Source organism: Hyla sarda, chromosome 6 (assembly GCF_029499605.1).
Source record: "Hyla sarda isolate aHylSar1 chromosome 6, aHylSar1.hap1, whole genome shotgun sequence".
Lineage (NCBI taxonomy): Eukaryota > Metazoa > Chordata > Amphibia > Anura > Hylidae > Hyla > Hyla sarda.
The window spans coordinates 231,653,694-231,725,782 of record NC_079194.1 but is presented as its reverse complement, the minus strand read 5'-3'; the positions used below and the strand labels follow the sequence as shown (position 1 = coordinate 231,725,782).

At 42.9% G+C, this 72,089-nt stretch overlaps 1 protein-coding gene across 4 annotated transcripts; it reads right to left on the bottom strand.

Annotated features, from left to right (window-relative positions):
- Positions 1 to 23,415: 23,415 nt before the first annotated feature.
- Positions 23,416 to 70,006, bottom strand: CCDC34 (coiled-coil domain containing 34). Of its 4 annotated transcripts, XM_056526695.1 has the most exons (8): positions 69,772 to 69,790; positions 66,063 to 66,306; positions 60,535 to 60,664; positions 58,475 to 58,582; positions 38,044 to 38,202; positions 35,543 to 35,684; positions 24,963 to 25,126; positions 23,416 to 23,818 (listed from the first exon to the last, which is right to left on the bottom strand). In XM_056526695.1, the coding sequence occupies exons 1-8, from the start codon at positions 69,773 to 69,775 to the stop codon at positions 23,786 to 23,788; spliced, it is 984 nt and encodes a 327-aa protein (XP_056382670.1). In that variant the 5' UTR covers positions 69,776 to 69,790; the 3' UTR covers positions 23,416 to 23,785. The 4 variants fall into 4 exon arrangements, with proteins under 4 accessions (XP_056382670.1, XP_056382666.1, XP_056382669.1 ...); XM_056526691.1 differs by lacking the exon at positions 23,416 to 23,818 and having other exon boundaries at positions 24,701 to 25,126; XM_056526694.1 differs by lacking the exons at positions 23,416 to 23,818; positions 69,772 to 69,790 and adding an exon at positions 66,796 to 66,984 and having other exon boundaries at positions 24,701 to 25,126.
- Between the last annotated feature and the right edge of the window lie 2,083 nt (positions 70,007 to 72,089).

Sequence of the window (72,089 nt, the reverse complement as noted above, 5' to 3'; positions counted from 1 at the left end):
TCTGCTAAAAAAAAAAAAAAAAAAAAAAGAATCAAATCAGCAAAAAACAGGATAACGCAGTCCTGCTCTGTTTACATAGGGGGAATACCAGGGTATTAATGTGTGATGATTCTCTCTGCACTGTGTACATAACCTTTCACCACTACAAAGGCAAAAGATTAGGGCAAATTTACCAAACGTGCAATTTTGTGTAATTTAGAAGTTTACTGCTGAGATTAACTCTGCCATGTAAGAAAGCCGTATGATATATGTGTACACCGATGACATCGTCCACTGGAATGACTTACACATTCACATATTCAAGTTCATGTATTCTTTTCGGTCCATCTTACCCTTCCACTAGAGGCCTCAGAGCAGAACTCAGAATGGGCCTCATCCAACACTTTTTTTTTTTTTTCACATTGGTCAAAGTTCTGCATTTCACATAGATCTCCAAATCCTTTGCTTCCCTTCTCACAGTCACATACTTGCCACCAGACCTCTTAAAGGGGTACTCCGCTGCTCAGTGTTTGGAACAAACTGTTCCGAACGCTGGAGCCGGCGCCGTGAGCTTGTGACATAAAAGCCCCGTCCCCTCAATGTAAGTCAATGGGAGGGGGCGTGACGGCTGTCATGCCCCCTCCAATAGACTTGCATTGAGGGAGCGGGGCTATGACGTCACAAGCTCCCGGCTCCAGCGTTCGGAACAGTTTGTTCCAAACACTGAGCAGCGGAGTACCCATTCAAGGACATTGGGATTTTTCCTTTTTGCACTTTTGTTTTTTCCTCCTCAACCTTCTAATAGCCCTAACGCTACAGACCCATAAAAGGGCTTGTTTTTTTGCATCATTAATTGTACTTTGTAATGAAATCACTAATTTTACCACCAAATCTACGGTGAAACAAAAAAGAATTATTTGTGGGGCAAAAAGAAACCACATTTTGTAACTTTCGGGACTTTCAATTTCTACGCAGTACATTTTCCGGTAAAAATGACACATTAGAGAAGATTTATCAGAACCTGTGCAGAGGAAAAGTTGCCCAGTTGCCCATAGCAACCAATCAGATCACTTCTTTCATTTTTAACAAGGCCTCCGCAAAATGAAAGGCGCTATCTGATTGGTTGCTATGGGCATCTGTGCAACTCCCCCATTATCTTTATTATTTAGGGCCATACGATTACAACATTTACATTGCGGGGAGCACTAGACACCAGGGATTACCGACATTGAGGGTCTATTCACATGTACAGTATTATGGATGCTCAGGCTTTTATGTTCTGTTCAGTATAGATCAGTGCAGTAAACAATTAAATGGGTACTCTTCTCACAAACATCTTATCCCCTATCCACAGGATGGCTGTCATGCCCCCTCCCAGGGTCATGGCTTGATGTCACGAGGGGGGCATGATGTGACTTCACGTCTCTGGCCTTGGAAACCCAGCATCCTAAGCATACTGTTTAGAATGCAGGAAGATCGCGGGGAGTCCCCTGCAGCGGGACCCCGGCCCGCGATCAGAAATCTTATCCCCTATCCTTTGGATAGGGGATAAGATGTCTGTGAGCGGAGTACCCCTTTAAATGACAGACATTGGGCGATCTAGGGCTGCTGCCAGACAGCTCTTTCAATGTTTTTCTCCATAGCGACAGAGGATCAAGCTTGATAAAATCCAAAATGCTCAGCATTTTAATTCTTGTTTTCTCCAACAGCAGTCATTAGCAGACAGTTTTGTTGTCCCCATCAACATTAGGTTGTCAATGGGATCCTCCATTAACAAGTATATATGGTTTAGGGAAGAAGATGCTCACTACCCATACCACTTACATAAAAGGGGTTGTGTGGATATATTTATATCTATGTCCAGAGCAGGATAGGTTTGCTATGGGGATTTGCTCCTACTTTGGACAGTTCCTGACAAGGACAGAGGTGTCAGCAGAGAGCACTGTGGTCAGAAAGAAAGAAAATAAAAAAAAGAAAAGAACTTCCTGTGGAGCAAATGGTAGCTGATAAGTACTGGAAGGATTAAGATTTTTAAATAGAAGTAATTTACAAATCTGTTTAACTTTCTGACACCAGTTGATTTAAAAAAAAATATTTTCCAGTGGAGTACCCCTTTAATGGTGATGCGTGCTCCCAAGAACTGCCTGCTCAGACAACCACTAGGTGGCACTCCTCGGAGGCCAGTGATTGGCTTTGTTGGAAATTTGCTAAAGGGACAACACATCACTAGAAACCAGGAAGTAATGGTGATGAGGTGAGTACAACTTATTTTTTATTATTTTCACACAACCCTCACCAAAATATATATATATAAATATATAAGTTGTTTGGCTATAGTATTATTTAACTGGCAGTCTATTCTCCTCCTCCTCATGTATTCCTTGCAGACAGATAGACTGCACTGACTGTTTATAAGAGATGTCAGAATTTTTACTACTAAGGTATCTTTCAAATAGTGGTTTAGATATGCTTACCCATTTTAGGACAATTTTAGGCAGCAGTCCTATGTAAGCTTACGATCATCATATTCATTATATTAAGATTCTTTATGGAGCTGATTGTTAAAGTGCTCTTCATCATGTTCTAGTCTAAGTTTAATGTAGTTACTAAACTAAAATGACAATGTTTATAGAGACACTTATAAACCTAAGCTTAATGTATATTGTTAACCCAGCAAGCTCATCATATACAGATCAAGTATGAGGCTAAGCCTTTCCTGTCTGCTGCAGGGCAGACAAACTTTATGGGTCTGATGAAGAGAAGCAGAGTACACGGCTCGTCTATCTTCCGCAGTCTTGCAGTGCGAATACTCCCCTTAAGCCCCCCATTCTCGTGATTGCTTGGTTTCCCATCGGTCAAACCCTCATTGATCACTTTCCTGTGGGTAAGTGATAGGTTGCAATTTTGGGGTAGTCACTTTATTGTAAGTGTATAAAAAGTTATAAAATGACCTATTGTTTAAATCAGGTTCTTATGATAACCATGTTTTTTAAGAATTTTTGGTGGCGTGTTTTTATTATTTTCCATTTTACTATGTATATTTTATAATAATCCTGAAATCTTGCAGTCTCCATTCTGGTCACTTAAAGGGGTACTCCATTGCTCAGCGTTTGGAACAAACTGTTCCAAATGCTGAAGCCGATGCCGGGAGCTCGTGACATCATAGCCACGCCCCCTCAATGCAAGTCTATGGGAGGGGTCGTGATGTCTATCACGCCCCCTACTATAGACTTGCATTGAGGAGGCGGAACGTCATGAGGGGGTGGTCTATGACGTCACGAGCTCTCGACGCCGGCTCCAGCGTTCGGAACTGTTTGTTCCAAACGCATAGCAGCGGAGTACCCCTTTAAACTAAGCTAACCTTCTATTCTGTAAAGACAATTTCCCAGTAATTCTTTCGTTAGTTGATTCCCAAAATTTTCTCGACGTTACATTGGAACGTAGTGAAGACGGAACTATCCATACTAAAGTCTACAGAAAACCAACAGCAGGAAACAACCTACTCAGGTGGGAAATTCATCATCCTGTACCTCTAAAAAAGGGTATCCCTAAAGGGCAATATTACCGTATTCGAGGAAATTACTCATCAGACAAAACCTTTAGAACAGAGGCCAGTGACCTTAGGTCACGCTTTAGACAAAGAGGATATCAAAATGCAAGGACAAAAGATAGAAACAGTCTTCTTAAATCTAAGGACAGGATCCAGGATGAGACGACCCCCCCACGCATCATTGCCACCTTTGATGCTGCAGCGGCAGACATCAGATCAATAATCAATCACTACTGGCCCATCTTGAAAACTAACACACTGGTAGGGCAATTAATTGAGGATAAAGCGATAGTGACGTATAGAAGGTCTCAAAACCTACAGGACCTATTGGTACATAGTCACTTTTCCACCCCGAAGCAACCCACGTGGCTCAATCAAAATATCAAGGGCACCTATAGATGCGGTGGCTGCAAAGCCTGTGACTATATTAAAGTCTCTAAATCTTTCAAACGCCATACTGATGATCATGTCTATACTAATCGTAACTATGCTAATTGTAAGACAATGGGTGTCATTTACTTAGCCTCCTGTACATGTCCCAAGGGATACGTCGGCAAAACAAGCAGGCAACTCAGACGACGTATTCTTGAACATATAGGGGACATAAAAAACAAAAGGGATAAAACCGTATCCAACCATATGCATCTTTTCCATCCAGACTCCCCTTTCAATCTAACATTCCAGAGCATTATCACAGTCCAATTGGATAGTAGGGGTGGGGACTTAGACCAAAAACTTTTACAAATAGAGACCAAATGGATCTATCAGCTGAAAACCTATGTCCCCTTCGGACTCAATGATGCGATTTCATTTACATCATTTATTTAAAGTTTCTTCCAATACTTTTGAGAGACCAGGGGGCTTTACATCTTCCCCTCCCCCTTTTTCAGTTGCTTGCCACCTCTATCATTTGGTCCCAGTGTGTTTGAACAAACAATTTATATAAACCAATAATTCTCCATGTGTTTTTTATCATACTTTTATTCATCATGTAGGCCTTTTTTGTTCTTATCGGTAAATTTTTACATAAAATATCTTCCTTATTGTTAACCATTATCTATTTGCCATCATTACTCTCATAACATCCAATGGAGCTGTACTCTTCATGAACATCACGCCGGTCTATATATCTAAACCGGACGTGATGTTATGTTGCGCTCCATGGATCAAAAGCAGCATTCTAGCAATAGGGGCCAGTATTTGATCCTGACCGCGTTTGTTTGCGGTCCACGGCGACCGGAAGTGACGTCCCGCTACGCTCCACACACTAGGAGCCGTATCAACTTACGGTCCATTTAACCGGAAGGTATTTCCGGCTGCATTCCACACATTGGAAGCAGCGCCATAACAGGGATCTGTTCACTTGCGGTTCATCTTACCGGATGTGACGTCTTTGCTGCATTCCACATACCGGAAGCAGCGTCACATTAAGCGTCTGAGATCTCCATTTAAACGCCGGGTGAGCTACTGTACCCAGCAGCGTGCTGGTGCTCACCATCTTCGGCAGCAGACATCGTACTTCTATCTAATAAGGTATGTGAGATAGGCTTTATCAGGCACCTTATTGACTGCCTTTCTTCATAATTTCCTATCTCCAACTATTATCGGCATTACTTTTCTCCAGTTTCCTGGGACTCACCTCGGGCTGCCGGTGCCCGGCTTCATCTTTGCACATGCTGACTTTATCTACCTGCTGCGGACAGGTTAGTGGAACCGGCTTCCAATTATATCATATTTATCTCCCTATTGAAATACATGGAGAATATTCTTTGATTTTGTTCTTAATCTTGGGTTCACAGTCACTAACTGCATTTGGATCCAATATAATCTTGATCTGGTCTATATGGGATATACGATGTACAGAGGTCTCCACATCAGGGTATGCATTTGTTCTAATGTCTCTGTTTTTTGGTTCTACATTGTGGTTGCATATTACATATACTGCGTTTATTTTACTCCTTTTAGACTTAATTTTGCTCTTTGGCCTCTCATTGCCTATTACCTACTATGGCGCTTACCACAATCTAACAACTGTGGTAAGAGAAATTTCAAGTTACTATATTTTTAACTCCATGATTATTTTTTGAGATTAGATATCTCATGTTCTGTAATTTATTTTACAGCATGAACTATGTTCCATGGAGTGAACCAAGAAATATATATAAAAAACATTTTGAAGACCATTTCTTTGCCACCAAACTGGCCTGTGCATGATATCTTACTATATACCTAATATGTTTGATATTCTACTGTATATCCTATACCTCTAGTGTCTTTGTTCATCTATACTTTGACATCTGGATACTGACATCCTCACGACACATATTCTAGTGTGACTGTCCCTGACCACTGAGACCGACTTATATCTATCTCTGTCTATTTGAATACATCCGTTTGATGTTAATTGTGTACTATCTAAGTGTTAACCCACTAACGCTCTAATGTACTAAATCTTCTTATCGTTGTATATATTTGTTGTCCTCTTGTCCCCTGATGAGCCTATGTATCCACATTAGGCGAAACGCGTTGGTAAAAGAGGCTAACTTATCTGTATATATTGTCTCTATGTTCCCTGCCCCTATCCACACTTAGTTTAGGAGCCCCTCTAGATAGGTAGGGCTCAGAGTGTAGGCACTCACCTGTACCCTTATCCCCTTCCCATCGTTAGTCAACACTTTTTGTAATATTTTTTATATCCAAGTAAAGCATTGTTTGATTTCTAGGCCTTATTGGTGATTTTCACTCATGATACATATTATTTATTTTCACCAAGGGATATCTCTATCAATCTTTGGGTTGAGAAAACCAATTATCTATTTTTTCTTGAGTTTTGTTTGTGAGTTGATTACTTGCCTATATTTTCTGCGCACAAGTAAAGGATCTGTCTTTTTATGCACTAGGGGGCACTCTTTTTGCTTTTGTATTTTGCCTTCCTGTAGAATGACCTATGAAAAGGTCACTATGAAAAAGCTCAATGGCTGGCATTTATCATTGTAGGTGTCAGTGAAGCATTTTTTTTTACACCTTTTTTGTGTGTGCTGGTAATGTGTAGGAGCACCAAATTTATTAAATGGTCACAGAGCATTTCATACATTTTGTGCAGGTCACATTTTCTGAAATTTCTCTTTTCACATACACCAAAAAGCTAAGCTAAGTCTGGGCTGGTGTAGTTTAGAGACTTTTCAGTGGCTTTGCACCTTTTTACAAAAAGGCGCAGTTCATAAACCCTTCCATATCATGTGTATTTCCAAAATCAGTGGATTGCAACTCAAAATCAGCAGAAATGTGTAAACCAAAAGGCGCAAAATAAACCCTGCTTGCGCCTTTTTTGCGCCTTTTCTAGACACAAAAAACAGTCTAAAGACAATGATAACTGTCGGCCAATAGCTTTTCCAATTCATGTGAATAGGACATGTCCTGTCTATTGTTCTCTATGGTCCATAGGTCCTATTGTAAAGTATATCCCTAAATGCTCTTAAAGGACGCTTCCGGCATTTAAAAAAACAAACTGTACATACCTGCAGCCATTCCCCAGTGCCTCCATTATCCTGCTCTGGCCTCCGCAGGGATCCTCTTCCGGGTTGCCAGTGGTTGATGTCCCACCTCAGCCAACAATAGGCTGAGCAGCAGTCTGACGTATTTGGGTCTGGTCTTCTACGTGGTGCTGTGGCCAATAACATCAGATTGCCGCTCACATTATTGCTGTCAGAGGTATGGGGGAGCAGTGGCAGGTATGTACAGTATATTTTTTAAATGCTGGCAGCCTGGGTAAGTTTGGAGAAAAAAAATTGTATCCCAGGGTATTCCTTTAAAAGCAGCTCAGGCAAGATGGCACCCCCCATAATAATGCACGTAAATTTTAATTAAAAACTGCAATCAGAAAATAGAAACCTATTAGAAAAAGAGAACATGTAGGCAAAAGAAAAGGAAATCTAGGTGATACATTATATTTAACTGCACGCTGTCTTAGGGTCTATTCACACGTACAGTATTCTGTGCAGATTTGATGCGCAGGATTTCAAGCTGTGTTCAGTCATTCAGTTTACATTGAAATCTGCAGCAGAAAATCCTGCGCATCCAATCCGCGCACGTGTACGTGAGAATAGACTCTTAATGCACAATTCTCTATTCACACTGCATGGAAGCCAGTGTTCTGTGTTGACATTTAAATAACTTGATGAACAAGTGCACCAGACTATATAACTGTATACCGCATGTGTCTGTCCTTGCTATTTAGGTCTATAGTTATTTCTGTTTATATTTTGTCAGAAGTGAAAAATGCTACAAATTGTGCTGGGGAATCTTTTGGCGCTATATAGATAATTATTCTTATTATTATTATGTAACAAAGCTGTGATAAAAAAAAAACATACTTACTTGTCCAATCCCCTGCTGCTGGCGCCTAGTCTTTCTTCTCACCACTTTCTGGTTTCCATCTCAACACAAGGAATTGCCCACTCAGTTACCATAGAGGTCTACCCAGATAATTCCTTTTGTTGAAACAGTGACGTGATGCAAAGGATTTCAAGCTCTGTATCACAAAACTTGTCCCCCCACCCAAAATAAATAGGAGAGTAATACTGAATTTTAGTATTGGATAGCAGGTAGGATGAACAAACGGATATCTGTCCAATCCAGTTTTTTGTTTACACGGATACAGATCCGGCATTGGCCGGATGGATATTGAGGGAGGTTACCTCCTCGGTATATAAACTGGGCAAGTCCCAGTTACAGACATGGCTCCTAGCAATCACCATCAATATTGCTTCCAACATCGGCCATCATTTCATCTCTGACTCAGTATGCAACCCCCCAATCGTCCCCTGATGAACAAGGGGGTGTGAAACGCGTTGGGACATCCCTATTTGGCACCCAGATTGGATGAGTATAGCTTACATCCTTTAAACTATGATCTCCACGTATTTTTATGCATCCTTGATATTATGCTATCAACTGTATGCAAACAGTTGTGATACCAATTCATTTATGCATTATCGCTTTTTTTGACCTCATTTGAATAGTGATGGTACCAATTTGATATCTGATTTGAATATATAATACTTCTACTTGTTTTTCCATGTATTGGCTAATTTTGTGGTATTGCTAAAGGCTACACCCTCCCAAATGGCTGATTAGGGTGTGTACCAATATCTGTGGCATATTGCAAAAATATATCATTCTTTTTGTACTATAATATAATACATAGCAAGCTAGTAGTAACAGTTCGATACTTAATATTATATAATAAGTGGAGAGAATAGGTTACTGAGCCTGGACCGGTCTATATATGTATATACATATCTGTTTTGTTCACCCATATCTCGCTCTCTTGGGGTGATGTCTCACTATCTTTAAAAACCTATCAACAAGTTCATAGCTAAGGGTCTTCATCCCCATCCCTGTAGCTAATTAGGGCTCCCCAGTGAGACAGTTAGTTCTTTTCCTAACCATTCCCTATTATAGGGTAAATAGGAGTAAGAATAGACCAGGTTCCAGAGCGGGGCCGCCCTTATCAGGGCGTAAACTCCGCCTAGGTATAGGTATAGCAAGAGGGTGAAACAGGGTGAGCAACAGGTAGCGGCCAACTATCTACTGCGGCCTATTACCCCTGCTAGGTCCTTTTCCCTCTTTCCCCACCTATACCCCATCCTTTATAGTGAGGTCATACATACCATTATATTCTCTGACCTACGTGGTTGCCTATAGGGATACTTTTATATCTATATTTTTGATTATCTGGTGATTATATGGACATCTATCAGGTCCTGGTTTTTGTTTAATTTCCTTTTTTGATGGTTGTTTTTGGGGTTATTCCCCATTTTAAAAAATATATCTAATAAAAGTTAAGTATTAGGTTCTTCCGGAAGAAGTGTCGGAAGAAGAATCATTTGACGTGTGGATGAGGGAGAGTAGAACAGGTGTGGGGACAAGGCAACGTCCGTTTCAAGTCAAATAACATGTCATTTGACGTTAAATGGACATTGCCTTGTCCCCGCACCTGTTCTACTCTCCCTCAACCTCACGTCAAATGACGCTTCTTCCGGAAGAAGTGTCATTTGACGTTAAACGGACGTTGCCTTGTCCCCGCACCTGTTCTACTCTCCCTCACCCTCACGATAGCGTGTAAGCATGAACTTGTGATGTCTGCTCATGCAAAATCAAATAAACCACTGGTTTACAGAAGTCAGCTTTGGTGAGTTGCCTTGTCTCTATCTTGAACTTTTTTAAGAGCAGTAAGAACTATCTAGGATATGCACCAGGAGAAACGTATCATAGGTCTAAGACTCTTAATCTGTTTAAATATTTTAATCCCGAAACACGCTGTCTTTGAAGAGACCTTAAAGGAGGTAGAACAGGCTTATTGAAGATGGAAACACACCCAAGCACCTGAAAAAACAACATAGAACTAGTTTTAAGATGGGCTTATTTGCTTTGGATGGTCATGAAAGCACTTAATGCTAAATCTTAGACCTTAATGCTAGAGAAAATAGGAATTGCTTTAAAACATCTTGTTTTGACCACTCTAGAAAATGTTATTTTCAGGTCACCTAAGTTATTGTAGGGTTTTCTAAGTAGATCTATGTATAGATGTCTTATCCATGTCTTCAGGTGATGTAGATACTGGCGTCTTTGCTAGAAAAACATAGCCCTTTCAAGGAATATAATTGCTTGGGGAGAGAGAGGATTTCTGCTGTTTGCAATACAAAAGTGGCGCAATTCTCTGTTTTGTTAATCTGAGGAATTTGGTAGCTGATGTAGTCTTGACCGTGAATATGCAAAATGCTAATTTTCACCACGAATATCGGCAATTTGCGATTTCGCAAATATTTAAGATAAAGTGATATATCTTAGGAATGACGAATATTATTATTATTTTTTTTTTTTTTGCCAATATGCAAATATGATTACACTAAAAGATATAATCGTGCATGCACACTATGCAAATTTCATTTCAGAGTCTGGATGTGGCAGCAGGGTTGGGAGACCATATGGCGTCACAATGTTTGCTTGCAGTCTTTGAATGGGGAGTGCTTTCTGTGATGATCTTATTTGGCAGACTATGAAACGACTTCTAAACTCTCCCTGTCAGCCTGCCTGCAGTGATGCGGGCTTGAGGTCAATGGATTTCCCCTGTGCTGATCTGTATTGTCAGTAACGCTGATTAGTGAAAGATAGTATTCTCCATAGATGTAACTGGATCCAGTAGAGTCCAAAACAACAGCTATACCCAGGGCTATAACTATAAGTGGTAGGGAGGCTGCAGTCTCACCTTGGACTAGTGGACCCTCGGCCACTTAGAGTGTGCCAGCTCTCTCTCTCTGTATATATTTATTTTTTTCCCCGTTCTATACACTCTTATAGCAAACTACGATAAACATTTCGCCCTTACGTACCCACACCCATGACCAAAGTGGGCTGCTTAATCTAAAATGCCCGGGCCTATTTTTAGTCCTAGTCCGGCCCTGACAGAGATAACATATACAGTGATGTCACTGTGCAGGATTGGTGCTTATGGTTATGTCACAATACATAGAAAATACATACAGTGATTTCACATTAAGGGATCATGTCCACTGTGATATTGCAGTACTGAGATAACATTTACAGTGATGTCTCAGTACTAAGATTATGAGTGCTTAGTGCTTATGATGATGTCATGTACTGAGATAGTGCTTGTGATGATGTCACACACTGAGATAGTGCTTGTGATTATATCACAGTACTGAGATAGTGCTTGTGTTGATGTCTCAGTACTGGGATAGTGCTTGTGGGGATGTTTCAGTAATAAGAGTGATCGTAGTGATGTCTAAGAACTGGGATAGTGTTCGTAGTGATGTCTCAGTACTGGGATAGTGCTCGTAGTGATGTCTCAGTACTAGGATAGTGCTTGTAGTGATGTCTCAGAACTGGGATAGTGCTTGTGATGTCTCAGTACTGGGATAGTACTTGTGGTGATGTCTCAGTACTGGGATAGTGCTTGTGGTGATTTCTCAGTACTGGGATAGTACTTGTGGTGATGTCTCAGTACTGGGATAGTGCTTGTGGTGATTTCTCAGTACTGGGATAGTGCTTGTGGTGATGTCTCAGTACTGGGATAGTGCTTCTGATGTCTCAGTACTGGGATAGTACTTGTGGAGATGTCTTAGTAATGGCATAGTGCTTGTGGTGATGTCTCAGCACTGGGATAGTGCTTGTGGGGATGTCTTAAAAATGGGATAGTGCTTGTGGTGATGTATCAGTACAGGGATAGTGCTTGTGGGGATGTCTCAGTACTGGGATAGTGCTTGTGGTGATGTCTCAGTACTGGGATAGTGCTTGTGGGGATGTCTCAGTACTGGGATAGTGCTTGTGGGGATGTCTCAGTACTGGGATAGTGCTTGTGGTGATGTCTCAGTACTGCGATAGTGCTTGAGGGGATGTCTCAGTACTGGGATTGTGTTTGTGGTGATGTCTCGGTACTGGGATAATGCTTGTGGGGATGTCTCAGTACTGGCATAATACACACACACTGATGTCACATACAAGTATAATACAATGATGTTTCAGTTTGGGGATAATGCACACAGTGATGTCAAAATACAGGGCTAATACACACAGAGATGCAACAATCCAGGGATCACAACTTGATGCATCACACATTAAAAAAGTCAACATGTACACTGTAACATCACAGCATAAAGAAAATAAAAAGATGCCACGTGCCACAGACATAATGCTGAATGTAATGCCTCAGAGAACAGACAGTGCACAAGGCAGGGGTAATCATGGGGCTCCATAATGAAACCTAGGATAAAGCTCCATTCATTTCCTTTATCCAAGGTCTTTATGCAGAGATCAGTACTTTTCATAAGTACTCCTCAAACGTTCTTACTGTATATTGATTCAATATACCATGATGTCGCCTTTTCTTATTCCGTGTAACACTGTTGATGGTTAGGTAGACGTATAACTCCTATACCTTCATAAAAATTTGCAACAGTGCCTCTCCCCAACAGTGGAAATATTATCATCAATGTTAAGACCTGCGCTCCGGCCGCACACGCGGGCCGTGAGCGCAAGGCCCGGTCTCCTTCTGTTGCCAGCGAGGCTGGGATTCGCATCGCGGGACGCTCTGTGACCTGACCTTGCTCCTTTGCCTCCTGCCTACGCTACTGTGCCGCCTGCCCTGACCTTCTGCTATCCTGACCATGAGTTGCCCTATGCTACCTGTGAATCCAACAAATTATAAACATCAATTAGAATAAAATATAGCTTTTAATTGAGATATACTAAAATTAAAATATATACACAATAAGTATAATGAGCACAAACAGGGGGAAAAACAAGAGGGTAAAGGTAACAGGTGATACCCTAATAAATTCCCAACCTAGAATAATTCCTAACAGCTAAGTGAAGGATAAGGGTTAGGGAAGTGATTACAATATGTACAGTTAGTACAAAAATAAATATATCAACCTCTCTGGCCAACCAACCAATTGTTTTGTTCCGTGTATCAATTGAAAAACTAAGCAGGATGACACTACACAGTGCACTTTTGTCTGTTACCATGGAAACACTGTACACAAAAAACAGTGCAATACTTCTTTGATACTATGCTTCTTTTTTTTATTTATATATAGTTTTAAAAAATCATTGCAATTTCACTTATAAAGCAATGTTTTAATAATATTCATTCTGTTTTCTTGTTTACAGCGCTGACAGAATAGGTTCAGGAATGACACATCATAGTATTTTACCCTGAGATATTCAGTTTAAACAAAGTCCTATGACCCCAGGGTGTTCTTATAAAACTGACAAGTTATGATACACAGGCATCAGCTTTTATAGTGCAGCACCCTTTTTTTATTGCTTAATACAATACCTATAATTATAATCGGCATTTTTTTTACTTTTTGTGATCTGTTTTTATTTTGTGTCCTCGATTTACCAGGCTTCAAATATGTTCTATAAAAGAACTCATGTTCTTAAACGGAATTTTCAGTCTTGGCCAATTGAAACTCACAGCAGCATGCTTCACTTTCCTTTATAGTCTATGGAGTGTCAATGTTCCACATGTAAAAAATTTAAATGACAGTGCCACTTTAACCCCTTAAGGACCAAGCGTTTTTCTGTTTTTTCACTTTCGTTTTTTCTTCCTTACATTTTAAAAATTATAAGCCTTTCAATTTTGCACCTAAAAAAACGTATGAGGGCTTTTTTTTGTGCCACCAATTCTACTTTGTAATAACATCAGTCATTTTACCCAAAACATCTACGGCAAAACGTAGAAAAAAATCATTGTACGACAAAATTGAAGTAAAAACGCAATTTAGCAAATTTTGTCGGCTTCCGTTTCTACGTAGTACATTTTTCAGTACAAATGACACTTTATCTTTATTCTGTAGGTCCATATGATTAAAATGATACCCTACTTATATGGGTTTTATTTTGTCGTACTTCTGGAAAAAATCATAACTACATGCACGAAAATTTATACATTTAAAATTGTCCTCTGCTGACCCCTATAACTTTTTAATTTTTTTGTGTACGGGGAGGTATGAGAGCTAGTTTTTTGAGCCGTGATCTGAAGTTTTTATCTGTACCATTTTTGTTTTGATCAGACTTTTTGATCGTTTTTTTAATGGTATAAAAAGTTACCCAAAATACGCTATTTTGGACTTTGGAATTTTAATTAACGATAAATTTTTTTAGAGTTCAGACACTTACGCACGCAGTGATACCACATGTTTATTTTTATTATGTTTATTTTTTTAAATATTAAAGCCTTTATGATTCTGAGCGCTGGAGCCGGCATGGAAGGAGAGGTAAGCCATCAGGCTCCTTCAGAAGTGGAGGGACGAGTATACACGTCCATGGTTGTTAACAGGTTAAAGGAAGGTCTCTGGGTAAATATTTTAAAATATATATATATATATATATATATATATATATATATATATATATATATTTATTTATGTCTAAATGTGCTCAGGGTGAGGGTAGAAAATAATTCACATGTACTCACCTGACGCTGATCCTTAGACAGTGCTGTCCTACTGTCAGCACTTCCTGTTCACCATCCCGATACTTAAAAAACTCAAGCTCAGCTCTCATTGGCTGACCTGGGTAAAGGCTGAGGCCAGTGTTTGGCTGAGCGGGCATTTCATGTTTGTTAAGACAGAAGAGGAAGCTCTGAGCAATGGGAACAGTATCGGCAGGGGACCAGCATCAGGTGAGTTATTTACCTGGAGAAACCCTTTAATGCTGTCTAAATCACTAGCAGCATAACACAGGGACAGGCTCTCTATTACAACCAGCTAGGATTTCTCTAAAGATCTGCAAAGAAATCATTTTGAAACCATCCAAGAATGGTCGGCCCATGCTGGCTTTTTCTTGCCCTGCTTAGTCATTGATTGACCTTTTCTTATTGCCTAGTGGGATGTGTAGAAACCACCAAGGACCATCTAGATACATTTCCACCCTATTCCCACCTGTTTTCTAAGGTTTTAGGGCTCCTTCACACTGCAGATTTTCAGCCGGTGGGCGCCGCCAAACCATTGGAGGTAGGACCATGCAGATGTGTACCGTCTAATAGACAACAATGCAGTTAAGCAGAAATTCGCCCAAAGAATGAACATGTTCATTCTTTGGGTGGACCTTCATTCTGCTGTGGCGATTTTGCAGTGATTTTGCAGAGAGCAGCAGAATCTCCTTGATAACAATGTCTGCAGTGTGAACAAGCCCTTAGGAGTAAATCATACCTGATTTTAGGGCAGCATGAAACTGGTGACAGGTTCCCTAAAAACTGACTATCCAGTTTCTCAACTGAAGGCCATTTTGGGTCATAAATATTAAGTGATGGGGGAATATAAAAATGAACACTTACATTTTCTCCAGCCACTATGGTATCCCTTGCTGTTTCAAAATGGAGTACACAGGCACAGCAGAGTGACATCTCCAGAAGTGCCTGTCCACACCATTCTCCATGTCACTGGAGGGGAAGCCTTAGCATAAAGGTTGCTGCAACATATATTCCCCATCTCTACAGTCAGGATTGATGTGGGGGCAACATCAAAGCTGAAAATAGCTATTCAGTCCTGACATCATTAAAGTGACACATGATGGACAGACACTTTATAGGTCAGGCTTCCTCCAAAAAGATGGGACAGAGGTTTCTGGAAAAGCTTGGTAAAGACTAACATGGTGACCATTACAGCTATCACAACGTGTCACCTATCTCCCTTTCCAGTCTCCTAAATGGAAAATCTGGCTAGTCATACAGCTATCCATCCCTTTTTCCTGCATCTCTGGATAGCTCTGCCATTTTGGAAACTAGGAATGCTGGGGGACGACCCCTGTAAGAACAACAATGATCTCCATATTGGTTGTCACTTAACTTTCCCTGAACCTGGTGAAGAAACTTTCACAATTTGACATTCAAGATCTTATATCTATGGATATGCTATGGGACGATATTTTATAAATGACCTTGAGAAGACCTCTAGAGATTTGTTACAGAAATTGGCATGGCTTTAATCATAGCGAGCACCATGACTTCAATATCATTACAGGGTTTATGTAGCTTCTCTGCTTGTCAGGGTGAGATGCGGCCCCTGTACCATGCCAACACTCTGTTACTTTGAGTAAAGCACAGCAGCCTTCAGGCTATTACATGCACCAGCTTGATACACGATTAACTGCCGCTGTACTGACACATGGAACAAGTAGTCACTCCATTATTGGAGCAGTACTAGATCGGAGCTCCTACAGTCACCTCAGGGAATTCACGATCACCACACGCCATTAAAAGTGACAATGTCTTACTTGTATTCACCCTCTTGAAAAGGGGTATTTCATGACCTACTTTGTTTTAGAACTATGCCCAGGCAAGAGCTAAATGAGAAAAAAACTACTTTTGTAAAAGGGGGTCTTGCACAAAATAGGAAGTTATTGACCCTCGGGTAGACTTGGGTCAGGCGTCTACAGGGTGTATTTGTGCAATAGGAATACTCCAGAAACAGATGTAACTTTCTTGAGGTTCTCGGTACACATTCCAAACAATATACCTTCTTTACAGCCCAGGGTAGCAATTCACTGTACTTCAGGATGGATGTGTGGAAGTGAGTCACAATTCCCTTTTAGTTGCTTTGTATAGGTTCTAGCTATGCCTTTATCACTTTAGTGATGGTTTTAGAGATGTGTAAAGTTTGATAGGTACTTCTCTACTGTAGAGGGCCTACACAGAACGGCTGGCTAACTGTGGTGTAGTTACTTGAACAGACTTTTACTCAAGGTTAAATGGGCACTGTCAGATCCAAAAAGTTTTTATATGTTTGTCTTGGCAAAACATTAACATTTCTAATATACTTCATAAGAACAGTTTATTTCCTTTTTATAGAAATCATGGCTCATAAAAATGACCACTAGGGGTCCCCATACCATTCAGAACATAATCCTGGCTGGCTGCAGCATCATCTTTGTCCGTGGCTGAAGTACTGGTGAGGGTAGGACGAGTACTCCTCTATGCTCACTCCTGTCCTTTCTAAATGGATTACAGAGCATCCTGCAGTGACTGGATGAAGAGACCGAGAACTCAGGGAGGAAGCTAAGGCATGCAGTGACGATACACTCCCTCCAAAGCACAGGGTGACAAACCAAGTGAGCAACAGCTATTAGGGATTAGCTAGAGTAACGGCACTGAGATTCTTTTCTTGTGTGAAGGCATGATAAATTCCCGCCTCAATGCAAGCCCATGGGAGCGGGCGAGGTGGACGCCCCTCCCATAGACTTGCATTGAGGGGGTGTGGTGTGCCATCATGAGGAGCGTAGCCGTGACATTAGGACCCTGCGATCCACTACAAGTGTTCAGAACAAAATGTTCTGAATGCTGGGGCAGCGGAGTACCCCTTTAATGGCCCGGAATTACCAAAATTGGCAATTTTAGTCAGTGTAAACTAAAGCAAGACAGTCTAAGAATGCACCAAAGTGCACCCTTCAATGAAGCAGGCTCAGGAGCTGAATGCACGTCATAGCGGGGTGGTCCCGGCTGTCTAATGCTGGACATCACCGATCAAGGCGATGCCTGGCATTTACCCCTTAGACACCGCGATCAAAGTTGACTGCAGCATTTAAAAAAAACACTCAGCGGAGTGGAGCTGATCGGGACCATCACGGTGAAATCGTGTTGTCCCTATCAACTGAGAGGACAGCATGAGGGCCCTTACCTCCCTCCTTGACATCCCTCCTTGTTCTCTAAGGCTCCAGTCAGTCTCTGTAGGCTGGAGCAGCAGAGCACCGATAACACTGATCAATGCCATGCTATAGAATAGCATTGTTCACAATGTATGCAATCTAATGATTGCATGTAAAGTCCCCTACGGGGACAAAAAATTGTGTAAAAAATTGAAAAAGAAAATTTTAATTAAAGTGATTCAACCCCTTTCCTATTAAGTTTGTATCACCTCCCATAAAAAACGTGGTATCACCACGTGCGTAAAAGTCAGAGAAATACAAATATAATGTTAATTAAACCGCACGGACAATGGTATATATGTAAAAAATACCAAAGTCCAGAATTGCGTATTTTTGGTCACTTTGTACAGCATAAAAAAATGTATAAAAAGTCCCATTAAAGTAGAAATGTTACCGATAAAAACTACAGATCACGGTGCAAACAATGAGCCCTCATACTGCCCTGTATACTGAAAAATAAAAAAATTATAGGGATCAGAAGATGACAATTTTAAACATACAAATTTTCAGACAAAAACTTAGAATTTTTTTTAAAAGAAGTAAAACAAAATAAAACCTATATAAGTTGAGTATCGTAACCGTATTGACCTACAGAATAAAAATAAGGTGTAATTTTTACAGAAAAATGCACTGCGTTGAAACGGGAGCCCCCAAAAGTTACAAAATGTTGTTTTTTATTTTCAATTTTGGTGGCACAAGTAAAAAAAGCTCTCATATAGGTCTGTAGGTGGATAACTGTAAGAGTTAAAGGCCCAGATTTATCAAACTGTGTGAGAGAGAAAGTGGAGTGATTTTCCCACAGCAACCAATCACAGATCAGCTTTCACTTTGCCAGAGCTCGTTAGCTGAGCTGTGATTGGTTCATGTGGAAAAATCTCTCCACTTTTTCTATCATACGATTTGATAAATATGAGCCATAGTTTTTAGAAAATGGGGAGGAAAAACGAAAATGCAAAAATACAAATTTAACTCTCAATGCCCTTTTTGTCTTGGACTTAACGCATCAGGGCATAAATGTACGCCATTGAGCATTAAAGAGTACTTGTCATCCAGGATAGGTTATAACTGATTGTATAAACAGGACAAGCAGGGCTCTGTACACTGAGAACAAGCAGGGCTCTGAGCACCGAGGACAAGCAGGGCTCTGAGCACCGAGGACAAGCAGGGCTCTGAGCACCGAGGACAAGCAGGGCTCTGAGCACCGAGGACAAGCAGGGCTCTGAGCACCGAGGACAAGCAGGGCTCTGAGCACCGAGGACAAGCAGGGCTCTGTACACTGAGGACAAGCAGGGCTCTGTGCACCGAGGACAAGCAGGGCTCTGTGCACCGAGGACAAGCAGTGGGGGGAAGCCTGCCGCTGGAACACTCAGCACCTGAATTCTAAGCGGGGCTGCTACTCCAGTCTCGGAAACCTCTGTGTTTCCGGGACTGGAGACGTGGCGTCACATCACACCCTCTCCATTCATGTCAATGGGAGGGGGCATAACGACAATTATGCCCCCTCCCATACACATGAATTGAGGGGATGCAGCGTGACATCTCCAATCCCGGAAACACAGAGGTTTCCGAGACTGGAGCAGCATGCGTGCGTGTGCTGCATAGAGATTGCTTGGGGTCCCAGCGGCGCCCCCTACATCTTATTTTGGATAGGGGATAACATGTATTTGGCCGTAATACCCCTTTAAGGGTAAACATCACATGTAGCATCTCTTTTATTCTCCTTTATCTCTGGTAGGTTACCATGTGACCCAAAATGATCCCGAATCAAAATGAATTACCTTGAAATTTACATAATCCTGTATTTCAAGCACTGCAAGTAGCATGCATACCAAACTGCACAGAAAGAACATTTGGGGCATGCCATGCCTGAGGGAGAAGACTGTCAGTCACTAATGCAGATGACAGTGTATGTGACAGGATCAGCAATGTGTGACACTAACAAATTGCAGTACAAGCAATTCTGAGACCAATGCTATGCAACCTGTGGTGCAAGTAGAAATTCAAGCATGCTGGGAGTTGTAGTGTCGCCACAGCTGGAGAGCCACAGGTAGCAGACCGCTGCCTTAAAAAATAGTTTGCACAACCAACCAATGATATGTGAACTTAGGCTATTGGATACCATATGTCTTGAAAAGACATTTCCGTGACTTAGAGTATATTCATTAAAAGGGATTATTGTGATCTCTGCTTAAAGGAACAGTGAGAGTGGCTTTCCTGGAGCCTTTAACACATTACCGGACAGACGGCTTAAGTCAGACGTCTTCATTTGTCTACTTTATCATCAAGATTGATATTAGAGTATTAAAGGGGCTTTATTTGTTCTCTGGGAGCAGGAAGCGGCGGCTAGTTAAATTCACATTACCAGGGCATTTAAATATTTGAATTGTCCCTGCTGCATATACAAATTTCAGTCTGATGCCTGAGGCTTGCTAATCATTTCCTCTATGCTCCGGCGAATACACAAATCATAGAAATCTGGGCTCCACAAATGCACTGTGAAAGGAACCGTCTGGCCTACACAGGCCCCGCAATGTCACCTACAACAAGAAATACTAAAACTAGAATATACTACATAAAGTGTGAATAAATTATGAGTCCATCAATTTAGTCATTCATTTTTTTTATATTTTTAAGTTTTATTTTATAATTTTCTTTTAGATTTTGAGTTTTCGTTTTTATTTTCTAGTTTGGAATTAGGAAAACAGGGTCGCTTTATTCCAGAAACAGCACCACACTGCTCTACTGGTTGTGTATGGTATTGCAGCTTAGTCCGAATTCATTTAATGTAGGTGTGCTGTTGTTTTCGAAAGGAAGCAGACATGATTTTATAATCTTTAAAAAAATAAAAATAAAACTTAAAAAAAAACGACACATCACATTTGCGGCCCGCGGAACGAAAGTTTGTGGCCCGCACCAGGGATGTGTTCTTTGTATTGATTCAAGCATTTAGCCCTGCTTCGGGCAAGCAGCGCTAAATGCCAGAAGGCTTCACTTAACCCGCCCTCTTCCTCCTGGTCTCCGGTTGGCCGGCTGGACCGAGTCTGATGAGGGACGTCGCGCATGCGTCGTCCATCCGCAGACCCGCACAGGAGGATGTCAGTGACGTCACTTGTCAGGCCACTGCCAGATAGAAGCGCAGCGCAGCACAGGTAAGTTTGTCTGTGCGCATGTCTGTGTGTGCATGTGTGGGTGTCTGTGTGTGTGCCTGCATGTGTGTCTGTCTGTCTGCAAGAGTGGGTGTCTGTGTACATGTGTCTGTCTGTCTGTCTGTGTGCATGTGTGGGTGTCTGTGTGTGTGAGTCGGGGGGGGGGGGGGGTGAACGACAATGCTACCTAACGTGGGGAACCTGCTGCTACCTAATGTGGGGAACCTGCTGCTACCTAATGTGGGGAACCTGCTTCTACCTAATGTGGGGAACCTGCTTCTACCTAACGTGGGGAACCTGCTGCTACCTAATGTGGGGAACCTGCTGCCTACCTGATGTGGGGAACCTGCTTCTACCTAATGTGGGGAACCTGCTTCTACCTAACGTGGGGAACCTGCTTCTACCTAATGTGGGGAACCTGCTTCTACCTAATGTGGGGAACCTGCTTCTACCTAAATATGGGAACCTGCTTCTACCTAAATATGGGGAACCTGCTTCTACCTAATGTGGGGAACCTGCTGCCTACCTAATGTGGGGAACCCCCAGAAGTACCACGCCCATCATCCGTCAGCTCATGCTATTACCACACGGGGGTAGGGGGAATAAGGTTTTTTTTTCTGGTGGATGATGAGGGGCGCATGATGGGGTCATTGTATGTGAGGGGCACATAATTGGGGCATTATAATGTGAGGGGCGCATGATGGGGGCATTATATGTAAGGGATGCATGCGGCCCAGCCTCACCCAGCAGCTACCTCCAGTGGCCCCCGGATAATTTGAGTTTGAGACCCCTGCATTACAACATATGGCCTGCAATATATTAAACTGTTAACTGGAAAAAAGAAAAAAAACACTACTATTTTTTTTTACTTTTTCGTTTTTATTACAAATGTAAAAACGCTATCAAACAAAGTTCGAAGTAGAAAAATATTTTCTGTGGAAATTCAAATAAAATTTCACTGTGAAATTTAAAGAAGAAATAAAGAGTAATTTTTCATAAAAATTCTATTAAAATATTCTTGCAAAACAAAAATCCAAGGTGTTCTAAAAATAAACAGTTTAAAAGTAAAAACCTTGAGTATTTTAAATATATTGAAATAGGATGCTATTTAAAAAATAAAACAAACTGTCCATCATGAAATACGTGGTCACATATGTATTTTAAAACAAGACACAGACAGCGCTCCGTAGTGTGATCACGTTAAAACAAAGGCAGGTGTATGAAAGGTGGCGCTAACCACATAAAGTTACACTCCGCAAAGTGTAATGATGGAATAAGATGTATGGTATAGATGCCTGCAGCCGCTCCACGTCTGTATTGAACTACAAACTACAGATTCCTCCAAACTTGCAACGGGAGTAAAAGGCGCTGGACACAACCACTGGAGAAGAACTTAGTTTAAAGGGGTACTCCGGTGGAAAACTTTTTTTTTTTTTTTTTTTATTCAACTGGTGCAAGAAAGTTAAACAGATTTGTAAATTACTTCTATTAAAAAAATCTTAATCCTTCCAGTACTTATTAGCTGCTGAATACTACAGATAAAATTATTTTCTTTTTGGAACACAGAGCTCTCTGCTGACATCATGAGCACAGTGCTCTCTGCTGACATCTCTGTTCATTTTAAGAACTGTCCAGAGTAGGAGAAAATCCCCATAGCAAACATATGCTGCTCTGGACAGTTCCTAAAATGGACAGAGGTGTCATCAGAGAGCACTGTGGTCATGATGTCAGCAGAGAGCTCTGTGTTCCAAAAAGAAAAGAATTTCCTCTGTAGTATTCATCAGCTAATAGGTACTGGAAGGATTAAGATTTTTGAATAGAAGTAATTTACAAATCTGTTTACCTTTCTGTCACCAGTTGATAAAAAAAAAAAAAAAAAAGTTTTCCACCGGAGTATCAATATATTCACCCATGATGCAACGCATTTCACAGTAAGACTGCTTCATCAGGCCTGATGAAGCAGTCTTACTGTGAAACGCGTTTCATTATGGGTGATTAAACAGAGTTCTTCTCCAGTGGTTGTGTCCAGCGCCTTTTACTTCTGTTGCAAGTTTGGAAGAAACTACATATGTATTTTAGCGGAGACCAAAATATGTGGAAATCAGGAAAAATGTGGTCAACCAAAGTCCTTATTTGTGAAATCTGCTAATTGTGAGGGGTATTTAGCCTGAGTAAATCAGCTGATCGCCACTTGCTTTGAGAAGGCACTGTCAAGACCGGACAAATTTTGCAGTTACATAATTCCAATAAAGTCATAAATATTACTAACCAAGCCCTAAAAAGTGCTCCCTAATGCTGATATCAGTGTTTCCCAACCAGGGTGCCTCCAGCTGTTGCAAAACTATAACTCCCAGCATGCCTGTCCAGGCATGCTGGGAGTTGTAGTTTTGCAACAGCTGAAGGCACCCTGGTTGGGAAACACTGGCTTATATTCAGAGGTTACACTTTGCCTATACTATAAGGGGCACAAACTACATCATCCTGGGGGGGGGGGGGGGGGGAGGGGGGTAGATGGGACCAGGGTTAGAGAATCATGGCAGCTTCCTTGCAGTGCCATACATGTCCATGGGTTATGTCTGGTATTGCTCCACTGCTCTCATTCTGACACAGTAAGTTTCTTAATTCACCCCCATATCACAGTACCATGAAGAGCCCAGAATTATCTCCCAACATTCATACAACTTAGACAAACATCAGAATATATTACTTTGTTGATACAATGTCACCTTCTCTGACAGGCAATAAATGTCACAAGAAATCCTACAACCAGTTTAATCCCGCTCATAAAATAGTATTTAAAAAGGAGTCTCTAGCAACCGGCATAGAAAAAACATTGCTAAAGGTATATTTCCACTGCACCATCTACCTATCTTACTGCTCATCCTGATCTTTCAGGTTCACTAAATAGGACCTGTGGACAAAAAATAAGATTGTATTATCATTAAAGGGGTTCACCGGTGGAAATTTTATATATATATATATATATATATATATATATATATATATATATATATTTATTTTATTTTATTTTTTTATTTATTTTTTTTTTCAATTGAACTGGTAACAGAAAGTTAAACAGATTTGTAAATGACTTCTATAAAAAAAAAATCTTAATCCTTCAAGTACTTAGCTGCTGTATGCTCTAGAAGAAGTTGAGTTTTCTTTTCTGTCTGACCACATTGCTCTTTGCTGCCACCTCTGTCCATGTCAGGAACTGTCCAGAGTACAAGCAAAGCCTCATAGCAAACCTCTCCTGCTCTGGATAGTTCCTGACATGGACAGAGGTGTCAGCAGAGAGCACTGTGGTCCTACTGAAAAGAACTACACAACTTCCTCTGTAGTATACAGCAGCTGATAAGTACTGGAAGGATTAAAGGGGTACTCCACTAGAAAACACTTTTTTTTAAATTATTTTTATTTTTTAAATCAATCGGTGCCAGAAAGATAAACAGATTTGCAAATTACTTCCATTAAAAAATTGTAATCCTTCCAGTACTTATCAGCTGTTGTATGATCCACAGGAAGTTCTTTTCTTTTAGAATTTTCTTTTGCCTGATCGCAGTACTCTCTGCTGACGCCTCTGTCCATTTCAGGAACTATCCAGAGCAGGATAGGTTTTCTATGGGGTTTTGCTCCTACTCTGGATAGTTCCTAAAATGGACAGAGGTGTCAGCAGAGAGCACTGTGGTCAGACAGAAAGGAAATTCAAACAGAAAAGAACTTCCTGTGGATCATAATAGCAGCTGATAAGTACTAGAAGAATTAAGATTTTTTTAATAGAAGTCATTTACAAATCTGTTTAATTTTCTGGAGCCAGTTGATATGAAAAAAATTGTTTTCCACCAGAGTACCCCTATAATCTAAGAATAAAGCATTTTACTATTGAGATAAATAAAAGTGACAGAATGGATAGTTTCCTAAACAGACACTATTTAGTAAAATCTGTATTAAGTGTGATGTTTAACAAAATAAGCCAAATGGTCCGTTCATCTATATTCCTGTTATCTTCTAAACATCCCTCCACCAACTTGCAGATTGTCCTTCGGTTTACACACAATGGCCGTGCTGGGTCTGTATAAGTGATGTGAAACGGGTCGCTTTTTCTTCTTTCCAGACACGTTTTTAGCATTCTCTTTTGGTGGTGGTGGAGCAGGAATGGGCTTCCATGGAATGGGGTTATAAAACCCTGGAGCAGGATAGGAACTTCCATCGTAATAGCCTGAACCAAACAAATAAGAATAAATAACTACAAGAGTAGCAACCACAAAAAGTAGAAAATAGCCACGAGACTAGCATGGCTCAAGCATGTTAAAAACCAAACCATTTTACCCTGGTTAACCGTATAGTGGCTGCCTCCATATATCCTGGATTGCTAATGAATCCTGTCAAAACCGGAGGGGCGCTCTAGAAGAATCTCTGGGATATGAACATGGATCAATAGGGTTAAATAAAAATTAGGAGGTTTGTAAATAATAAAAGGTGTATTAAAAAATTTAAAAAAATAAATAAAAAAGGATTCAAAATAACATTTTAGGAATGCCAAGTGCTGCAGTCTACGTCTACCGTTCTTTTCCTTCTGGAAATTAGTTACTCTGCATACTTCTTTTTCCCATAGTGCATTGCATGGCTTCTAATAGTCCATAAGCCAGTTTGGCAGGAAGACATAATACTCCCCCTAGTGGCACTGCATGGAAATTGAAGACTTGTAGACCTGTTTTTTAAAGGGGTACTCTGCCCTTAGACGTCTTACCCCTATCCAAAAGGATAGGGGACAAGATGTCTGATCGCGGGGGTCCCGCCGCTGGGGACCCCCGCAATCTCAGCTGCAGCACCCCAGACATACGGTGCACAGAGCAAACTTCACTTTGTGCCAGATGACTGGCGATGCGGGGCGGAGGCTCATGACATCATGGTCACACCCAGCTTGTGATGTCACAGCCATACCCCCTCAATGCAAGTCTATGGGGGGGGGGGTGACGGCCATCATGAACCCTCCTATAGACTTTCATTGAGGGGGCGTGGCCATCACATCACAAGCCTTCGGGGCTGCACCCAACACTCTAAAGCCAACGGCTGTCCGGGCATGCTGGGAGTTGTAGTTTTGCAACATCTGGAGGTCCGCAGGTTGAAGACCACTGGTATAGAACATGGACAGTGCAGGATATGTGCAGCTGTGTACAGCGAGGAGTAGAAGCCACCATGTTGAAAAAATGTGTCAGATACGAATTTCAAAAGTTTTTTTATTTGCAGAAAGGCCCAATTTTGGGGAAATCAAACAAATCTGTTGCCAAATAAATTTGCCCATCTCTAGTTAGACCCCACTTACCATAAAGTCATGGCATGTTGGCATATGCTTGTGATGTGCTATACTTTTATAAGATGACTGATTAAAAAGGTATTCTATGAAAAAAATAAACTTTTTTTTTTTTTTTTTTTTTTATATCTCAACTGGCCCCAGAAAGTTAAACAGATTTTTAAATTACTTCTATTAAAGTCATAATCCTTCCAGCACTTATCAGCTGCTGAAGTGGAGTTGTTCTTTTGTGTCTGACCACAGTGCTTCCTGCTGACACCTCTGTCTTTCTGACTCAGGAACTGTCCAGAGCAGGATAGGTTTGCTATTGGGATTTGCTCCTTTTCTGGACAGTTCCCTAGACAGACAGAGATGTCAGCAGAGAGCACTGTTATCAGACAGAAAAGAACAATGTAACTTCAGCAGCTGATAAGTACTGGAAGGATTAAGATTTTTTAATAGAAGTAATTTACAAATCTGTTTACCGTATTTTTCGCCGTATAAGACGCACTTTTTCTTCCCCAAAACTGGGGGGGGGGGGGGGGGGGAAGTTGGTGCGTCTTATACGGCGAATACCTGCGGCCATCAACGGCCGGGAACCCTGGCTAATACAGGACATCACCGATCGCGGTGATGCCCTGTATTAACCCTTCAGACGCGGCTATCAAAGCTGACCACCGCGTTCAGTCGGGCTGTTCGGGACCGCCGCGGTGAAATCGCGGCGTCCCGAACAGCTTACAGGACACCGGGAGGGAACTTACCTGCCTCCTCGTTGTCTGCTCCGTGCCAGGATCCCCTGCATGACGGCGCTCTCCTTCGTTGTCATCACGTCGTCGCGCATGCTGTCCCGTCATCCAATAGGAGCGGCGTGCGTACGACGGGATGACGGCGACGTAGAGCGTAGATCCCGCGGAAGAAGACGTCCGGAGCGTCGGGGGACACCATGGGAACGCAGCGTCAGCGATGGAGCGACATCCAGGGCAGCGGTGACGGGTCCGGAGTGGTGGGGAAACGTGAGTATTACCTCCTATCCAGTGGTCTTCAACCTGCAGACCTCCAGATGTTGCAAAACTACAACTCCCAGCATGCCCGGACAGCTGTTGGCTGTCCGGGCATGCTGGGAGTTGTAGTTTTGCAACATCTGGAGGTCCGCAGGTTGAAGATCACTGTTTGGTGCAGAATCTTTTTTTTACTAGATTTTGCACCTTTAAAATAGGGTGCGTCTTATATGCCGTTGCGTCCTATAGGGCAAAAAATACGGTAACTTTCTGGAGCCAGTAGATATGAATATTTTTTTTTTTTCATGGATTACCCCTTTAACTATGTATGTACCAAGGAATGTCAAAACACGTACAAGACTAACCTGCAAACACACAACACGAGAGGAACCACGTATATTTCCCATCCGTTCTCTCTTCAACACAAGCTATTGTTTGACAAGGAATCATTGTTAAGCCTCGTCCTCATGATTTATTTATATGGTCTCTCTATGCCTTTCAGTGAACCATGAAGGTTATCTATCTGCCAACCACGAGATCAAGTGTGACAAATATAAGCGCCGTGGCAAGAGCCAAACTCTGAAAGCCCCAGAAGACGGAGTAAGTGACCTCTGATGGACTATCAGCAATCCTGAGTACAGATGCCTAGACAGTGGTTGACAGCAGGAATGTGTGAGGCTCACAATGTCAGTATGTTTCTCCCATGAGGACACGGCACCAAACACTTCCCAGCCGACCTGAATGTAAGCTCTGGCATACGTTATGTACAGGGGTGGGGGGGTGTTCGAGACGCCAATGGAAACTGTCAGCACTTTATGAGCTTCCAACAAAGGTATGAAAAGCATGCCTGGCCTGTCTCCACTCCGGAGAGGCAGTAAATGTATTTACCATGCACAAAACACTAGAGCTTGTAAAACTTTCAATGGAAATATTATTGTACACTTGTTTTATGCTTGTAAAGAAAAAAAAAAGGACAAAAATTGAAACATTTTGAAAACAAAAAGTAAACTAAAAGTATCAAGTAAAAAGTATCACAAAAGTGATATTTTATTATATATTGTCCTTTCTTTTAGCATCACAACAACAGATAGGCTGGATCCACACTACGTTTGTAGTGTATGTTTTGTTTTATTGTAGGAAAAAAAACAAAAACCTATCAATAGGGCAATGCATTATAAACCCACAATATGGTGCATTTCAAGATAATCTGCCCTTATCTTCTGAACGGGGCAATCCCTAAAATGGGTCTGATTTAAAGGGGAAAACTTTTTAAATTAACTGGTGCCAGAAAGTTAAATAGATTTGAAAATTACTTCTATTAATAAAAATCTTTATTATTTACAAATACATTTTATGGGCTGTATACTACAGAGGAAATGCTTTTCTTTTTGGATTTCTCTGATGTCATGACCACAGTGCTCTCTGCTGACCTCTGCTGTCCAGAGCAGCATCTTTGCTACTGGGATTTTCTCCTGCTCTGGACAGTTCCAAAAATGGACAGCAGAGGTCAGCAGAGAGCACTGTGGTCATGGTATCAGAGAAATACAAAAAGAAAAGCATTTCTTCTGTAGTATATAGCCCCTAAAAAGTACTGGAAGGATTAAGATTTTTTAATAGAAGTAATTTACAAATCTGTTTAACTTTCTGGCACCAGTTGATTTAAAAAAAAAAAAAAAAAAAGTTTTCCACGGGAGTACCCCTTTAACCCCTTAAGGACCCGGCCATTTTTTGCACATCTGACCACTGTCACTTTAAACATTAATAACTCTGGAATGCTTTTAGTTATCATTCCGATTCCGAGACAGTTTTTTCGTGACATATTCTACTTTAACTTAGTGGTAAAAAATTTTTGTAACTTGCATCCTTTCTTGGTGAAAAATCCCAAAATTTGATGAAAAATTTGAAAATTTTGCATTTTTCTAACTTTGAAGCTTTCTGCTTGTAATGAAAATGGATATTCCAAATATTATTTTATTTTATTCACATATACAATATGTCTACTTTATATTTGCATCATAAAATTGACGAGTTTTTACTTTTGGAAGACACCAGAGGGCTTCAAAGTTCAGCAGCAATTTTCCAATTTTTCACAAAATTTCCAAAATCACAATTTTTCAGGGACCAGTTCAGGTTTGAAGTGGATTTGAAGGGTCTTCATCTTAGAAATACCCCACAAATGACCCCATTATAAAAACTGCACCCCCCAAAGTATTCAAAATGACATTCAATCAGCATTTTAACCCTTTAGGTGTTTCACAGGAATAGCAGCAAAGTGAAGGAGAAAATTCACAATCTTCATTTTTTACACTCGCATGTTCTTGTAGACCCAATTTTAGAATTGTTACAAGGGGTAAAAGGAGAAAATTTATACTTCTATTTGTAGCCCAATTTCTCTCGACTAAGCACATACCTCATATGTCTATGTAAAGTGTTCGGCGGGCGCAGTAGAGGGCTCAGAAGGGAAGGAGCGACAAGGGGATTTTGGAGCGTACGTTTTTCTGAAATGGTTTTTGGGGGGCATGTTGCATTTAGGAAGCCCCTATGGTGCCAGAACAGGGGTTTCACGACTTTTGCATATGTAAAAAAAATTTAAAAAAATTTCAATAAAATGTGTGCTTCCCCCCAAAATTTCACATTTTTGCAAGGGTTAATAGCAGAAAATACCCCCCAAAATTTGTAACCCCATCTCTTCTGAGTATGGAGGTACCCCATAAGTTGACATGAAGTGCACTATGGGCGAACTACAATGCTCAGAAGAGAAGGAGTCATATTTGGCTTTTTGAGAGCAAATTTTGCTCGGGGGCATGTCGCATTTAGGAAGACCCTATAGTGCCAGGACAGCAAAAAATACCCACATGCCATACCATTTTGGAAACTATACCCCTTGAGGAACATAACAAGGAATAAAGTGAGCCTTAATACCCCAAGGGGTTTCACGACTTTTGCATACATAAAAAAAAAAAAAAAAAAATTTTTTCACTAAAATGTGTGTTTCCCCCCCAAATTTCACATTTTTGCAAGGGTTAATAGCAGAATATACCCCCCAAAATTTGTAACCCCATCTCTTCCGAGTATGGAGGTACCCCATAAGTTGACCTGAAGCGCACTACGGGCGAACTACAATGCTCAGAAGAGAAGGAGTCATATTTGGCTTTTTGAGAGCAAATTTTACTCGGGGGACTTGTCGCATTTAGGAAGCCCCAATGGTGCCAGAACAGCAAAATAACCCCCACATGGCATACCATTTTGAAAACTAAACCCCTTGAGGAACGTAACAAGGGGTACAGTGAGAATTTACCCCCCACTGCGCAGCCCACTGTTCCAAAGATCTGTCAGACACCAGTGGGGTGTAAATTCTCACTGCACCCCTCATTACATTCCGTGAGGGGTGTAGTATCCGAAATTTTTTTTTTGCGTTTGTCAAAACCGCTGTAACAATCAGCCACCCCTGTGCAAATCACCTCAAATGTACATGGTGCACTCTCCCTTCTGGGCCTTGTTGTGCGCCCCCAGAGCACTTTGCGCCCACATATGGGGTATCTCTGTAGTCGGGAGAAGTTGCATTACAAATTTTGGGGGGCTTTTTTCCCTTTTACCTCTTGTCAAAATGAAAAGTATAGGGCAACACCAGCATGTTAGTGTAAAAAATTAATTTTTTTACACTAACATGCTGGTGTAGACCCCAACTTCACCTTTTCATAAGGGGTGAAAGGAGAAAAAGACCCCCAAAATTTGTAAGGCAATTTCTCCCGAGTACGGCGATACCCCCTATGTGGCCCTAAACTGTTGCCTTGAAATACGACAGGGCTCCGAAGTGAGAGCGCCATGCGCATTTGAGGCCTGAATTAGGGATTTGCATAGGGGTGGACATAGGGGTATTCTACGCCAGTGATTCCCAAACAGGGTGCCTCCAGCTGTTGCAAAACTCCCAGCATGCTTGGACAGTCAACGGCTGTCCGGCAATACTGGGAGTTGTTGTTTTGCAACAGCTGGAGGCTCCATTTTGAAAACAGTGGCGTACCAGAAGTTTGTCATTTTTATTGGGGAGGGGAGGGGGGCTGTGTAGGGGTATGTGTATATGTAGTGTTTTTTACTTTTTATTTTATTTTGTGTTAGTGTAGTGTAGTGTTTTTAGGGTACAGTCACATGGGCAGGGGGGGTTACAGCGATTTTCCCGCTGCGAGTTTGAGCTGCCGCGCAAAATTTGCTGCATTGCAAACTTGCAGCCTGATACTCACTGTAAGCCCCCTGCCCATGTGAATGTACCCTGTACCCTGTACATTCACAAGGGGGGGACCTCCAGCTGTTGCAAAACTACAACTCCCAGCATGCACAGTCTATCAGTGCATGCTGGTAGTTATAGTTTTGCAACAGCTGGAGGCACACACGTTCGGAAACACTGAGTTAGGAAACAGACAATGTTTGAAGAGAGAACGGATGGGAAATATACGTGGTTCCTCTCGTGTTGTGTGTTTGCAGGTTAGTCTTGTACGTGTTTTGTCATTCCTTGGTACATACATAGTTAAAGGGGTAATCCATGAAAAAAAAAAAAAAAAATTCATATCTACTGGCTCCAGAAAGTTACATTCACAAGGGGGGGACCTCCAGCTGTTGCAAAACTACAACTCCCAGCATGCACAGTCTATCAGTGCATGCTGGTAGTTATAGTTTTGCAACAGCTGGAGGCACACACGTTCGGAAACACTGAGTTAGGAAACAGACAATGTTTCCCAACCAGTGTGCCTCCAGTTGTTGCAAAACCACAATTCCCAAACATTCTCAGGCATGCTGGGAGTAGTAGTTCGGCAACATCTTTAGAGCCAGATGTTGCCGAACTAAAACTCCCAGCATGCTTGGAGTTGTAGTTTGCAACATCTGGAGGACTACAGTTTGCAGACCACTAATACAGTGGTTCCCAATCTGTGACCTTCCAGATGTTGCAAAACTACAACTCCCAGTATGCCAAAACTGTCCAGGCATGCTGGGAGTTGTAGTTCTGCAACATCTGAAGGGCCAGATGTTACAGAACTACAACTCCCAGCATGCCTGGACAGTAAGGGCATGCTGAGAATGTGTAGTTTTGCAACATCTGGAAGGGCACAGTGGTCTCCAAACTGTGGACCTCCAGATGTTGCAAAACTGCAACTCCCAGCATGCCCAGATGCCAAGGGCTGTCTGGGCATGCTGGGAGTTGTAGTATATAGGGTCCCAATACAGCAATGCATGTCGCTTTACGGCGACGTGCATTGCTGTAGAGGGCCCGACCGCGGCTGAAGATCTACTCACCTGTCGCCGCCGGGTCTTCAGGGACGAGGTAAGTACCGGGGCCGGGCCCCAGCACTCCCCCGTCCCCCACTGCGTCCTCCGCTCTTCCTCCCGTCCTCTCCGGACTTCCAGGGGCCGGGCAGGACGGAAGGAAGTAACCGCCCCCCCCCCCCCCCCTGCGATTGGTCGGTTAACTAACCGAAGAATCGCAGGGGATCGGAGGAGGTGGCAGGCTTGCCACCTCGCTCCTGTGCTTTAGCATGGTCCTGGCTGTCCGTGACAACCGGGATCATGCAAAATTACCGGGCGGTCTGGTCCCAGAGACCCGATCAGCCCGGTATCGCCGCAGATCGCAAGGGCGATTTCCCTTGCGATTTGCGGCGATCGCCGACATGGGGGGCCTACATGGCCCCCCTCAGCGTTTGCCCTGGATCCCTGCTGAAGGATTTCAGCAGGGATCCGCTTCCGATCTCCGCCGGGTGAGCGGCGGAGACCAGGAAAAGACATGACGTATGCATATGTCATGGGTCCTTAAGACCCAGGGTGTGATGACGTATGCATATGTCATGGGTCCTGAAGAGGTTAATATTGATCCACCAGTAAAGCTGCACTATACTTTGACAATGTTGTCTAAGATTATATATATGTATATATATATATATATTTATATATATATATATATATTTTTTTTTTTTTTACATTTTCATATATATATATATATATATATATATATATATATATATATATATATATATATATATTTTTTTTTTACATTTTCTTCTTTGCCACTTCGTGTATAAAGGCATATAGCATCATTAAAATTAGGGTGCCCATTGACATGCAGAGTTTCTCTTAACAGCATACAAAATGACTGTCTTCTCAGGTTTTCCCGAGTTGCAGTGCAGCCTGAGACATTACATCACTAACAGCAGCAGAACAGTATACGAGTTATGGAGGCAGTGATGCCAATTAAATGACCTGCAATACAAAGGCACGTCATACTAGGAAATATTCTTGGCAGAGATTCCATTTGTAGTGACTGCTGGCAAAACAAGCCAGCGCAAAGACCACCTGGAAACGTGCAATCTCAATAAATTCCCAATGCATATCAGAGCGGAAATTCCAGATCCCAGCTACAGCAAAGGAATGAACAAATTCAGTAGTGTGAATGGTGCAGAATCCCATAGTTAACAATTGGAGGCTGCTGCACTTAATTTTCTGAGAGGAATTCAGCTCAGAAAATCTGTAGTGTGAATAAGCCATCCGATATGAGGCCACCTCCGCGTGGTGGATGGGGGGGGGACACATTTTGATCAAAAAGTGCGCTGAGAGCCTCCATTTTTTGACCTAGAGTGCTGTTGCAACTTTCTTTGTTGTACATTTTGTATTTGCCACAGCAGCGGGCACCTGTGTATTAGGCTGTTGTGCTGGCTATTTTTCCTTTGTAAGTTGGGGGGTGTGGCACCCTCTATAGCCATGCACTCCACCCCTCTCAGACTGGAGGTGGTTTAGTAAATGGCTGATCCAACGTGTCACACAGTCAGAGGCTATATGCACAGCAGAGGTGAGTTATCATGTTAGGGTCCCATCCAATATGAGGCCATCTCCGCATGGTGGATGGGGGACACATTTTGATCAAAAAGTGCGCTAAGAGCCTCCATTTTTTGACCTAGAGTGCTGTTGCAACTTTCTTGTTTGTACATTTTGTATTTGCCACAGCAGCAGGCACCTGTGTATTAGGTTGTTGTGCTGGCTATTTTTCCTTTTTTTTTTCCCCCTTTTGTTTTTAGTGTGAATAAGCGCTTAAACTTGGCTCTATGCACTGCCTGAACAGCTAGCATCATCTCTAAGAAAGAGCATTTATTTGGTCTGCAGTAGATTTTATGCCATATCTATATATGCTTATTGTTAAATCATTGCATCTTTTATACAGCCCTAAAAAGGTTTTTGTTGCACTACTAACAATAATGGACATGAAGGATTTAGTGATCATACAATGCAGTTGAACGAAGTAGCACATGATGTCTGAATTTAGCTGATCATGTCACAGCTCAGTGTGCTGAAAACCCACAGATCGTGTATTGGTAGGCAGTGCTCTGCAGGAAGGTAAGGGTGGGCATACCACGGTTTTAGGTCTGGTCAGAAAACCGGATACGGGGCAAAAAAAGCGCCGACTGGAGTCAACGTTTGGCTGGGACCGGCTGGGAAACGGGAACACCCGGTTTTCGCTCCCCCCAAATGAATCCAGTAGCCGTAGAGTGAAATCATGGTGTGAACTCACCCTAAGCCCTGATGGCCAAAGTCATCCATTTTAGTCAAACTCCATGTGTATGGCTGGTTTTAGGGTACATCACCTATCTGCTGCTGATTTAAAAAGTTACTAGTGAAAAGTTGTAAAATACGCAGTTTCAGATTTTACAAGGCAATTCCTACATATGTTTGATTGTCATTTCAGTAAAGCGATAGCCTTGTAAAGTCTGCAACTGCGGATTTAACAACTGCAGATCTGCAACTTTAAATCCACAGTGATTCCGGTGTGTGTGAATTCTCCCTTATATACAAACAAGCTTACAACACCCCCCCCCCCCCCCAAACTCTTCTCCATATCGATTTGGAAGAATTTCAAACAAAGACTCTACAGAAAAGGGGTGTAGGTCAAGCTCACCATTTCAATTTGGCTGCTGACGGCTGTATACAGGAGGTAACCAAATGGAAGGAACTTGCTAGTAACTTGGCCCCCCATGCCTTTGGTCTCCTTTTGTATGAGGCTGCTCCTGGCTTTCTTAGTTTACACAATGTGGCTCATGGAACATGGAATTACACAACATTTATAGTATATTCCAGTGTTTCCTTCCCAGGGCGCCTCCAGCTGTTGCAAGACCACAACTCCCAGCATACCAAGGGCTGCACCAGCTGGAGGCACCCTGGTTGGGAAACACTGGTATATTCCTTGGATTAAGTATATACTATACTATTTTACTAGCTCTGTTATTTGCAGAAATTCTTTTAAATATGGAATATGAAGCAACTGGTATAACATGCCTGGTGAGGGGCACTTAAAGCCTACTCTAGTACCCACCTGTTAATTTCCCATTGACATAACCATAGCTGTTTAGTGTAGGCCGTGGTCTGTTTTTCGCCTGTTCAACCCACTCCTCGAACGTCCGTTTTGCCGTCTCCTTCTTCTCTCTCTGCTCAGCCAGACGTTTCTCCTCTTCTTCCTGCGCAGAAACACATGAGATACCAATTACATCTGCCCCCTGTCCCCTCTGCATAATAACCCTCCAAAGCAGGTATGATGAATAATGCATGGTGTAAAATAAAGTAGTAATGTTCTAGAACTCTTTCATCTAGAATGTAGGTTCCAGTGAGATGTAGCATGTAATAGCTGTGGTGCACGCTTCCCATAGCAGCTAGTGTGATGTGGATTCACTGCCGCTCTACAAACTGCAAGGTCAGGTCTGTTTCTGATCACGGCACAGTTCATTAAAAAATCTCTAGGCTGCTCTGCCCTCTCCCCCAGGCCTTATACCTCAGTGCGGTTTCTTGTTTGCCATTTTACAAATGCTCCATAAATGTATTCATGGAACTTATTAATATCCTCTCCATTTCCAGGAGGGATTGTAATTCATGGTTATTGGAATGTGCTGCACCCACAGAATGGTTAAAGGGGTACTCCCCTGGAAAGCAACTGCTGGCAGAAAGTTAAACAGATTTGTAAATTACTCCTATTAAAAAATCTGAACCCTCCCAGTACTTATCAGCTGCTGTATACTACAGAGGAAGTTCTTTTCTTTTTTTAAATTTCTTTTCTATCTGACCACAGTGCTCTCTGCTGACACCTCTGTCTGTCTCAGGAACTGTCCAGAGCAGGATAAATTTGCTATGGGGACAGACAGAGAGGTGTCAGCAGAGAGAAAAGAACTTCTTCTGTATACAGCAGCTGATAAGTACTAGAAGGATTAAGATTTTTTAAATAGAAGTAATTTACAAATCTGTTTAACTTTCTGGCTCCAGTTGATTTAAAAGAAAAATGTTTTCCAGCGAAGTACCCCTTTAAAGTCAAAATAAGACTGGGTCTTCAAAAAGGGCTAGTCCATTCACTAAGAGGAAAATGACATTTTAAATCAGAGCTCTAGGACCCCCCCCCCCCCCCCCTTCCTGGGACAGCTCTACATGCAAGAAATCTGCTTATACTTACACCAATGTATAGAGCAGTGTTTCCCAACCAGGGTGCCTCCAGCTGTTGCAAAACTACAACTCCCAGCATGCTGGAAGTTGTAGTTTTGCAACAGCTGAAGGCACCATGGTTGGGAAACATTGGTATAGAGTAAGGCAAATAGATCTAAAGCACATGACATAAGATACAGATGACAAAAAAAGTACTCTCCTATATAATCGTGGTATTCTGCCCAATCTACATCATCCCTATCTTGCCACTTGCGCTGTTTGGAAAGGATACTAATGCCCTAAGTTGGTATGTGGGGTCTACACCACTCAAAAAAATAAAGGGAACACTTAAACAACACAATGTAACTCCAAGTCAATGACACTTCTGTGAAATCACACTGTCCACTCAGAAAACAACACTGATTGACAATCAATTTCACATGCTGTTGTGCAAATGGAACAGACAACAGGTGGAAATTATAGGCAATTAGCATGACACCTCCAATAAAGGAGTGGATCTGCAGGTGGTGACCACAGACCACTTCTCAGTTCCTATGCTTCCTGGCTGATGTTTTGGTCACTTTTAAATGCTGGCGGTGCTTTCACTCTAGTGGTAGCATGAGACTGAGTCTATAACCCACACAAGTGGCTCAGGTTGTGCAGCTCATCCAGGATGGCACATCAATGTCAGCGTAGTGCCCAGAGTATGGAGGCGCTACCAGGAGACAGGCCAGTACATCAGGAGACGTGGAGGAGGCGTAGGAGGGCAACAACCCAGCAGCAGGACCGCTACCTCTGCCTTTTGTGCAAGGAAGAGCAGGTGGGGCACTGCCAGAGCCCTGCAAAATGACCTCTAGCAGGCCACAAATGTGCATGTGTCCACTCAAACTATCAGAAACAGACTCCATGAAGGTGGTATGAGGGCCTGACGTCCACAGGAGGGGGGTAGTGCTTACAGCCCAACACTGTGCAGGACGTTTGCCATTTGCCAGAGAACACCAAGATTGTCAAATTCACCACTGGCGCCATGTGCTCTTCACAGATGAAAGCAGGTTCACACTGAGCACATGTGACAGACATGACAGAGTCTGGAGACACAGTGGAGAACGTTCACAGAGAGAAAGTTGCTGGGAAGACATGCTTATGCCGTCCTAGCATTAGTCTAGGGCAGAATACAAATGATAGTGATCTATTGACCACTTTACTTACTATTCAGTGATCTGCTTTCAGAGGAATGCTGGGAGGACACACATCATGCCCTTTCAGAACCCTCCTCTCCACTGTGTGACAGTGCAGCCCAATATTTTTATCTATATATATTAATCTTTCGGAGGCTTGGACTGGGAAGTTGAGTTCCTCGAGTCCTTGAACACCAATAATTGAAGTCATCACTCTTTACATGATACAGACCTTCTGTCTCCTCTTCCTCTCCTGCTCCAGCTCTCTCTTCTTGTTCAGCCATTCTTGGTATCTCTCTTTACTCTTCTCTTCTATTAAACGCTTCTTTTGTTCTTCAAGCTCTTTTTCCTGCTTCTCTTTGAGAAGAAGTTGTTCCTTCTCTTTTCTTTCCTGTGTGAGAAAGAGTAATGCTATTATTATCTTATGTAGAGTCCATAGCTTTCAGCACCAAATATAAAGCTCATCTTCGTGTTCGAGCATTGTTTAGAAGTACCCTACAGCTAAGAGCAGGTGGAAATAACGTGACACATGAGCTGACATACAGATCCAACAATGTAAATATCAAACTTAAGCTTCTCAGAACACGCAACTCCAGGTCCCTGGTAAAAAGTCATATCAATAAAATCATCTGATGTGGAAACCCAAATTTAAATGGGATGTCTTATCTGGAAAGGGTAGGAACCCATGTGTGGCCAACATAGGGATCAACTGATCACCCCAAGCCCCACTCCAAGCTGGGCAAAGCTGTGGATAACCAGGCATTTCCTCTGCAGTGGCCACTACAGGGGAAATATAGTATTACATGGAGGACGTTCAATAGAATGGCTGTCCAAATAACCAGGGATGGATGGATGGCTGGCTTAAAGAGTACCTGTCATGATCTTGTTACATTTTATAATCTTCCAAGTTTACTGCCACCCATCATGATAAACCACCCCCTGTCTTTATTATTTTTTAGTTTTCTACCTTGATATTACTCTTTTTTTCCTGCTCAGTCAGATTCACAAACAGGGAAGGGGTGTTTCCCAGCAGGCGTGACATCATGTGAAGCCATACAGGGGAAAACTTCCTACCTCACTCTGCGCTACACAGCCCAGAGCAGTTCAGTGTTTGAGATGAGCTATGATTGGATAAGGCTGCCCCCCTCAGCATTTCCTGATTTTGGACTTCTACCAGGCCAGCAGGAGTCCAAAGTCTGTGCAAAAGATGGGGAAAATGTGCTCTGGACAAGTAGGGAGACACCTAGTGGCAGCTTTTTTTTTTTTTTTAAACACAAACCTTTTTTTTTTTTTTTTAAACAAAGTACATTAGAAAGATTTTTTATTTACCATAAGGAGTGCAATAGCAAAAATTAGTTTTAATGAGAGTGTCCATTTAAAGGCATAAATGTAATGGCAGGGGCTCATGCCCTAATAGGGCAAATAACGACAAGGTGTGGTGTTCATTAGACAACCCAGTTAGGGGATGCTCACACGTGCGTACTTTGCTGCAGATTTTCTAAAGTAGATTTTGCTGTCCATTGGAGTCAATGGGTAGCAAAACCATCTGCAGAAAAATACGCACCTATAGAAGTACCCTTAAAAAGGAACACTAGTTTCCCAAGAACAGATGTTCTATACGTTTCTAACATTACAATAAAAAAAAAATGTATTTATGAACATTGCTGCCCTTTTTTTCTGGACACTCAGTGGTGGCATTTTCGGACATGCTTCTTTTTCTTTAAAATATAGAGCAATGCCCCACTGGTATCATGTACATACTTAAAATGGGTAAAATTTGAGAAAAAGGGAGCTGTTTCTAGAAAGAAAGCAAATTATGCATTTCTAATCTCATATTAACACTGTAAACAGGCCCAGTTACCCCAAAGTCTCTAAGGGTTTTTTTTTTGCACAGGTAAAATTATACTGAATGTGAATAACCAGCTGTTTTTCCAGAACTTAAAGGAGATCTCCAACGACAATTAACTGAGGGGGGGGGGGGGGTTAGGGCAGTTAGGAGCACATGCTGCAGCTGGCACCTGCTCCATTCATTTCTATGGTAGCACCTAAAAGACCCGAGTACAGCTCTCTGGCTTCATGGGCGCTTCCATAGAAATGAATGGAACGTGTGCAGTCTACCGGTAGACGACACGTGCTCCTCACAGAGCGCCAGGGTCCCCTCCTGGAGATTGTGGGGGGCCCAGTGGTTGGACTTCCACCCCCCCCCCCCCCCCGAGATCAGCTATTTAGGGGATAGGGGATAAATTAATTTTTGCCAGGGTACTCCTTTAATAATAATTTACATAAATGCAGTTTTTGTGACATTCTGGAGCCATAAGAACAGCTAAAAAATACCATGTGTAAACTGTTCCATACTCTGACACCTATCACAACCCAATTATGCTGAATTAAAATAATTTTACTGTAAATGTAACTATAAATTCATTGCTTGAATCTACAGTACAATAACAGACCACACACGCCTCACAGGAATATAACAAAAGTTAAAGAGAGACAGAATATTTTTCCCAAACACAGCAAAAGGAAATTAGGTTTTCCTCCGCGCAATTCAAGTTCCAAAGGGCATATTTAAATAATTGTCTTTGGATGCCCTGCACGGTACTTTACACTTCCCTCTTGTCCCCAGATGGAAAAGTGAACAAAAATACTTTTTTTTTTTTAAAGCTATTCATTCAGCCCCATTCATTTGGAGCTCTTGCATGTCTCTGTGTAATCCCTTGCTTCCTATTTTATTTGTTCTGCTGCTTTCCATTCGCTGCAGCCAGAACTATTTCATGACACTGAGTGACGCTTGTGATTTGTTAATTACACCCTGGGCGAGGGGCCCCACCAGCTTCTTGGAGCCACATTAACTAATAGCTGTAATAGCAAACGGGCACTGTGCCAGCAGAGATAATTGCCTCTCCTTGTATTGTCACATAGCTCGGCAAGTCTCTCGGCTTCAGACCTCATCTTCTGCTATATGGAAACACCTGGTACACTTTATAAGTCCTCTCAATACATATAAAACAATCTTTCACATACTTTATAAAAAAAATTTATAGGCAACGCTATTTCCAAGATGGTTTTCTAAATAAATCACCATAATCCTTTAATCATAGGGTTTTAGAACAATGCCCAACCATTACTCATGTCAGCTCTGGTATATGATCCCACTTTAGGCTCATGGAGGGAAAATACTTATGAGGAATGATTGGGATTTTTTATTTTTTTTACTCAACCAGTCAGAAGGAATGTGCATTGCTTCATAGATAACTAAATGTAATAAAATGCCAGACAGACAACCAGCAGACCACGTATACACCTACATATCAAAAACAGATCAGGTCTATGTCTAAAGGTGCCCATACAGGTTTTATAAAAGTGTACCTGTCATACCACTTCAAAAATAATGCTTACATCTATATGTTACTCATTAGGTCATTCTGGATCTTTATGTGCCTGGCTTCTGTATTTGGCTCACAAACCCCTCTGTTCTGCTGCTTACTCATTTTGACATCCACTGCTCAGGAAGAGGCATGTCAGAGACCAGCACTGAGCCCGCCCTTACTCAACATGCATTCACTTCCTGCCCAAGTCTGCTGTGCTGGGTTTCTTCATCCAATCACTGCAGGCTGCTCTGTAACCCCCTCCTCTATGTTTTCAGACGAGTCTCATGGACGTAACAGGAGTGAGCACAGAGGAGTGCTAGTCCTGCCTCTCATACTGGACTGGGTCCCAGCCTGTGCTTTAGCTGGGACAAAAAAGATGCTGCAGATGGACAGGACTATGTTCTGGATGGTATGGGGACCCTAGTGTTTTTTTTTTATTTATTTTTTAAACCATGGTTTCTATAAAAAGGAGATTTTTTTTTAATGATGTATATTAGAAAGCTTAATGTTTTAAGCAAGGTGTACCATAAATACTCTAGTATAAGCAGAGTTTTTCAGCACATTTTTTATGCTGAAAAAGCCCCACTCTGCTTATACTTGAGTGAGGACTGGCCATCGGGCATTTGCCTGGTGGGCCAGGTCTTCCATCTGTTCCCCTACTCCCCTCCTCCTTTCATCCCACCGGGGCTTCAGGTCCAAGTAAACTCAGCCAGGGTATGGATGCTGCCGCTTTAAGAGCAGCAGACGTCCGTGCGCAGGGACACCCCTTTCCTGGATGCTCTGCAAGAGGAGAATCCCGCCACCGCCGAGAGCTGCAGCTTCCACAAAGTGCAGACTGCAGGGGGGTGGGTACTGTGCTATCACATACAGTAAATGTAAAAGGGGGTGGGGCAGAAGTGTTTGGAGGACAACAGAGGGGTCGGGTGGGAATCACAGAAGTATGGAGGATGACCTACTGATGCATCAATTATGTAACTATTGGTATCTATTTTTAATTTTTGAAATTTGCCAGTAGCTGTTGCATTTCCCACCCTAGGCTTATATGCGAGTCAATAAGTTTTCCCAGTTTTTTGTGGTAAGGTTAGATGCCTCTGCTTATATTCGGGTCAGCTTATACTCGAGTACATACGGTAATAAAAAGGTTTTTGATTCTGAAAGTGCCCATGTAAAGTAGTCTGCACTGGCTAACTTTGGTGTGAGTAGGAAATGTTGGAGAAAAGAATAATAGGCATGGTGAATTCTAAAAAGCAGAGTCTGGCAGCAGCTTCTTCCCCTCTCCCCTTTGAAAACACATACATGCAAGTGTATGGAAGGGTTTGAAAAAATAGCTTTTGGTACATACGCATTATTTGCCCCCTTCACAGTTACCTCAGTAGTCCCTTCATAATCTAAAGATGGGTATATACTTTGCTTATTCAGCCATCAGCTATCCCTCCCTATACACTTGCACAATCAGCTGTGTACTGAATGAGGAAAGAGGAGTAAGGCCTTATGGTATGCCCTGAGAACAAACGTATCCAGCAGTTGAAATCCAACATCCTGATTTTTGCCTGGATACCTGCCATCGGCACATCACCATTCACATTTGATATCTGGCTGCTCCCGATGAAATTAAAGTGGTCAGATAATGTTTGTATAATAATTTATGGAACCCTTAAATATGCACTGTCAGATACAAAAACTTTTGATATGTTGTAAAGCATGTATAACCAATAGGTTTTACAATTGCTTTCATTTGAAAATGTTCAGTATTTCATACCTAAAAAGCCAGTCAAACAACTCCTCTCCCCCCCCCCCCCCCGCCTGCTTAGACACATACTAATCCTACTGTGTCCATGCATCATCACCTACAGCATGGACACACTTCCTTGATTGACAGCTGTGAGTGCAGGGCTCACGGCTGGAGGAATAGTCCTCCCACTGTCAGCTTGTGTCCCACTACTGTCAGTGAGGACAAGCTGGGAGTTGTAGTTTTGCTAATGCTGGGGGAGATGTGAGCAGACAGCATACTGAGGGAGGGGGCGGAGACCTGTACAGTGAGGCCACGCCCCCTCCTTTTGAGAGGAATTCAGATTAGTGAGCTAAATTAAGATGTACATGGTCAGGATTAGGTACTATTAGGTGATATATTAAAAAAATGTTTTTGTTAGATCTGACGGGTATGCTTTGTACTAACCATACACTAAAATAGGATTAAGTTCACACCACTGTTCGCACAATGGATTAAGAGTACAGGACTTGAGTGGGGGGAAAAAATACTGCAAAATACAAAGCAAAAATTTAGCTCACTCTCTAACATCGAAGCAGTCCAAGTGCACGGGAAGGAGTAATCCAGAGCTTGACAGACAGGTTGATAAAATCACAGGCTTTTATCGAATTGTTTAAAAATAACTTGCAGATATGTAGAAATAGAACAAAGCATAAATATTGCAGGTCTGTTTTTCTCTGCTCAACTCCTCCAACACAATGGACACAAGACGGAAAACCAAATTCAAGTCAATGGGATCCATCAGGACCCGTTAGGCTCTGTTTTGTGGCGCCAAACTGACCCTGTGACATAGCTCCTCTGGATGTAGCTGAATAGTGGTGTGAACTTATCCTTAGACTCACTTGTAGAAGAGCATGTAATATATAACCATGGCTTTATATGAAATCACTACTTCGTGAAGGATGTATTTTTGGTGAAGGCTTGAGGGTTTAAGTCCAAGTTGACAACAACAAAGTTGGTCTTCAAATTCTGATTCATAGACCGGGTTTAGACAAACATGGAGGAATGCACATAATATATAAACATACTATAATGTGAAATAACCACATATAAATCTGGAGAAGGTGGAAGATTCTATAAATAGTTGAGAAGAACAAGAGTTACGAGGAAATGGAATATTACTTTATACTGGTTGGGTTGGCCACCAGAGTTGGGATCAGTGTTATTTTCTGGAGTACTAAGAACTGGACATATACATGACAGAGAACAAACAGGACGTACTGTATCTGTAAGTCACTATACTGATCAAATGCAAATAGGATTTTGGTTCAGCGTCCCTGGTGTAGGAAGGCTGTTAAGTCTCCATGTTCACCTTTTTCCCCAACATCTGCCGACAAGTCCTCAACAAACACATGACTGTATAAGAAAATCACTACATTTCTGCTATTTTCCGGGCTGGCCATGAAAGGTAACATGTCTTCAGAAATCTGCTGTACGTGCATAAAACAGGCTCTCCAGACATTTACAGAAAATCCACTGAAATCACCGCACTTACATGAGAAAATGACAGCACATAAATCTAGTCAAGCGATTGGCAGATATTTACCAGCTTAATTCAATAGCCGCATGGTTGAATCGTGAAAAAAACAGACAGAAATTCCTTTCAGACAGGTCATTTGTAAAGCGCAGACGGTTTCGTGTTTGCTCTATGCAACCGCTCATTGTTCTTTTTATAATATATCTATGTATACTTGTAGGAGTCAAATAGTATACACCACAAGAAGTGAACACGGACTCAATACTTTAACCACCAGCAAGTTGTCGCACGTTGCCCATAATTTGAAGTGTGATCACGTATTTAGGCATGGCTTTACCATAGTTGGTGCTTTAGCATAAAACATGTCCTGTTCAAAGATCTGCTCTATTTCTCTTTACAAAGCCAACTACATCAAAGAACTGGGACTTGTATACTTCAAGGATTTGCCTTCTCACTTTTGCATGCAGTTCCTTTTGTTAGGAAACTTAGTCAACCATTATAATAATATCCATGAGCATAAATAGGAAAACAGATCATCAAAGAGGAAATAGAGAGAAACATTAGGAGCCAGGAAGTCAATGTGCCGACAAAAATGACGACTGAGTGTCTGAACTTTGTGTTTCATTTTCTACTATGTCAATGGAGACGCATGATTCCTAATACAACCTGATGGCTCCCAGATCTTCATTATTGTGTCTATGTTTGCAGTCAGGTCTAATGTTTGCTGCTGGAATAACTATTTCATGGCTGTTTCTATATCTTCCATTCACAATAATCCCTTAAAGACCAGGACAATTTTTGGGGGGCTTTTTTTTTTTGCCTTCTAGGGTTCTAAGAGCCATAACACAAATTTTTCCCCCATCAACTGAGCTATATGAGGGCTTGTTTTTTGTGGGACCATTTTTACTGGCATCCTTAATTTTTACATAAAACAAAGCAAAAATTAAGAGGGATGTTCCTCAATTCTTGTTTAGTATGTGTACTAGAGCAGAAAAGTCGCACACAATGAATCAGTGCCCACTGCACAAAACTAGTCTATAGCACTGCAAATGGTGGGTCACTTTCAAACATGATGAAAGTGAGACTTTTTGTGCAACAATTTTAGACTAAAAAAAAGGTTCTAAATAGCTTGATGAATTCCCCTCTATATGTTGAGTAAAACTGAACAAAACAATTCTATAATTTATTCTGCGGGTCAGTACCATTACCGTAATTACCCAATTTTAATGGATATTTTTTTGCAAAGTGATTTGTAGTTTTATTGGCTACCAATTTGGGGTGGGTGTCATTCGCAGACAGCAGCCGGCACCCAGAGCGTATAGACCTGGCTCAGCTTCTGAGCCCTCACCATACATGCCCAAGCAACATGAAGGATGAATACTATTATGACACTTTTTACATATCTTTGAGAAGTTTCAAAACCCTAAGAGAAGACATAGAAATCTACAGAAACACTATTTAAAGACAACTGCAATCAAGGGGTTGTCCTGGGATCTTAAAGGAAATCTGTCATCAGAATCACCCGTACTAAACCTGTTACACAGGCTTGTAGTGCGGGTGATCCTGATTAAAACGCTCCTTACCTGGTTAAAAATGGTTCAGCGCTTCTTAAGATATCTATATTTTTAATTTTCTGTTATTCCCTGGCTTGGGACTCAGTGGGAGGTCTTATCATCTGGGACTCGGCCACACGTCATTCTAGCTGGGCGGAGCTGCCGCCCGGCTCATGAATATTCATGAACTAATCCTCCTGGTCTAATTCTTCTTTCTCGGTCTGTTTGTGAATAAATATACCCTCCGTCCCTCCCTTCCTCCCACCCCTGGCTTTTCACTTACTTGTCTTCTTACTTGTATAGGGCGGCAGCTTGAGTGAAGCCGGGGGGGGGGGGGGGGGGGGGGGGGGGAGAACACTGCTTCCGGGTGTACGGAAAGCGGCGCATGCGCGGCCCTCCACACCAGACCGAGAAAGAAGAATTAGACCAGGAGGATAAGTTCATGAATATTCCGCAACTCCGCCCAGCTAGAATGACGTGTGGCCGAGTCCCAGATGATAACACCTCCCACTGAGTCCCAAGCCAGGGAATAATAGAAAACTAAAAATACAGATATCTTAAGAAGCGCTGAACCATTTTTAACCCGGGAAGGAGCGTTTTAATCAGGATCACCCGCACTACAAGCCTGTGTAACAGGTTTAGTGCGGGTGATTCTGATGACAGATTTCCTTTAAATGACTTACTCCCCGGTTGTCCACTTCTGGCTGTTTGCCAACACAACACAATCGCTGAAGGGACATGTTGTGACAGGCTGTGACACTGGTGCATGCAGGAGTAACCATACGTGCACAACACAATGTTGCAACAACATTGTATGGCAACTGTTCACTGCTTCAGACATGGTTCTACACTATGCAGCAATTGTACCTGCCCCAGTGATGTAGCTTATCCCCCTTGGCAGGGAGAAAGCCATTGGGCTGTGTAGGGACAGACTTAGATGTGGACCACTGGGGTGCAAGGCAAGTAATAACATTTTAGATTTAGGGGCAACCCCTTTAAGGAGATGCCCAGGATCAGAAGAACATGGCTGCTCTCTTTGAAGAACAGCGCTACTCCTGCCTACAGGTTGCTTTTGGTATTGCAAATCTGATTCATGGAAGTAAATAGAGCTGAGCTACAATAAAAAACACAATAACAGGACAGGTGGAGCTGTTTTGGCACTGTCTCTGGAATAAAGTAGCCATGTTTTTCTACTCCTACACAACCTATTTAATAATAAGGTAATGCAAAATCTTTTTGTCTTAACATAATGATTAAATAGGAGGCGTTCGTATTTTTCGGAACCTGCATCTGAATTTACAGCATTTCAGGCAAGATCAGAAGATCTCCTGGCAGGATGCACACAATGGTATAAATCATCGTAATAATTTGCCATGCACCATGTACACAGTGCAGGGTAACAATGGCTGGGGTTAATGTGTAACTTGCTTACTATTTTGAGCCTCCATCTGGCACACACATCAATACTATTGTTTCCACAAGCACATGATAGGTTGGGCCTGACTTAGAGCAGTCACACCTTTACATACCAATGCTGTTTGAACATGCACGGCTCTCAACATACTGGATAAATGCTTTTCCTACAGTTGTGTATACACATCTCACTCTGATGCCCTTGATGGTCTTAGCTGGACACTTAGTAGTATATATGGTGAAAGGGAGATAACATCTCCCCCCCCCCGAGTGTATATACAGACGTCAATATAATCTACGTACATGCTCCAACAAGCACATATCTATACAACACAGAAGACCATCATTATTTCTAAAACACTGATATTCCCATCACAAAGATTTATTAACACAAGTCCAGAGGAAAAGTTGCTCAGTTGCCCATAGCAACCAATCAGATCACTTCTTTCATTTTTCAGTGGCCTTTTCAAAAAATGAAAGAAGTGATCGGATTGGCAGCCAGGGATGTGGAATTCCTATCGCCCGATGCCTGGGACATGGAGTTCCGGGCGCCGGGCAGGTGAATTTTTCCGGCCCTTAGCCCAGCTTCGGGCAAGCAGGGCCTGACTTGACAAGCACTGCGGTCTGTATGGAGCGGGCTCCTGACACGTGTCCGCTCCATACTCTGCAGCCCCCGGCTCTGGAAACTTGCGTCCTCCGAATGCAGAGCAGGGGGAGGGGAGATGAGAAGCTGTGTACGTCCCATCTCCCCTGCTCTGCCTTCTTTCTCCCCATGCAGACCTGCATCCTCTGCCTTCGCTCCACACAGCTCTAGTTTCGGAGAGCTGGGGGGAGGAGCAGACGCAAGTCTGCACGGGGCGCAAGTTTCCACCTCACACCGCTGCTAATAGCCAGCATGCAGCGCTCATCAGTGTGTATGGAGCAGGCTCGAGACTCCTACCCGCTCCATACTCTGCAGCCCCTGGCTGTTCTAAGTAGCCGGGGGCCGCCGCTAATAGCCAGCATGCGGCAACCGCCGCAGCTGGTTATTAACCCTTTAGTTCACCATTGTCAAAGCTGACAGCAGCATCTAAAAGGGGCATGTGTATGCTCCCTGGTGGGCTAGTGGGGTGGATCACCCCCCCCCCCCCCCCCCGCAGAGTGATCGCAGGGGGCGATCCACTATAGAGGTAGCCGGAGGGCTTACCTCTGCTCCCTGCCTTCCCGTGGCTCTGTCATTGATAGATCCTGTCTGGACTAGGCTCTATCAATGTATCACAGAACACACAGATCAATGGAGTTCAATAGAACTCAATTCATCTGTATGAGGAATCTAATGATTCCTGCTAAAAGTCTAATAAAGTGTAAAAAAAAAAAAAAGTTTTAATAAAAGTTTAAAATACACACATTAACCCCTAATTCCATGTTAAAAGTTCAAATCACCCCCTTATCCTATATAAAAACATGCAAACATAATAAAAATAAACATATTTGGTATCACTTCGTGCGTAATTGTACGACCTATTAAAATATAACATTATGTATCCTGTACAGTAAACGTAAAATTAAAAAATTGAAAAAAAACAGAATTGCAAGTTTTATAATATTCCCCCGAAAAAAAAGGTAAAAAGCGGTTAAAAAGTCAGATCAATATCAAAATGGTACAGATACAAAAAACAGATTATGACACAAAAAAATTGACCCTCATACAGCCTGGCATGCGGAAAAAAAAAAAAAAAAAGCTACAGGGGTCAGAAAATGGCAATTAAAAAAAAAATTCAAAAACATGACGTAAACGATACAAATCTGGTATTGCTGTAATCAGGCGCCTAAAGTATAAAACTAACATGTTACCTCAACCACAAGGTAAATGGCGTAGAAAAGAAAAACCACCAAATCTGCAAAATTATCTTTTACTATTTCAATTGCACTTCACCTATTTATTATATATAAATAAAAAAATTTTGGGTTCAGAGAATATGTTATTGAAAAATTAAAAGGTATCATTATAGTAGGTAGTTATGGCTATTATAGGGCGAGGAGGAGAAAATTAGCACCTAAAAGCGAAAATTGGCCAGGATAAGTGGATCGTCATGAGGGACAAGTAGATTTTGCTCATTTTTAGTCCTGTGGACAAGTAGTTTTTTATAAAATTTCCACACCCCTGGGGCAACTCAGCAACTTTTCCTCTGGACAGGTTTTGATAAATCTCCCCCATCATGTCCATAAACCAGTAGTGCAACAACCAATACATCTCCAATGTGCCAGTTCTGAGGCCAACACAAGTCCCAATTCCCAATAGTGCTGTAAATGCACCTCTGAGGATGTATGCACACAGATTTACTGAGGATTATTCATGCACAGATTATCTGCAATGGATTACAGTATCGGCCGTGTGGATAAGCTGTAAAACTCATGTACACGGCGTGGAAACTTCCCACATAGAAAGTGATTTCTAAATCTGCAGCCCTGGATTTTTTGCGATGTTATTGCAAATATTCCCTTTTCACATCAATGTGAAAGTCAGAACCTGCAAGCAGGATTAACTGCAGATTATTTATTTTTTCCTTTTAGGAAATCAGCGTCACAAAACTATCAATCTATGTGTAAATATAAATATATATATATATATATATATATATACATACATACATACATATATACACACACACACACACACACACACACACACACATCTATATACATACACACACAAGATGAGGGTAGTATATATGTGCATTATGGATATATAATACTTCCGTTCTGTTCCGTTCTCCTCTATCCGAGACAATCGCTTGTTGCCAGACCTTCCAGCTCAACCAATCACTGGTGACAGTGGTGTCCAGTCTCAGCTGGTGATTGGCCGGCTGGTGAGTGGGAAGACCCTGCAACAAATGCTTGTGTCTCTGAAGCAGGAAAAATAGAAAGATGCCGTCTCCTCAGTATTCAGATAGTTCTCCCCAGTAGACAAGTAGCGGATTATAAAGTACTTTGTTTCGATGGCCACCCACATGATAAAACCTGCTGGACTGAGTGGCACAACCATTTGGCCCCTGACTGGGATCCCCTGTCCACCAGGCCCAAAAACAGTGGCATGTCCTACCTCTATGATATGCATGCCCAAGGGACCTTCACCAGGGGTGTAACAAGCGTCAGACCCGCAGGTGAAAGCAAGATAGTTTGGGGAACCCGATAGGTATGATAGTGGTATTTTATTATTATGAGGCCTATACTATATAGGGGAGAGTATAGGAGGCCTGCTACCATATGGGGGAAAGTAAGAGGGCCTGCTACTATATGGGGACATTATAAGGGGCCTGCTATTATACGTGAGCCTACATTATCTGTGCCTAAAACTATAAGAAGACAGAAAAGGCCTAATACATCATGGAGGTCTAATAAAATATGGAGGAGATAAAGGGGCTTTAATATATAGGGGCACATAGGGGGGGTTAATTACCATATGGGGTACAGAGGGGGCCTAACTACAATCCAGACAGGTAGGCTGTCTGATTTTAAAAGACTGAAAAGCCCGATCTACGCAAAAACAGTGGCAATAAAAACTACAGATCATGAGCCTTTAGATAATGAGCCCTCAGATACTCCTGTACAACGAATATGAAATCAGAATAGGACAATTATAAGCAAAATTCTTTAAAAAAAAAAAAATGTAAGAATTTTTGTATATGTAAAACATGGTGGGCATATGGAAGCACGGAGAAGGAAGGCAGGGAAGCTCGTAAAGCTGTCGCCTATCTCCATTAGTACCAATGAAGTCTGTAACTCTGAAGCTGCTGGACGGATTTTTGTAATACATCATTTTACTCAGGTTCAGCTGCAATATAACCGAGTGTATTGGTTTTAGTCCAGGTGAACCAGTTGTCAGTTTCCCTTTAAACTCTTGTTAAATGGGTGTACTTGTAGAAAACAGTCCTGACCGCAAGAGGAGTTTGCCTCCAGGGAACATATACAGTATGATGAGAACAATAGTATCTGGTAGAATCTACAGTCAAGGATGATTAATGGGAAATGTAAGTTTTCAATCCTTTTGCTGTCCGGACTGACTGCTGAACCTACATACTCAACATATTTCTCCTGACTGTAAACAATGTGGATCACACCATCTGCACTCTATTGCTGACACAGTATTCTCCTATTCTATACTTCTATACTACTTAAATATAATAATTACCATATTTTTATTTTCGTCACCTCATACTTTATCCCTCCAGCAGCCGTCATTCGAGAGCCAAAACAGAAAGTCCTGGACAACGTTTACCGTGACCTCTTTAGGAAGACATAACAATATAACAACTCAAAGTATATCTAACGTCTAACAAACTTCAGCACTGGTAGGATGACAGCTGTTTCACAACCACCGTGGCTTTGCCTGGGCAATCCTTAGTACTTCAAGGAAATCTATAGCAGGTCAGGGCACTCCTTGTTCCCTCCTCCACACATACAACATGCAGCAACGCAAGGGATAAAGAATACATGCCTGGGTACTTTGGGAGACTCAAGGGCTTTCAGATGCCGACACAGTGAATTCATGCCCAAATATGCTACCCCTTTATTCTTTTCTGTATAAAATATTCCAGATGGATCATCTTTCCATAAAAACAAACCCTCTGGATTTTAATGCAACAGGTAGCTATGTAGGTAGCTCTCCAGGGGGCTTTAAAGGGGTACTCCAGTACCTTGCGTGGAGTACCACTATAGTGGAGTACACCTTTAAACAAAAATCTGATGATTTTTCATAGTTGGAAAAGATTATTACAAAACAGAGTCACTGTGGCTACTTAGTTCATTCCAATTGGGACTCTGTGTGACCCTATTTTGTTTCTAGGGCATAACACCTCTATGTGATGGTACATGGCACATTACATTTCTCACCCATATCGATCTAAGAGAAAGAAAAAGAAAAAAAAGTACACATCTATAGAACACTATGGATGCTGCATTATGGATCCACAAAATAAGCCAGGTGCAGTGTCTCCTACACTTTTCACAGGTCAGGGTAATGCAGTGTTGGTTTACTTGGGAGACTATGGCAATGGATGCCACAGTATATTTACAGTCATGGCCGTAAATGTTGGCACCGCAGAAATTTTTCTAGAAAATGAAGTATTTCTCACAGAAAAGGATTGCAGTGACACGTGTTTTGCTATACACATGTTTATTACCTTTGTGTGTATTGGAACTAAACCAAAAAAGGGAGGAAACAAGCAAATTGGACATAATGTCACACCAAACTCCAAAAATGGTCTGGAAAAATTATTGGCACCCTTAATTTAACATTTGGTTGCACACCCTTTGAAAAAAATAACGGAAATCAGTCGCTTCCTATAACCATCAATAAGCTTCTTACACCTCTCAGCCGGAATGTTGGACCACTCTTCCTTTACAAACTGCTCCAGGTCTCTCTTATTGGAAGGCGCATTTTCCCAACAGCAATTTTAAGATCTCTCCACAGGTGTTCAATGGGATTTAGATCTGGACTCATTGCTGCCACTTCAGAACTCTCCAGTGCATTGTTGCCATCCATTTCTGGGTGCTTTTTAACATATGTTTGGGGTCATTGTCCTGCTGGAAGACCCAAGATCTCGGACGCAAACCCAGCTTTCTGACACTGGGCTGTACAGTGCAACCCAAAATCCGTTGGTAATCCTCAGATTTCATGATGCCTTGTACACATTTAAGGCACCCAGTGCCAGAGGCAGCAAAACCCCAAAACATCATTGGACCTCCACCATATTTCACTGTAGGGACTGTGTCCTTTTCTTTGTAGGCCTCATTCCATTTTCGGTAAACAGTAGAATGATGTGCTTTACCAAAAAGCTCCATCTTGGTCTCATCTGTCCACATGAGATTTTCCCAGAAGGATTTTGGCTTACTCAAGTTCATTTTGGCAAAATGTAGTCTTGCTTTTTTTATGTCTTTGTGTCAGCAGTGGGGTCCTCATGGATCTCCTGCCATAGCGTTTCATTTCATTTAAATGTCGACAGATAGTTCGCGCTGACACTGATGCTCCCTGAGCCTGCAGGACAGCTTGAATATCTTTGGAACTTGCTTGGGGCTGCTTATCCACCATCCGGACTTTCCTGCATTGACACCTTTCATCAATTGTTCTATTCTGTTCACGCCCAGGGAGAGTAGCTACAGTGCCATGGGTTGCAAACTTCTTGATAACATTGCGCACTCTGGACAAAGGCAAATCTAGATCTCTGGAGATGGACTTGTAACCTTGAAATTGTTGATATTTTTCCACCATTTTGGTTCTCAAGTCCTCAGACAGTTCTCTTCTCCTCTTTCTGTTGTTCATGTGCAGTGTGACACACACAGACACACAATGCAAAGACTACGTGAACTTTTCTCCTTTTTATCTGCTGTCAGATGTGATTTTTATATTGCCGACACCTGTTACTTGCCTCAGGTGAGTTTAAAGGAGCATCACATGCTTGAAACAATCTTATTTATCTACAATTTTGAAAGGGAGCCAATAATTTTGTTCAGCCCATTTTTGGAGTTTGGTGTGACATTATGTCCAATTTGCTTTTTTCCTCCCTTTTTTGGTTTAGTTCCAATACACACAAAGGGAAAAAACATATGTATAGCAAAACATGTGTTACTGCAATCCTTTTCTGTGAGAAACAATTTACGGCCATGACTGTATACAGTGACATCTGTCAGGTGTACTTCGGGGAACCTTCCTGGTGTATACCTCCGATGTACATTGTGAACAAAGGGCTTGATTTACGCAAAGTAAGTTGCTCTAAGTTCCCTAGGATGTGCACGCATCTGTGGTTATCTATGTGATATCCAGCTATAAGATGGAGTAGATTTCAGCTACAAGTTACACCAGTTTCTGGTATAAATTCTAGACAGAAGAAGAAACAAATAGCACAGGGGTACTCCACTGCACCTATAGTACTACACTAACCTCATTGAGTTATGCTATCTGATAAATTTATAGTAAGCATGGGCCCAGTCTGCATATTCTAGGGTGCGAATACGGAGGTTGGTAAAATGCAGAAAAAAAGGAAGTCTTGCCTGGTTTACACCAGAATTCTTAGTCACAGTTGCACAGGATTTTTAGAATTTGAGAAGCACAAGAATGCGGAATTTCCGCGGTGGGATTCTGCTATGTGAACGGGACAGACAAATGCCATTAAAATTCATGGGCATTCAATTTTGGTGGAATTTTGCAGGCAAATTCCGCTGTCTGAATATAGCCTAAGAGTTAAAACCGTACAACTGAAAGGAGGCTACAAAATGAAATACGGTTGGGTACGGAGGCATACGGGTTCAGTATGAATCCTGCAGCATGTGTCCATACTTGCCGTGTGTTGGGAAGAATGCCAGCTGAATGCACTACCATGTGTGGCAACACAAGTGACCACATGATGTCCTGCACGTATCTCTGAGCTGTTAATCCCTACTAGGGGTGACTGACTGTCATATGCAATGAATCCGAAGAGCATTACACCAGCAGTTGGGGCAGCGTGTCCTTAACAGCAAGGACAGCATTAAAGCGATTACCAGGAGACCCTTTATACTTAAACCTGACTGTCATCAGATCCAAAAGAAGACCCAGATATGTCACTAATGTCCAGGTACACCACTGCAAACAAACACTATAGTGACTGGGTGACAATGGCAGATTGGGTAACTGGCGTGATGACACAGAATGTCCTACTGCTAAGATTCTGGAAATGGTCTAGTCAGAGAAAGGCATGTGTAATGAAGGTGCCATCTGTGTCTGGGTTGTGGACTACTGCGGGAGCGGCTTGTGCATGTTAATGGATCAAACAATTCTCTCTGTCCGGGCAAGTCACCATGCAAGAGTGCCATCACGTAACCACTGCTCCTAACAGCCTGGTCAAAACAGCCTAAATGACAGGCAACTTGTTTATACAATCATCCTGCTTTTCTTAGTCCAAGAAGGTTTATCAACTGGGCAAAATGTGTTTGTGTGAGTCCTAGAGTCATGTCTAGCAGTCAACGATCTCTCATTAAGAGGTATACTACCCAAAAGTAGCCTGAATTGATGTACTCAAACCGTCAGGAGCTTCCTGCACATGTGATAGATATAACTGTTGCAACAGAGAATGTAAAGGCAATTAAGAAAGGTTTCCTAGACGGAGGCACAGTACTTATGAAGGACTCAAGGAAGCTCAGGTGATTAAAGGGTTACTCCGCTGCTCAGCGTTTGGAACAAACTGTTCAGAACGCTAGAGCCGGCGCCGGGAGCTTGAGATGTCATAGCCCCACCCACTCAATGCAAGTCTATGGGAGGGGGCGTGACAGCTGCCACACCCCCTCCCATAGACTTGCATTGACGGGGCGGAGCATGACATCATGAGGTGGCGGGGCAATGACGTCACAAGCTGCTGGCTCCAGCGTTCGGAACAGTTTGAACGCTGAGCAGCGGAGTACCCCTTTAACTTCCGTTGTGTGGCTAAGGCTATGTTTCCACTGTCTGATGCAGAGTGCCCAGCCCACAGAGTGTGAGGAGGTAAGGAGTGAGGTATAGCAGGGTGCATAGTGTACCCGTGTATACTATACTGATGGGTCTCCCTGCTCCTATAGCCCCTTTGGGTTGTATACAGTATTTACAGATATCTATAGATAGCTGTATATACTGAATACAGAAGCAGAGGTCCACTTACCTTCCAGCAAAATGCTGTCTGGGCATGCTGGGAGTTGTAGTTTTGCAACAGTTGGAGGCTCACTGTTTGCATTATAGATGCTCTTACAGCTGGGCGGTATGACCAAAAATGTGTATCACAGTATTTTTGTAACTTATGGCGGTTCCATGGTATATAACAGTATTTCTCCCCCCCCCCCCCCCAAAATCATGTGACTCGCGAGCGCTGTTATGCTCCCCCCCCCCAATTATCAGCCCAGCGCTGCGCTGTCCCCATCGGGGAACTAGTCACGTCACCCGCAAGCGCTGCCTTCCTCATCCTCCTGTTTGTTGCGGGCCGCCGGCGCAGGAAATCTGAACTGTACGCTGTATCTTTCTGGGGACGGGAACGTCACAGAGCCGTCAGCCTATCACCGGAGAGCCGTCAGCCTATCACCGGCCGCCGCGATGTTGCGCCTCGGCCGGTGATAGGCTGAGCTACCTGTCATGTAAGAAGCCGGCCAGAGCTCCTTATCACCGGCTGAGGCGGAACATCGCTGCGGCCGGTGATAGGCTGACGGCTCTACAAAGTTCCCGTCCCCAGAAGCAGGTGAGGCCGGTACCTGACCAACGGGGCAAGGTGAGTTAAAATTTATTTCGTTTATCTTTCGCAGCCCGGGCATAGGGATACAGTGTACAGTACAGATTTCCAGCGGTCCGCACGAAACAAGAGGACGTGGAGGGCAGCGCTTGCAGGGGGACGTGATTAGTTCCCCGATGGGGACAGCGTAGCGCTGGGCTGATAATTAATTGGGGGGAGAGAAGCATAAGAGTGCTCACGGGTCACATATGATTAGTTCCCCGATGTGGGGACAGCGCAACGCTGGGTTGGTAATTCCTTCATTCCTGAGGGGGAGGGGCCAAACCAGGACAAAAACGTGCTCTCCCCAGAGATCTCTGCAGGGACAGCTTCCAGCACAGCAATATGGCCAAAAAAAAAACATGTGAAAACATAGCCTAAAGTTTTAACCCCTTAAGGAAGTTTTCGTTTTTTCCTCCTCATCTTCCAAAAAATCATAACTCTTTTATATTTTCATCCACAGACTAGTATGAGGGCTTGTTTTTTGCGCAACCAGTTGTCCGTTGTAATGCCATCACTCACTTTACTATAAAATGTATGGCGCAACCAAATTTTTGAAGATTTTGTTTTCACGCTGTACAATTTATGGTAAAAATAACTTTATTCTTTGGGTCAATATGATTAAAATAATACCCATGACTACATACTTTTCTATTACTGTTGCGCTTAAAAAAAAAAAATTGCAAACTTTTTAACCAAATTAGTACGTTTTAAATCCCCCTATTTTGAAGACCTATAACTTTTTCCGTACAAGCGGCGGTATGAGGGCTAATTTTTTGTGCTGTGATCTGTACTTTTTATTGATACCATATTTGCTTATGTAAAACGTTTAATACATTTTTCATAAAGTTTTTTTGAAATAAAATGTTACAAAAAAGCAGCAATTTCGGATATTTTAATAGTTCGGATATTTATGCACGCAGCAATACTAAATATGTATATTATTATTATTTTTTTTTTTTAACACATTTTGGGGGTGAAATAGGGAAAATGGGACAATTTACATTTTTATTGGGAAGGGGGTTTTCACATTTTTTTTACTATTTTTTTTACTTTTATTTTAACACTTTAATAGTCCCCATAGGGAACTATTTATAGTAATCATTCGATTGCTAATCCTGTTCAGTGCTATGTATAGGATATAGCACTCATCAGTATTATCGGTCATCTTCTGCTCTGGGCTGCTCGATCGCAGATCAGAGCAGAAGACCCGTGGAAGGCAGCGGAGGCAGGTGAGGGGACCTTAGTCTGCCATGCTGGATGATCGGATCGCTGCGGCAGCGCTGCTACTGGACAACCAATTTAAGTCAGCATATCACTTTTTAAGGGTAGGGTCACATGACATGGATCTGCAGTGTATTTTACGATGCGGAGTGTGCCTTCCGCCGCTCCGAGTAGTCACACTGGACGAATCGCGGTGCGAGTCGCCACGCGCATGCATAATGTACTCGGGCATCGCGATGTCTGTGAGTAGACTGTGAGCGCAGGCCCCTGTGTGACTGCTCAGAGCAACATACTGCCGCTGCAAGCATTGGGGGGGGGGACAGCTGTATTATACACTGCAGATCTGCGTTGTGTGACCCTACCATAAAACAATAACATGACAGACTAATCCTACTGATGTCACAGATTAGATCTATTACACAAGGTGCCTCTTCTAAAAGCCAAGAAGCCTGCTCTCCCCTCTGCACTGTGATGTAACACTGAGTGGGTTTAATTACAAAACTATGTGCCCAAGGTGCCGACAGTCCACGTGATGTCTGATACATATTCAGTGGGTGATTATAAATTTAAGACAGGAACGATTAAGAGATAGATTGAGACTTATAGCTTCACCTGCTCTTGTTTTTTTCTGACCCATTCCTTGTGTTGTTCTTCAGCCAATCGTTTTTTCTGCTCTTTCTTCTGTTCCTGTCTTTTTCTTTCTTCTTCTTGCTTTAATTCCTAAATGAAAAGACATACATTTTCAAATGTAAGAACCAAACAGTGAAATAGTTAAGGGGTATTTTTTTTTTCATAAACTATCATAAGAAGACAAGATCTAAAGACCCCTTTACATTAGTTGCCCTAACAAAGCAAAGCTTGTGTGAGCAACTTCCTCTGAACTACCTTCTAACTTTCGCTCTTGGGGGCACTATATTATAGATGAGTACTATTTATGTAAAACATCATGTCCCTCTTGGCTGACTAGCGCAGAAGGTTCAGAAGACGTGGTTCCATTTACACTGCAGACATACAGGCAGATTTTGGTGCAGAATCAGCTGCAAAACAGTGTCCTATTATTATTGATATTATTATTGTATCCACACTATTGAGGAAACTGATTAAACTGGCAGAGTCACTGGTAGAGAAGGATCTGGGTGTACTTGTAGATCACAGACTACAGAATGGCATGCAATGTCAGGCTGCTGCTTCCAAAGCCAGCGGGATATTGTCATGTATCGAAAGAGGCATGGACTCAAGGGACAGGGACATAATACTCCCCCTTTATAAAGCATTGGTACGGCCTCACCTGGAATATGCTGTTCAGTTTTGGGCACCTGTCCATAAAAGGGACACTGTGGAGCTGGAAAGGGTGCAGAGACGCGCGACTAAACTAATATGGGGCATGGATCATCTTAGCTATGAGGAGCGATTAAAGGAGTTACAATTGTTTAGTCTTGAGAAGAGACGTTTAAGGGGGGATATGATAAACGTATATAAGTATATTAATGGCCCATACAAAAAATATGGAGAAAAACTGTTCCAGGTTAAACCCCCCCAAAGGACGAGGGGGCACTCCCTCCGTCTGGAGAAGAAAAAGTTTAGTCTAAAGGGGTGACACGCCTTCTTTACCGTGAGGACTGTGAATTTATGGAACGGTCTACCTCAGGAACTGGTCACAGCAGGAACAATTAACAGCTTTAAAACAGGATTAGATACATTCCTGTAACAAAATAACATTAATGCTTATGAAGAAATATAAAATCCCTTCCCCAATATCGCGCCACACCCCTACCCCTTAATTCCCTGGTTGAACTTGATGAATATATGTCTTTTTTCGACCGTACTAACTATGTAACTATGTAACTATAGGTCATATTTTCAAGATTGTTATGAAAATTGGCTGGTGGGAGAAAAAAAATGATGTTGCCAGGAGCAGAATTTTCCTCATCGTATGGGGTTACTTGCACCCAAGTTGTGGCAAAATCCACAACATAAAAAGAAAAAAAGCAAGTCCAAGGAATAGTGAGCAGGACTTCCGCACATCCTAGATAGCTCTGGACTAACTTCTCTACTAGGGATCGACCGATATAGATTTTTTAGGGCCGATACCGATAATCTGTGACCTTTCATGCCGATAGCCGATAACTTATACCGATATTCCGATATAAGTTATCGGCTATTCCCCCCAAAGTTCCCCACCCACCCAGCCCCGCAGAAGCCGCTGCAGATCAATGAATTAAAGCGGACGCCACCCGCTTATCTCCCCCCCTGCCTGTCCTGGGGTCCTCCCTAGTCCAACCACCACCGCCGCGCTACCCCATTGCCTCCCCCATCCCCGGTTTGATAATTACCTGTTCCCGGGGTCCGCGCTACTTCTGGCTGAGGCGGCGTCCTGAGCTGTCACTGTGCGCACTGACGGTGACGTCGCGTTGAGGACGTCACTCGTCATTGCGCTGCGCAGCACGCAGGATGTCGCAGAAGTAGCGCAGACCCCGGGAACAGGTAATTATAAAACCGGGGATGGGGGAGGCAATGGGGCGGCGGCGGTGGTGGTGGCGGCGGAGGTCTCGTAACGGGGTGGGGCATTATCGGCAAGGTAATTGCCGATACCGATAATGTCCAAAATCGTGAATATCGGCCAAACCATGCAGGGTGCATCCTACCCACAACTAAGGCACAAACATATTTACCTCAACTATTTTGTTTTGCAGCTCTATTCGTCCTTGCTTTTCCTTGCTCAGCAGCCATGTTTCCCAGGGTGAAAGCTTCAGATCTGCTAGAGATCTCTCTATTGCGCTGGTGCCTCCTTGGTTCTGATTACTGAAAAAGAAGACGTGTATATAAAAATTTACAATGGAGCTTTATTTAACATTATGTATTATCAATATTGGAGATAAGACCAAGTAGATTATCCAGGATTGGGACAACCCCCTACTCCATACAAGTTCTGGATTACAGGACAGTATTTGGCTCTTTGTGAGCTTTTTATGATTGGAACTGGTGTTAGTTAAGTTACTGAGGATAAGGATTTTCCAGAATAATTTACATTCAGATACTTCGCATTTAATGATAAGGATTATCATTCTGGCACTCTTCCAGCACACATGTACGAGCGCCGCTCTGTCTGTGGCCAAGTCAGAATACATGTATGCAAGTCTAAACAGGGTGTAATAAACATGGGGACTGCATTATAGGATTGTTTGTAATGCAAAACGCTCAATTATTAGGCCCTGCTTAGCTTAATATTTCACCATCTTTAGTATGATGCACTTATGGTAAAGCCATGATGTCTGCTTTTCCATCTTATAGACCAATTCCTTTTTGTTAGCGCTATTACGAGAATCATTCCTGTTTGCTGGTATTAAAAAGCTGTGGTCCGTACAAGATGGAGTGGAAGAATTACCGTATTTTTCGCCGTATAAGACGCACTTTTTCTTCCCCAAAACTGGGGGGGGGGGGGGGGGGGGGAAGTTGGTGCATCTTATACGGCGAATACACACCCATCGCGGCGGTCCCTGCGGCCATCAACGGCCGGGACCCGCGGCTAATACAGGACATCACCGATCGCGGTGATGCCCTGTATTAACCCTTCAGACACGGCGATCAAAGCTGACCGCCGCGTCTGAAGGGAAAGTGACACTAACCCGGCTGCTCAGTCAGGCTGTTCGGGACCACCGCGATGAAATCGCGGCGTCCTGAACAGCTTACAGGACACCAGAAGGGACCTTACCTGCCTCCTCGGTGTCTGCTCCGTGCCGGGATCCCCTGCATGGCTGGCACTCTCCTTCAAGTCATTACATCGTTGCTCACGCCGTCCCGTCATCCAATAGGAGCGGCATGCATAGCGACGTGATGACGGCGACGGAGAGCGTGGATCCCGGGGAAGAAGACGTCCGGAGTGTCGGGGACGCAGCGACATCCACGGCAGCGGTGACGGGTCCGGAGTGGTGGGGACACGTGAGTACTACCTCCTATCCAGTGGTCTTCAATCTGCGGACCTCCAGATGTTGCAAAACTACAACTCCCAGCATGCCCGGACAGCCAATGGCTGTCCGGGCATGCTGAGAGTTGTAGTTTTGCAACATCTGGAGGTCCGCAGGTTGAAAATCACTGTTGGGTTCAGAATCTTTTCTTTCTTGATTTTGCACCTTTAAAATTGGGTGCGTCTTATATGCCGGTGCGTCCTATAGGGTGAAAAATATGGTACTTAAAGGGGTACTCCACTGCTCAGCGTTTGGAACAAACTGTTCCGAACGCTGGAGCCGGCGCTGGGAGCTCGTGACGTCATAGCCCCGCCCCCTCGATGCAAGTCTATGGGAGGGGGCGTGATGGCTGTCACGCCCCCTCCCATAGACTTGCATTGAGGGGGCGGGGCTATGACGTCACGAGCTCCCAGCGCCGGCTCCAGCGTTCGGAACAGTTTGTTCCAAATGCTGAGTAGCACGGTCTGATTTTATAAGTAGCCAAGAAATAACTTCCATGGTACTTGCAGCCAGTCTCTACATGCACTGGCTCCATGGCTTTTGGCACTTGTCCAGCCGTGCCCTAAGAAATAGTCAGCAGAAGACAATGCGTGCCACTGACTGGGATACAGCAGCTTGTAAACTTAACGAAGCCAAAGCTGCATTTGACCCGACAGCTTTTGAGATTGCTTTAATAATATTCTAGATACATTGGTTTTTGGCATTTCAACCCCAGAAGACAATCCAGACTGCTGACTGCGATAAAGCAGCTTGTCAAAAGAGAAGCCAAATTCTAACATTGCCTGGAAGCCTTTCAGATTGCTATTAATGGTACATAAAGTGGTTTTGATCATACAGTCTTAGAATATGAAATTGCTATTTGGCCACTTTTCTAATATAAGTAGGACCAAAAGTAAAATCATACATTAAAGAGATCAGCTATAAACTACTGAAGACCAGTCTCTATTAGTGAGTTCTCTTACATCAACAAAAACTCAACCAAGTCTAATTTGTTGTGGTTCATTGCAGCAAAATAACTTCACCGACAGTCACAGTATTGGTGCAAATGTAGCGTGTAAAGGGAATCTGTCAGCAGTAATGAGCGCAGCTTTGTACAGAGGATGGGGAGAGAGTATACCGATACCTTATGTTCCAGTACTCAAACCTGCATGGATGACAAAAACGTCTTTTAAAGGGGTTATCCAGGAAAAACTTTTTTTATATATCAACTGGCTCCAGAAAGCTAAACAGATTTGTAAATTACTTCTTTTAAAACATCTTAATCCTTTCAGTATTTATGAGCTAATGAAGTTGAGTTGTTCTTTTCTGTCTAAGTGCTCTCTGATGACGTGTCTCGGGAACCGCCCAGTTTAGAAGCAAATCCCATAGCAAACCTCTTCTACTCTGTGCAGTTCCCGAGACAAGCAGAGATGTCAGCAGAGAGCACTGTTGCCAGACAGAAAACAACAACTCAACTTCAGCAGCTGATAATTATTGAAAGGATTAAGATTTTTTAATAGAAGTAATTTACAAATCTGTTTAACTTTCTGGAGCCAGTTAAAAAAAAAAAAGTTTTTTCCTGGAATACCCCTTTAACCCCTTAAGGACCCAGTATCATATCGCACCCCGCATCATATCGCCGGTGAAGCCGCGACCCGCCGCTAATAGCGCGCGGCACAGATCGCGGTGCCGCGCGCTATTAACCCTTTAGCCGCGCGGCTAAAAACGAAAGTGAAAGTGCCCGGCTAGCTCAGGGAGCTGTTCGGGATCGCCGCTGGAATAATCGCGGCATCCCGAACAGCTGTAGCACAGGAGGAGGCCTTCTTACCTTTTTCTGCGCTTTCACTCAGGCTTGAGCATTCAATCGCCGAAAACACTGATTGATCCATTCCTATGGAGATGCATCAATCAGTGTTAAAGATCAGTTAATGCAATGTTATAGCCCCCTATAGGAGCTATAATATTGCATAAGAAAAGTGTAAAAAAATCATTAACCCTTTTAATTATCCCTTTAAAGTACCCCTTTAAAGCATATTCTTCTCAGTGACCTCAGTAGAAGAGATCAGTACACCCGTCTCCCTGACTTCTATATAAGTCAGAGAGACGAGGGCTCAAAAATGCTGAAAGAATCTCTCCAAATTTCTTCAAATGACACCTAACATCGGTGTTGCTTTATGTGTTGGCGGTGCATCTACACATGTAACAGCAGCTCTTCACTATCATAGCAGACAACAAGGAGATCTTAAAGGAGTTATCCACCATAAGGTGATTTTAGTACTTACCTGCCAGAACTGGGTATTTCCTGTTGTTTTTGTTCTCTAAACTACACATCCCATAGTTCCATGCTTGAAAGTTTGAGATCACTTTCCTTCCTCCCATACATCAGCCACCCCACCCATTGAAACACAGTGTTTTCTAACCAGAGGGCCTACAGCTGTTGCAAAATTGAAGCAGGACAGGCTCCCTCTGATCACCTGACTAGTGATGTCAGGTCTCGACGCACTGCAACCTGGGAAATCCTTAGACCTAAGTAATTTTGTATGCTGATAAAAATAAATATTGGGGCAATAATCACAGAAGAATTGTGAGAAAACCGTCACGCACAGGTACAGACACTATATTATGAACTATACTAACTTTACAGCCCCTGAGCATAGTCAAATAAAAGAAAATCCTGGAATAGCCACTTACTAGGGTTATGTTTATGGCTGCAACTATAGACTATTTTCATAATCAATCAGTTTTTTTTTTTATGAATGGGATTTAAAAAAAATAAAAAGTAGTAATTTTGTTGAGTTTTTTTGTTTATTTGCTTTTTCCTTTTTTAATAGCGCTCACTGTTTAGGTTTAATAATGTGATTGTTTTTTAGGTCAGGTCATTACAGATACAGTGATATCAAATATGTATATACATTTTTTCTAAAAAATAAAGATTGGGGGAAAGAGGAATACTTTGACATTTTCAGTATTTTTTTTTACTTAATTTTTTCACTTTTTTTTTCATTGTTCACTGAGCGATCTGTTGATCCACATACAGTAGAATACAATGCAATTCAGATCAGTGTTAGGCTAGGTCTCCACGAAAGGTTTTTTTTTTCTGGCTTTTTTTTTTTAACTTCCCCTGCAGTTTTTAAAGGGATACTCCGCTGCTCAGCGTTTGGAACTGTTCCGAACGCTGGGGCCTGGAGCTTGTGACTTCATAGCCCCGCCCACTCATGACATCACGCCCTGCCCCCTCAATGCAAGTCTATGTAGATGTCATGCCCCCTCACCTAGACTTGCATTGAGGGGGCGGGTGTGATGTCATGAGGGGGCAAGGCTATGACATCACGAGCTCCCGGCACCAGCTCCAGCATTCGGAACAGTTTGTTCCAAATGCTGAGCAGAGGAGTAAAAGCCAAATTCAGTAGTGTATTCAAAAGGAACAGATAATATAAAGGAAGGACTTAGGCTGGGTTTACGCTATGGAATTTCCAACCAGAATTCCCCTCAGGATCCACTTCAAACTTTAGGTCAAAAACTGGAGAGGCAGTTTTGCAAAAAATGCCAGGGAAAAAAAAAAAAAACAAGAGTGGAAACCTAGCCTAACAATGACAGGCACTGCCAATCAGACTTTGCCTTAGGCCGAGCCTGATTGGCTTCTGTAGCCAGGAAACTGGAGGCCATTCTGATGCCTCTACGTGCCATGGCTACTACCTGCCCAATGTCGCCTTGGAAGATGCTGCATGTAGAGGGTTAACTGTGACAAGCCAAATACATCTCTAACAGTTGCAGCGGGAGCCCTGCAGCATGTCATAGCCAGTTCCCGCTGCTGATGTCACTGGCACAGTTCCCGAGCCAGAGTCATTCTCCTGACGTGCAGGTATGTCAGATTGCAGTAAAACACTTGCAATGATTAGTATCCATTGGTAGTTTTCGCCCTACAAGTCTGAACTATATACAGGGAGCTGCAATGTATCCCACTTTATATCTATATATACTGTATATATGTTTTTTGCAGTGGGGAAAAAGTGCAGTCTCAAACAGTACATTAAATGGTGTGCCAGTACACATCAGCCCAAGAGACAGGGCATAGGGCACTTTTGGCTTCTGCAGGTGAACGAGGGCCTATGGCTAAGTTCATTGTATGTGCTTGGCACTTTTCGGAGTGTGCTGAACGTGCTCACCTAAACGCAGTGTAAAAAGGAGCATAAGGTGGCACTCTCTGAGCAAATCTAAGCCACAGCCAGTAAGTTATACGAAACCTATAACATTACCAAGGCTTCTTTGTTTCAGTTTTCCCAGCCAAAATCTCTTCATGGAACGAATGATCTTCAATGTCACTTTCAAAGCTGTCATGATAGATTGGTGACAACAAAGAATAGGTGGATTCCCCGGTGCTGCTGATGTCACAACTCTTCGAGAGTCGCATTACGGACTCATTGGTGCTTGGCTTGTGAGGGGTAGAATGAGAGAGTCTTACTTCAGCAGATGGTACGTCACTGGTGGTGGAAGACATGCCTACATCACAAGAAAAACAAAGAAAAAGCATTACTGCCTGTAAGATATACTTCTGCAATGTTTAATGTGGTTATAGTCACAGGGAAGATGTATTAAAACTGGTGCAAAAGTGCCCACAGCAGCCAATCAGATCGCTGTGTTAATTTTCCTTAAGGTTTGCTTTGTGCAGTATAGGCTACTATACATATCAGAGGTTATTTTGTAAGTAGATCACTAAAACCCCTTGGTTATACTGTCTACATTTCCCATGAAGCCTCTGGCTCATCCAAGAAATTGGGTAAAGTGTTTGATCACTGCACCTGGTCATCTCATTAAGATGCTAATGCTGGAGGTCAGCCAAGTGAATTGAGAGTACACTTGGAGGGGAGTTGTATAACTACTACACGGCTTGACAAATCCCAGGCCACCACACAGAATAAGAATTTCGTAGCGGTGCCCAGGTTTTGGGTAACCCTTTTATCCATCCTTTAAATAAACTGTTTTACTTACCTCCGCCTGTGCTCCTGCGCTGATCCCCCGTTCTGCCTGTGGTCAGCACTTCGGTGTTACAGGAGCAGCAGGCATCAGGTGGTCACAGCCATTCAGCTGCAATGTAGTATGGAGTGTTCTGACAAGGCTGCTGATTGGCTGTGACCGCCACAGAACACTGGAGCGCCAACTGAAAACATCTAATGCTAAACCCAGATGAGCGTGGGAATGGAGGCAAGTAAAACAGTAATAACTGGCAGGGGGACATGAGGAGGGCAGTAATAACTGACAGGGGGACAGTAATAACTGACAGGGGGACATGAGGAGGGCAGTAATAACTGACACACGGGGGACATGAGGAGGGCAGTAATAACTGACAGGGGGACAGTAATAACTGACAGGGGGACATGAGGAGGGCAGTAATAACTGACACACGGGGGACATGAGGAGGGCAGTAATAACTGACACACGGGGGACATGAGGAGGGCAGTAATAACTGACACACGGGGGAGATAATGGGACATTAATAACTGATACAGAAATGTGGGATGAGGAGACAGTAATAATGGACACGAGGGGAGATGAGGAAACACAAATGACTGACACACAGTGGGGATTTGAATGAATGAGAGATGGAGATATGAGGGGCAGTAACGACTGTGACACAGGGGGTATGAGGGGGACACTAATGACTAGGACACACATGGGACACTTCCCGCGTCTGCATCCATTCGGGGGTCCCGTCCCGGGTGTGTATTCACTCAGGGGTCCAGTCCAGTGTGTGTATTCATTCAGGGGTCCAGTCCAGGGTGTGTATTCATTCAGGGGTCCAGTCCAGTGTGTGTGTATTCATTCAGGGGTCCAGTCCAGTGTGTGTATTCATTCAGGGGTCCAGTCCAGTGTGTGTGTATTCATTCAGGGGTCCAGTCCAGTGTTTGTGTATTCATTCACGTGTCCAGTCCAGTGTGTGTGTATTCATTCAGGGGTCCAGTCCAGTGTGTGTGTATTCATTCAGGGGTCCAGTCCAGTGTGTGTGTATTCATTCAGGGGTCCAGTCCAGTGTGTGTATTCATTCAGGGGTCCAGTCCAGGGTGTGTATATTCATTCAGGGGTCCAGTCCAGGGTGTGTATATTCATTCAGGGGTCCAGTCCAGGGTGTGTATATTCATTCAGGGGTCCAGTCCAGTGTGTATATTCATTCAGGGGTCCAGTCCAGTGTGTGTGTGTATTCATTCAGGGGTCCAGTCCAGGGTGTGTATATTCATTCAGGGGTCCGGTCCAGGGTGTGTATATTCATTCAGGGGCCCGTCCAGGGTGTGTATATTCATTCAGGGGTCCAGTCCAGTGTGTGTATATTCATTCAGGGGTCCAGTCCAGTGTGTGTATATTCATTCAGGGGTCCAGTCCAGTGTGTGTATATTCATTCAGGGGTCCAGTCCAGTGTGTGTATATTCATTCAGGGGTCCAGTCCAGTGTGTGTATTCATTCAGGGGTCCAGTCCAGGGTGTGTATATTCATTCAGGGGTCCAGTCCAGGGTGTGTATATTCATTCTGGGGGTCCAGTCCAGGGTGTGTATTCATTCAGGGGTCCAGTCCAGGGTGTGTATATTCATTCAGGGGTCGGGTCCAGTCCAGGGTGTGTATATTCATTCAGGGGTCCAGTCCAGTGTGTGTGTATTCATTCAGGGGTCCAGTCCAGTGTGTGTATTCATTCAGGGGTCCAGTCCAGGGTGTGTATTCATTCAGGGGTCCAGTCCAGGGTGTGTATATTCATTCAGGGGTCGGGTCCAGTCCAGGGTGTGTATATTCATTCAGGGGTCCAGTCCAGTGTGTGTGTATTCATTCAGGGGTCCAGTCCAGTGTGTGTGTATTCATTCAGGGGTCCAGTCCAGTGTGTGTGTATTCATTCAGGGGTCCAGTCCAGTGTGTGTGTATTCATTCAGGGGTCCAGTCCAGTGTGTGTGTATTCATTCAGGGGTCCAGTCCAGTGTGTGTGTATTCATTCAGGGGTCCAGTCCAGTGTGTGTGTATTCATTCAGGGGTCCGGTCCAGTCCAGTGTGTGTGTATTCATTCAGGGGTCCAGTCCAGTGTGTGTGTATTCATTCAGGGGTCCAGTCCAGTGTGTGTGTATTCATTCAGGGGTCCAGTCCAGTGTGTGTATTCATTCAGGGGTCCAGTCCAGTGTGTGTATTCATTCAGGGGTCCAGTCCAGGGTGTGTATTCATTCTGGGGTCCAGTGTGTGTGTATTCATTCAGGGGTCCAGTCCAGTGTGTGTATTCATTCAGGGGTCCAGTCCAGTGTGTGTATTCATTCAGGGGTCCAGTCCAGGGTGTGTATTCATTCAGGGGTCCAGTGTGTGTGTATTCATTCAGGGGTCCAGTGTGTGTGTATTCATTCAGGGGTCCAGTCCAGTGTGTGTGTATTCATTCAGGGGTCCAGTCCAGGGAGTGTATTCATTCAGGGGTCCAGTCCAGTGTGTGTATTCATTTAGGGGTCCAGTCCAGGGTGTGTATTCATTCAGGGGTCCAGTCCAGTGTGTGTATTCATTTAGGGGTCCAGTCCAGTGTGAGTATTCATTCAGGGGTCCAGTCCAGTGTGAGTATTCATTCAGGGGTCCAGTCCAGGGAGTGTATTCATTCAGGGGTCCAGTCCAGTGTGTGTGTATTCATTCAGGGGTCCAGTCCAGGGTGTGTATTCATTCAGGGGTCCAGTCCAGGGTGTGTATTCATTCAGGGGTCCAGTCCAGGGTGTGTATTCATTCAGGGGTCCAGTCCAGTGTGTGTGTATTCATTTAGGGGTCCAGTCCAGGGTGTGTATTCATTCAGGGCTCCTGTTCTGGGTCTGTATTCACTCTAGCGTCCCCTTTATGGTCTGTATTAATTCAGGGGTCCCCTCCAGCTCAAACTACAACTACCAGCATACTTTATCAACAACCATCCAGAAATATGATGCACTCACACTGCTTATCACAAAACACAGACCAGCTACTACTAACCCATAACGCGTTGCGTGACCTGTGCACATGATTCTCTACCTACCGAACGTCTCACATCAGCCGCCAGTATTACCGGAGAAGCATCCCAAGCAGCAAACAGGTATCTACAGACTGTAGCCAGTTTTCAAAATGGCGGCAACTGGCCGCAATCCCATAAGCCGCTGCGAGATCCGTCCAATGACAGAGCACGTTTCTCCGCGCTATCAAAAGCCCGCCCCTCGTTGTCAAGGGAGCGTGAAACCGTCCTCTGGTGGCTTCCTGGTTACGCAGACGCGTTGCTTCCCTGTCCATAGTAACAGATGAAGGGAAAGCTGTATATGGAGGGAGCACATAAGACCAGTGTACTCCTGCAGATACAATAACATCTGCATATCCTACAGTAATATACAGAATAATACAAAACAATACACAGGTCATATATCCATACAGTACTGCTATAATAAAGCTTTGTTTACATTGCTGCTTGGAGCCTCTATTGTGTGTTCTGTATCTTTCACATGTTAACTTTTTCATGCGTTTTTCACACATTTGTCATGCGTTTTTCACACATTTGTCATGCGTTTTTCACACATTTTTCCTGCATTCAGGCTGAACAAACCATACACTACACCAGTGTTTCCAAACCAGGCTGCTTCCAGCTGCTGCAAAACTACAACTCCCAGCATGCCCAGACAGCCTTCGGCTGTCTGGGCATGCTGGGAGTTGTAGTTTTGCAGGAGCTGGAGGCACCTTAGTTGGGAAACACTGTACTGCACAAACACAGAATAGGAGATCCAGATTTTCTCTCTATACACACCCTAAGGTTAGGTTCACATTTAGAAATTTCCAACTGGAAACATGGCCAGAGATTCGGAGGGTGTCCGGTGCCGACTGAATCAGTCAGCAGTAGGACCATGCGGATATTGCCGTCCCCATAGACGGCAATGTATTCCGCATGGATTGTGCCAAAAGAATGACCAAGAACATTCTTTTGGTGGCAGAATTTCAGCAGCAGAAACTCTGCAGTGTGGTCTGTCCATCGGAATCCTGTTGACAGCCATGGGATTCTGCTGCACCTGAATTTCGGAGAGGTATTTCTAAGCAGAATCATGTCTAGTGTGAAGCTATCTTAAGAAGAAGAAGCAGCAGGAAGGACATCATAGAGCAGCGCTGAACAATTTATTGTTGTAATTAAGCCCTGGGGTGAGATCTAATACACTGCTCAAAAAAATTAAGGGAACACTTAAACAACACAATTGGGGAGATTCATCATTCAAAGAGTACCGCCGTTTTCTCTGTCTAACTTTTTCCGTTGGAGCGTGTCACACTTCTGTGAAATCACACTGTCTACTCAGGAAAGAACACTGATTGACAATCAATTTCACATGCTGTTGTGCAAATGGAACAGACAACAGGTGGAAATTATTGGAAATTAGCAAGACACCCCAATAAAGGAGTGGTTCTGCAGGTGGTGATCACAGACCACTTCTCAGTTCCTTCAATACTCTTACTGAGGGAAGAAGGTTTTGGCCAAGATCTCGCAATACATGGCCCCATCCATCCTCCCCTCAATACGGTGCAGTCGTCCTGTCTCCTTTGCAGAAAAGCAGCCCCAAAGAATGATGTTTCCACCTCCATGCTTGGGATGGTGTTCTTGGGGTTGTACTCATCCTTCTTCTTCCTCCAAATACAGCAAGTGGAGTTTAGACCAAAAAGCTCTATTTTTGTCTCATCAGACCACATGACCAGTGGCGTTGCTAGGGTTGGTGTCACCCGTTGCGGTAGAAAATGGTGTCACCCCCATACCTCCCCCCTTCCCCCAGTAAGTTTTTAGCCTGTTGTGACAGACACCACTGTTGTAGCGCATTGTGAGAAATTCCAGTATAATAATCAGATATACCAGTTGCCACAGAATGGGAAAGTGTTAAAGAAGTTTTCACCATTGAAATATACAGCTCCCAGAATTACTTAAAGGGGTACTCCACTGGAAAACATTTACTTTTATATCAACTGGTGCCAGAAAGTTAAACAGATTTTTAAATTACTTCTATTTAAAATCTTAATACTTACAGTACTTATAAGCTGGTGTATGCTCCACAGGAAGTTGTGTAGTTCTTTCCAATCTGACCACAGTGCTATTTGCTGATACCTCTGTCCATGTCAGGAACTGTCCAGAGCAGGAGAGGTTTGCTATGGGGATTTGCTCCTACTATGGACAGTTCTTGACATGGACAGAGGTGTCAGCACAGAGCACTGTGGTCAGACAGAGAAGAAATTAAAAAAGAAAATAATTTCCTGTGAATCGCTTATACAGCAGCTAATAAGTACTGGAAGGATTA

Coding starts and splice junctions, on each gene's coding strand:
- CCDC34 (XM_056526691.1), bottom strand. Junction 38,203..58,474: donor TCAGAAAAAAACAAGAGCAG/GTGAAGCTATAA, acceptor TTTCTCACACAG/GAAAGAAAAGAGAAGGAACA. Junction 25,127..35,542: donor TGTCAATGGGAAATTAACAG/GTGGGTACTAGA, acceptor TGTTTGGTTCAG/GCTATTACGATGGAAGTTCC.